This window comes from Bos grunniens, chromosome 8, assembly GCF_055505025.1.
Source record: "Bos grunniens cultivar Pamir isolate PY7600 chromosome 8, Bosgru_T2T1.0, whole genome shotgun sequence".
NCBI lineage: Eukaryota > Metazoa > Chordata > Mammalia > Artiodactyla > Bovidae > Bos > Bos grunniens.
This window is the reverse complement of record NC_141172.1, coordinates 47,792,348-47,864,436: the sequence shown is the minus strand read 5'-3', so window position 1 is coordinate 47,864,436 and position 72,089 is coordinate 47,792,348. Positions and strand designations below refer to the sequence as shown.

Sequence of the window (72,089 nt, the reverse complement as noted above, 5' to 3'; positions counted from 1 at the left end):
CAGTCGTGTCCGACTCTTTGTGACCCCATGGACTGCGGCATGCCAGGCTTCTCTGTCCTTCACCAATTCCCAGAGCTTGCTCAAACTCATGTCCATTGAGTCGGTGATGCCATCCACCCATCTCATCCTTTGTCGTCCCCTTCTCCTCCAACCTTCATTCCTTCCCAGCATCAAGGCCTTTTCCAATGAGTCAGTTCTTTGTATCAGGTGGCCAAAGTATTGGAGTTTCAGCTTCAGCATCAGTCCTTCCAATGAATATTCAAGACTCATTTTCATTAGGATGGACTGGTTGGATTTCCTTGCAGTCCAAGGGACTCTCAAGAGTCTTCTCCAACACTGTTGTTCAAAAGCATCAATTCTTCAGCACTCAGCTTTCTTTATGGTTCAACTCTCACATCCATATATGATTACTGGGAAAACCATAGCTTTCACTAGACAAACCTTTGTTGGCTAAGTAATGTCTCTGCTTTTTAATATGATATCTATACCTGTCTTATTTGATAGGAAAGAAAAATAAGACCCACTTAAACAGCTTTTGAACTGTGGTGTTGGAGAAGATTCTTGAGAGTCCCTTGGGCTGCAAAGAGATCCAACCAGTTCATCCTAAAGGAAATCAGTCCTGAATATTCATCAGAAGGACTTAGGCTGAAGCTGAAACTCCAATACTTTGGCCACCTGATACAAAGAACTGACTCATTGGAAATGGCCCTGATGCTGGGGAAGATTAAAGGCAGGAGGAGAAGGGGACGACAGAGGATGAGATGGTTGGAAGGCATCACCAACTCAATGGACATGAGTTTGAGTAAACTCTGGGAATTGGTGATGGACAGGGAGGCTTGGCGTGCTGCAGTCCATGGGGTTGCAAAGAGTAGGACATGACTGAGAGACTGAACTGAACTGACTGAAACTTGTTAAAATCAAATGGAAATGGGGGAAGATTATTGACTTGAGAAATTGAAAAGAGCAAGTGATAATGGTTTCGGATACGGTTTGTTCCATACATTCAAATAATAGCTTTAGAACCTACTATGTTTCCATCTCTAGACTCTATTTTCCTTACTATTGAGTTGATTCCCAAGTTCCTCATGACAAGATGTTTTTCATTTTGAGCATCTCCTCCCAGCAGCTCCTGAAAAAGTCCCAAAATTAATTCTGATTGGACACTTTATGAGACTCTACAACTTTTTCTCTGTCCTAACAATAATGTTTGACATTAAAGTAGAAAAAATATAGATTTATAATAGAGATAAAACAATAGAATTCTTAGACCTAAATCTAGCAAGAATGGTTTAAGACATAAAAATTAAAATTTGGAGTCCAAATGAAGGACATAAACTGGAATAATAACTAATATAGAAATGTTGGTGCTTCTAAAATTAACACATAAATGTTTATCCATTTCAAATTACCATCTCAATGAACTTTTCTATGGAACTATATAAAATAATTCTGAAATGTGTACTGCAAGAATAAATCTCTAAAAGAAGCCAAGAGATTTCTGAATACTGAATAAGAACAATTAATAAAAAGTGAGAGAATTTTAGATACTAAGATAATTATAAAGTCACTGTAATCAAAATATATAATATTTATATATAAATATATTAGTCAGATATGATGGAGCATCCACAGAAAGATAAGTTTATATGTGGTTTTTATCTAACTTAGTGAGAAAGAGTGTTTAATTTAACAAATGGTGCTGATACACTATATCAGAAGGAAAGATATATTATATTCAGAAGAAAACAGAACTGGACACTGATCTTTTTCTTTTTAAAAGAAAAATATTTGAAGGAACTGTAGGAGGCTATTGGTATAAATCTGAGATGGAAAAGACTTTCCTAAGTATGACAGACATCTCAAAAACCATAAAGAAAAAACTAGATATATGTGGCTATTTTAAAATCACTTATGTTTTCATGGCAAAAGTTACCATAAACAAAATGAAGAGGCAAATTTAAAGATAGGTTTGTAAATTAAGTATGGAAAAGTCTCTATTCTTCTTAGAGACTAGTTACTGAAAGATCATTGTGAGTAAAATTCATGTAGAATTCAAGGGATCACCTAACTCTATATACAACAAAAAGATATTTCAAACTTTCTCAGATTATTGACAGGATTTCACAGTTAAAATTTTTATTGCCCAGAAATACCTTTCTCATTAAGGGAGTCTTCTCAAAAAATATGAAAAACTATTCTAAGTCTTTATTTTAAAGTAAATAATAGGCAGGATAGTATTAATTGGATAATAGTATGAAACAGAGCAAAACAAACACAAAGGCAATGGAAAATAATTAATAAGATCTTAAAATGTTCTCTTCTAGATTTTCTTTTCTTGTCAGAAAGACAAAATTTGGAAAAGTCAGCAGATTTACACTGCTGACTAAAAAAGAATTCTAGAAATGTGAGTTGAGGGAGAGAGCATAATATTTTTTCCCAGCTGTTTCAGTGAAAAGTAGAATTCTGAAAAATAAAAAAAGCATATGCCACAACATAGGCATATAAAGAACCACTTCTAGACTACTCTGAAATTATAAATAAAACATAGATGTTATAACAACCGAGATACGTTTTAAAGGCAGAGATAGTTTTGATTAATGAGTGAAATCCTGTAGAATCTCTTCCTAAGAAAACTAGAAAAAGACAGTCTTGGCAAAAACTGCTTTCTCAAGAGCCCTGGTAACTGTGAGCTCAGATCATTTGTGTTTAGAGGAAGGTGGCAGAGGGTTGGGTGATCATTCACTTTTGAAGGACTTCAGAGGCTGAATGTGCTCAGTCTGTCCTAGATTCATTTCATTAAGAGAGAATAAACTAGTTAACATTGCCAAAATGAAGTTCATGTAAGGTAACAGGCCCAGGGATTTTTCTGACCAGCTGTCTCTTTAATAAGGATATGTTTTCCATCACTGTGGCTAAAACAAAAATACAGAAAATAAGACAGGAATTATCACCAGTTGAAAAGGATGTGAAACAACCAGAAAACTCTTTTACCTTGCTGGTGGGAGAATAAATTGGTACAATCATGGGGAAAAATTAAGTGGGAAGTTCTTAGTTAAACAAACAAATGTTTTGACTCAGCAATTCCGGTCCTACGTTTCAGTTCAGTTCAGTTCAGTTCAGTCACTCAGTCGTGTCCGACTCTTTGCGACCCCATGAATCGCAGCACGCCAGGCCTCCCTGTCCATCACCAACTCCCAGAGATCAACCAAACTCATGTGCATCAAGTCGGTGATGCCATCCAGCCATCTCATCCTCTGTCGTCCCCTTCTCCTCCTGCCCCCAATCCCTCCCAGCATCGGGGTCTTTTCCAATGAGTCAATTCTTCACATGAGGTGGCCAAAGTATTGGAATTTCAGCCTCAGCATCAGTCCTTCCAATACATGGGCCAAAAAAAAGTGAACATATATTTACCAAAAAATGTGCCCAATAATGTTCATAGCAGCACTTTCCAAAAAGACCCAAACTAGAAATTACCCAAGTAGCTTCTATCTACAGAATACATTCATAAATTGTGGTAGAGTCATCTAATGGGTGGAGAAGGCAATGGCACCCCACTCCAGTACTCACCGGGAAAATCCCATGGATGGAGGATCATGGTGGGCTGCAGTCCATGGGGTTGCTAAGAGTCAGACACGACTGAGCGACTTCACTTTCACTTTTCACTTTCATGCATTGGAGAAGGAAATGGCAACCCACTCCAGTACTCTTGCCTGGCAAACCCCATGGATGGAGGAGCCTGGAAGGCTGCAGTCCATGGGGTCGCTGAGGGTTGGACACGACTGAGCGACTTCACTTTCACTTTTCACTTTCATGCATTGGAGAAGGAAATGGCAACCCACTCCAATGTTCTTGCCTGGGGAATCCCTGGGAAGGGGGACCCTGGTGGGCTGCCGTCTATGGGGTCGCACAGAGTCGGACACAACTGAAGTGACTTAGAAGAAGCAGCAGCAGTATCTAATGGGACACTATAGCAATGAACAATGAGGATGAATGAAATACCACTACACACAACTTGATTATTCTTTCAAATAGAACATGGATAAGTCTTGAGAGTATGATATGCTACAAAAGTAGTCAAGCACAAAAGGGCACATGTTGTTTGATTCCCTTAATGTTCAAGCCCAAAACAGACAAAGCAAATGATGGCACCGGAAGTTAGGATAAACGTTGCTTTTGGGACATAGAGATTGGAGACTGTAAGGGGGCACGAAAGGCTGAGGGGCTCTGGAATGCTGACGGTGTTCAGTTTGGAAAAATTCACCGTGTTAAACTTATATTTTGTGCACTTTTCTGTATGGATGTTACATCTTAATAAAAATTCCTCATTAGATTTGCATTTGTTGTATAGAGCAAGAAGCTGTGGGGAAGAGAAGTGAGTAACTTAACTTTCTTTAAGTAGAGTAAATAGTTTATGCAAATCTTAACTAAAAAACAAGCAATGACTTTCTATACATAGACTAATTTGGGTTCATATCTATCTTGCCCATTAGTCTGGGGAAAACACCGCCTTTGATTCTTATTTCAAAACCCAAAGCAATTATTGCTTCTACTGCAAAGAACAGTTTTCATATCACTTGGCTTCATTTCCCAATTTTGAGAAATATGTAGAGTAAGAATGTTGCTAACCAAAGAGATATCATCTTGTAAATCACTTCACTGCCTGCAGCAATTTTAACTTTGGACACTCCTTTCACATGATGCTATTCCCTGGCCCATAGAGGCTCAATGAAGTGCCTTGCCAATAAATATTTGAATGGGAGTGACTCTTCTGAGTATGTGTTGAAGGCTTTTGAAAACATTCCAGACACTAAGCTAAGCAAGTACTGCTAAGATGACAGGTTAAGTTTTGCCCTCCAGCACTGTTAAACTCACTTCTCAAGGTGCTGAATTTTAAAACTTGGTGAACTTTTACAAACTGCACACCACCAGCATTCCAGAGCCCCTCAGCTTTTCATGCTCCCTTGCAGTCTTTACTTTGCTCCTATTTTTCTAGTTTTCTAAGGTAAATACCACTTCAGTATTCTTGCCTTGAGAATCCCATGAACAGTATGAAAAGGCAAAAAGATAGGACATTGAAAGATGAACTCCCCAGGTCATTAAGCACCCAATATGCTACTGGAGAACAGTGGAGTAATAACTCCAGAAAGAATGACAACATGGAGCCAAGGCAAAAACAACACCCAGTTGTGGATGTAACTGGTGATGGAAGTACAGTCTGATGAGGTAAAAACAATATTGCATAGGAACCTGGAATGCTAGGTCCATGAATCAAGGTAAATTGGAAGTGGTCAACAGTGATGGCAAGAGTGAACATAGATATTTTAGAAAACAGTGAACTAAAATGGACTGGAACGGGTGAATTTAAATCAGATGACCATTATATCTACTACTGTAGGCAAGAATCCCTTAGAAGAAATGGATTAGTCCTCATAGTTAATGAAAGAGTCTGAAATGTAGTACTTGGGTCCAGTCTCAAAAACGACACAATGATCTCTGTTCGTTTCCAAGGCAAATCATTCAATATCACGGTGATCCAAGCCTATGCCCCAACCTGTAATGCTGAAGAAGCTGAAGCTGAATGGTTCTATGAAGACCTGCAAGACCTTCTAGAACTAACACCCAAAAAAGATGTCCTTTCATTATAGGGGACTGGATTAAAAAATAGGAAGTCAAGAGCTACCTGGAGTAACAGGCAAATTTGGCCTTGGAGTACAAAATGAAGCAGGTCAAAGAGTAACAGAGTTTTGCCAAGAGAATGCACTGGTCATAGCAAACATCCTCTTCCAACAACACAAGAAAGACTCTACACATGGACATCACCAGATGGTCAACACTGATATCAGATTGATTATATTCTTTGCAGTCAAAGATGGAGAAGCTCTATACATCAGCATAAACAAGACTGGGAGCTGACTGTGGCTCAGATCATGAACTCCTTATTGCCAAATTCAGACTTAAATTGAAGAAAGTAGGGAAAACCACTAGACCATTCAGGTATGACCTAAATCAAATCCCTTACAATTATATAGTGGAAATGACAAAGAGATTCAAGGGATTAGATCTGATAACAGTGCCTGAAGAACCATGGATGGAGGTTCATGACACTGTACAGGAAGCAGTGATCAAGACCATCTCCAAGAAAAAGAAAGGCAAAAAGGAAAACTGGTTGTCTGAGAGGCCTTACAAATAGCTGAGAAAAGAAGAGAAGTGAAAGGCAAAGGAGAAAAGGAAAGATATACCCATTTGAAGGCAGAGTTCCAAAAAATAGCAAGGAGAGATAAGAAAGCCTTCCTCAGTGATTAATGCAAAGAAACAGAGAAAAACAATAGAATGGGAAAGACCAGAGATCTCTTCAAGAAAATTAGAGACACCAAGGGAACATTTCGTGCAATGATGGGGCACAATAAAGGACAGAAATGGTATGGACCTAACAGAAGCAGAAGATATTAAGAAGAGGTGGCAAGAATGCACAGAAGAACTATATCAAAAAAGATCTTCATGACCCAGATAACCACGATGGTCTGATCACTCACCTAGAGCCAGACATCCTGGAATGTGAAGTCAAGTGGGCCTTAGGAAGCATCACTATGAACAATTTAGTGGAGGTGATGGAATTTCAGTTGAGCTATTTCAAATCCTAAAAGATGATGCTGTGAAAGTGCTGCACTCAAATATCAGCAAATTTGGAAAATTCAGCAGAGGCCACAGGACTGGAAAAGGTCAGTTTTCATTCCAATCCCAAAGAAAGGTAATGCCAACGAATGCTCAAACTACTGCACAATTGCACTCATCTCACACATTGGCAAAATAATGCTCAAAACCCTCCAAGCCAGGCTTCAACAATACATGAACAATGAACTTCCAGATGTGCAAGCTGGTTTTAGAAAAGGCAGAGGAACCAGAGATCAAATTGCCAACATCCATTGGATGATCGAAAAGCATGAGAGTTCCAGAAAAACATCTACTTCTGCTTTATTGACTATACCAAAGCCTTTGACTGTGTGGATCACAACAAAGTATGGAAAATTCTTAAAGACATGGAAATACCAGACCACCTGACCTGCCTCCTTAGAAATCTGTATGCAGGTCAGGAAACAACAGTTAGAACCGGACATGGAACAATGGACTAGTTCCAAATAGGGAAAGGAGTATGTCAAGGCTGTATATTTTCACCCTGCTTGTTTAAGTTATATGCAGAGTATATCATGCAAAATGCCAGGGTGGATAAACCATGAGCTGGAATCAAGATTGCCAGGAGAAATATCAATAACCTCAGATATGCAGATGACACCACCCTTATGGCAGAAAACATCCTTATGGCAGAAAGCAAGGAACTAAAGAGACTCTTGATGAAAGTGAAAGAGGAGAGTTAAAAAGTTGGCTTAAACTCAACATTCAGAAAACTAAGATCATGACATCTGTTCACATCACTTCAGGGCAAATAGATGGGGAAACACTGGAAACAGTGCAAGACTTTATTTTTCTGGGCTCCAAAATCACTGCAGATGGTGACTGTAGCCATGAAATTAAAAGACACTTGCTCCTTGGAAGAAAAGCTATGACCAACCTAGACAGCATATTAAAAAGCAGAGACATTACTTTGCCAACAAAGTTCTATCTCGTCAAAGCTATGGTTTTTCCAGTAGTCATGTATGGATGTGAGAGTGGACTATAAAGACAGCTGAGCACCAAAGAACTGATGCTTTCTAACTGTGGTGTTGAGAAGATGCTTGAGAGTCTCTTAGACTGTAAGGAGATCAAACCAGTCAATCCTAAAAGAAATCAGTCCTGAATATTCATTGGAAGTGCTGAGGCAGAAGCTGAAGCTCCAATACTTTGGTCACCTGATGCAAAGAACTGACTCATTTGAAACGACCTTGATGCTGGGAAAGATTGAAGGCTGGAGAAGGGGATGACAGAAGATGAGACGGTTGTATGGCATCACCGACTTGATGGACATGAGTTTGAGTAAGCTTCGAGAGTTGACGATGGACAGGGAAGCCTGGTGTGCTGCAATCCTTGGGGTCGAAAAGAGTCAGACACAACTGAGTGAATGAACTGAACTGAAGGTAAATCCAAAGTAAGCAGAAGAAAAGAAATAAAAATTAGAGCAGAAACCAATGAAATCAAATAAAAGACTTTACTAGAGAGAAAATAAATGGCACCAAAATCATTTTTATTGAAAAGATCAATAAAAATGATAAATATCTAGCTGCTGCTGCTGCTGCTGCTGCTAAGTTGCTTCAGTCGTGTCCGACTCTGAGTGACCCCATGGACTGCAGCCTACCAGGCTCCTCCGTCCATGGGAGTTTCCAGGCAAGAGTACTGGAGTGGGGTGCCATTGCCGTCTCCAAATATCTAGCTAGGTTAACTTAAAAAAAAAAAAGAGAGAGAGAGAGAAAGCACAAGTTACAGATCCTATAGGAATTGTGGTTAGGGGTAGGAAGTAGATAGTCAGAAAATTGCTCTTGACCACAGGGAGAAAAGAGAGTAAGGAATTGGTTCAAGATGAGGTCCTAGGGACAATCTAGTTTTAGGTTGAAGCAGTAGAGGACAGGACATCATTTTTTAGTGTTCAAGGAGCAGGGTGTGAAAAGCTCACGGACAGTTCTTGGATTTGTTGGCACCAAGGTGAGGTTTCGAGCATCATCAACTTTCTGGCTTCAACCAGTCTAGGGTCTATATTCTCACGGTCAGCAGTTTTCATCTGGTGGAGGGGTCTGCTTCCTGTAAAAACAACGAAGGAATGTGTGTCAAGCCTTTATCTCTATCTTTCAGGGAACTAGGAGTTCAGCGATTCTGCTATGTGGCAGAATCATAGTCTAAGTTGTTACGAGTTCCCTAGCCCAACAGCTATTCTTTATTTCTACATCTTCATATTTCCCAATCATTAACTCTTGAATCAGCATTTTACTTTAAAAGACAAGGACACATGGCCTTGTACACAGTTTCATGGTGAAGTTAGTGACATGGTCAGCTGCCTATTTTTATTTATGCGTGTTGGCAAGATGAAGAGGTCAGAGTGGGAGAAATACTGACTTTTTGGAGCACATTTGAGATGTTACTTTTGAAAGTTTCTTAAGTGCTTGGATACACTTTGACAGTGGTCTTGCAGAGAGAAGGGCGGGGTGGCTAATAATATCCAGCTGGGGTCTGATGCTATAAAAATGTGAGTTTAAAAAAAAAAGAACTAAGGGTATATTTGATGAAATCTGGATATTATAGCTTAAAAAAGAGTAAGAGAACTGAACAGATTTTCAGACTGAGGAGATGTAGGCAACAAGACTGAAATCAAATCAGAAGCAGAAATGCAAGAAATATTATGCATACTAGAAAAGTTCAGATACTTCCTTTGCTAAAGCATTTCTGGCTCCTCTACTAGATTCATTATTTAATCATTAATTCAGTCCTATATTCACTGAACAACCATTTATCGATTGTCTGCTATGTGCCTCAAACAGTGCTAGACACTAGGGCTATGATGGAAGCCAAGCAGACTTTGGGTCCTGCATTTGTAGAGCTTGCACAGAGTTGGGAAGATCACTGATAAGACAATGAATAAAATTGGTATTGAGGCAGGGATGGAGGACTGATCAAGAGTGTATCAAATGAATATAGACCAGTGCAGGATCCTTAGAAGTGTCAGTATCAAGTCTGGAAAAGATAAAATTATATTTATTTATTTAAATGCATTTTAAAACATCAGAAAGACTTTAAGTAAAATGAGCATTTTAGAACTTGATTATCACACTTAGGTGGAAAATTCATTCATGCAACATGCTTTCACTCACAGGGGTAGAGATAAAGGCAACAGTATTGTGTGTATGTGTGCAGTTTATGGTTGATGGGGCTTGATATAATGTTTGGATTAAGGCAAACTATTCTCTGTAAATAACCTGAAGGATAGAAAAAGACCTATAAACTTCATGATTTTTGTTTTGACTTTCCCACTATTAAACATATGTATCATAAAGAATCAGTTGTCTATACCCTGCTTTTTATCCTTATCTGAAGTGGAAGTCAATGATGCCCTCACAGGGCTTTTATTTTTATAGCGTGTTAAGCTGTAAAGCAATACCCTTTAGCTATTTCTGATTTAAGGTGTACACTGTACCATGCATTTTTGCTTGTTTAGAGTATGAAGTTTGGAATTTATGGGGATGTCCTGTGTGAATCTGAAACATCAAATTGTGTATCCACATATATAGAGACCTGGAAGTATCTATAGATTTTAGAGTCTAATTAATAATTATTTAAATAGTAAATTCCTCAAAGACCCCTGCTGCCTCTCAAAATGGTTCTGATTTCTTACCCTGTCATGTAGGTTGATATCAAGGCAAATTGGAAGTGGTCAAACAGGAGCTGGCAAGAGTGAACATCAACATTCTAGGAATCAGTGAAATAAAATGGACTGGAACAGGTGAATTTAACTCAGATGACCATTATATCTACTACTGTGGGCAGGAATCCCTTAGAAGAAGGAGTAGCTATCATGGTCAACCAAAGAGTATGAAATGCAGTACTTGGATGCAATCTCAAAAACGGCAGAATGATTTATGTTTGTTTCCAAGGCAAACCATTCAATATCAAGGTGATCCAAGCCTATGCCCCAACCAGTAACGCTGAAGAAGCTGAAGTTGAACAGTTCTATGAAGACCTACAAGACCTTCTAGAACTAGCACCCAAAAAAGATGTCCTTTTCATTATAGGGGACTGGAATGCAAAAGTAGGAAGTCAAGACCTGGCTGCTGCTGCTGCTGCTGCTGCTGCTGCTGCTAAGTCACTTCAGTCATGTCCGGCTCTGTGCAACCCCATAGACGGCAACCCACCAGGCTCCCCCGTCCCTGGGATTCTCCAGGCAAGAACACTGGAGTGGGTTGCCATTGCCTTCTCCAAGACACCTGGAGTAACAGGCAAATTTGGCCTTGGAGTATGGAATGAAGCAGGGCAAAGGCTAATAGAGTTTTGCCAAGAGAATGCACTGGTCATAGCAAACACCCTCTTCCAACAACACAAGAGAAGACTCTACACATGGACATCACCAGATGGTCAACACTGAAATCAGACTGAATATATTCTTTGCAGCCAAATATGGAGAAGGTCTATTCAGTCAGCAAAAACAAGAGTGGGAGCTGACTGTGGCTCAGATCATGAACTCCTTATTGTCAAATTTAGACTTAAACTGAAGAAAGTAGGGAAAACCACTAGACCATTCAGGTATGACCTAAATCAAATCGCTTATGATTATACAGTGGGAGTGAGAAATAGATTTAAGGGACTAGATCTGATAGACAGAGTGCCTGATGATCTATGGACAGAGGTTCGTGACATTGTATAGGAGACAGGGATCAAGATCATCCCCATGGAAAAGAAATGCAAAAAAGCAAAATGGCTGCCTGAAGAGGCCTTACAAATAGCTGTGAAAGGAAGAGAAGTGAAAAGCAAACAAGAAAAGGACAGATATAAACATCTGAATGCAGAGTTCCAAAGAATAGCAAGGAGAGATAAGAAAGCCTTGGAAAACTCAGCAGTGGCCACAGGACTGGAAAAGGTCAGTTTTCATTCCAATCCTAAAGAAAGGCAATGCCAAAGAATGCTCAAACTACCACACAGTTGCACTCATCTCACACACTAGTAAAGTAATGCTCAAAATTCTCCAAGCCAGGCTTCAGCAATATGTGAACCGTGAACTTCCAGATGTGCAAGCTGGTTTTAGAAAAGGCAGAGGAACCAGAGATCAAATTGCCAACATCCATTGGATTATAGAAAAAGCAAGAGAGTTCCAGAAAAACATCTACTTCTGCTTTATTGACTATGCCAAAGCCTTTAACTGTGTGGATCACAATAAACTGTGGAAAATTCTGAAAGGAGATGGGCATACCAGACCACCTGACCTGCCTCTTGAGAAACCTATATGCAGGTCAGGAAGCAACAGTTAGAACTGGACATGGAACAGACTGATTCCAAATAGGAAAAGGAGTATGTCAAAGCTGTATATTGTCACCCTGCTTATTTAACTTATATGCAGAGTACATCATGAGAAATGCTGGGCTGGAAGAAGCACAAGCTGGAATCAAGATTCCCGGGAGAAATATCAATAACCTCAGATATGCAGATGACACCACACTTATGGAAGAAAGTGAAGAGAAACTAAAGAGCCTCTTGATCAAAGTGAAAGAGGAGAGTGAAAAAGTTGGCCTAAAGGTCCACATTCAGAAAACGAAGGTAAGGGCATCTGGTCCCATCACTTCATGGGAAATAGATGAGGAACCAGTGGAAACAGTGTCAGACTTTATTTTTCTGGGCTCCAAAATCACTGTAGATGGTGATTGTAGCCATGAAATTAAAAGACGCTTACTCCTTAGAAAGAAAGTTATGACCAACCTAGACAGCATATTCAAAAGCAGAGGCATTACTTTGTCAGCAAAGGTCCATCTAGTCAAGGCTATGATTTTTCCAGGGGTCATGTATGGATGTGAGAGTTGGCCTGTGAAGAAAGCTGAGCACCAAAGACTTGATGCTTTTGAACTGTGGTGTTGGAGAAGACTCTTGAGAGTCCCTTGGACTGCAAGGAGATCCAACCAGTCCATTCTAAAGGAGATCAGTCCTGGGTGTTCATTGGAAGGACTGATGCTAAAGCTGAAACTCCAGTACTTTGGCTACCTCATGCGAAGAGTTGGCTCATTGGAAAAGACTCTGATGCTGGGAGGGATTGGGGGCAGGAGGAGAAGGGGACGACAGAGGATGAGATGGCTGGATGGCATCACCGACTCGATGGACATGAGTTTGTGTAAACTTCGGGAGTTGGTGATGGACAGGGAGGCCTGGCATGCTGCGATTCATGGGGTCACAAAGAGTTGGACACAACTGAGCGACTGAACTGAACTGAACTGGGGAGAAATTAGAGAATTTAAATGTAGGAATATATAAATGTTTTTATAAATTTTGGTGCAAGTTTTCTTTCTTGAAAAACACTTGGGACCATACACATTCTCTTTCACTCACATCATGCAGTGGATGGTTTCTAGTCTGACCTGATCATATTCATGGTGTTACCAAAAGCCCCAAGGGGCTGTAGCTATTAATACAAGAAAGGCACAGAGTTATAAGTATCCATATGTACTTGCGTGCAGTGGCAAAAAATTTGCCTGCCAATACAGGAGACATAGGTTCAATCCCCAGGTTGGGAAGGTCCCCAGGAGAAGGAGATGGCAACCCTCTCTGGTATTCTTGCCTGGGAAAATTCCATGGCCAGAGGAGCTTGGCAGGCTACAGTCCATGGGGTTGCAAAGAGTTGTGCACAAGTGAGTAACTGAGCATGCACATGCATGTAGCAGGATATCTAATTTCTTTACTCTTTTTTACTTCATATATAATGACTTTAAAGATCTTACTCATCTTGGATTGCCACTGATATCCATGTGTTATCAATTGCTGGCTCTCATAATGAATTCTGCATGTAGGTTTCCAGATGATTAAAGAGGTTTATGTTAATTTTGTTGCTGTTCAGTCGCTATGTCATTTCCAATACTTTACAATCCCATGGACTGAAGCATTCCAGGCTCCTCTGTCCTTCACTATCTCCCAGAATTTGCTCAAATTCATGTCCATTGAGTCAGTGATGCTATCTAACCATCTCATCCTCTGCCACCCGCTTCTCCTTTTGCCTTCAGATTTCCCAGCATCAGGATCTTTTTCAATGAGTCTGTTCTTTGCATCAAGTAGCCAAAGTATTGGAGCTTCAGCTTCAGCTTCAGTGTCAGTCCTTCCAATGAATATCAGGGTTGATTTTCTTTAGGATTTCTGGTTTGATCTCCTTGAAATCCAAGAGACTCTCAAGAGTCTTCTCCAGCACCAAAATTTGAAAGCATAAATTTAAGTTATTCAATTAATTTATTTCAATATAAGATTGTGGTACAGTGTTGCTTCTAATTATATTTTTATAAAATAAATGACTTTTCCCAGATAAACATATATAGTTAAAAATAGCTCATTGTTACATATTAAATGACAAAGAAAAGCTATTTCCATTTTGCTTTTAAACTTTCTTTCCCCCATTTTAGTCCTATCCATGTGTCTAAAATTGCATAAAATGCAAACACAAATTTTCCAAAAGTGCAATAGTACACTAATTATGCCTTAGGAGCAGACTCAAAGTGGAAATTAGCATTTTACAATACAATGTGTTAAAATAAATGAATCATTTGCTAACTGTTGAAAAAAACAACAAAACAAGAGGCTCGATAAACACAATTCCTTAAAGAAAATACCAGATAAACAGATAGCAAGATTCCTATTGTGTTCCTGTCATCCCCACTATTATTGCATACACAGAAGATTTGATAGTTTCTTACAGAAAAAAATGTAAGAATAGTTTCAATTTGACACACTGTCACGTGGATAATACAAACAATTTAAAAAGCTTTTACAAACAAGGACAGGCCATCCAATTTGTTTATTCGAAGAATAATGCTGAATTTATGTGTACTTGGAAAAGAAAGATGAAGTCCTAATTTTAATCCTCCAGGTCTGTGAGTTGTTTACTTTCTCCATTTCCATTGCGACATCCTGGTCAAGATGGCCATTATCTAGATGGCCTTAGGTTGTTATCCCTAAGTGCTCTCTGCATTTCAAGTAGACCCCGGATAATGCTCTCATTTCCTGCTTGTATTTCAAGCCCTTTATAATGCAATTCCCCTTAAACCTTCAGTCTAAAGTAGCTTTTCACTGTCTATTTTATGTCCCTTATATGCCTTAGCTCATTAACAAATTCAATTAAAGAAGCACACAGTGCTGGGTACTATACTGAAAAAGTTTTAGTTGCTATCTTTTTTTCCTCCTAACATTTTATTAAGGTCTGAACTGTATCTCCTCCCTAAATTCTTATGTTGAAGTCTCAATCCCTAGTACCTCAGAATGTAACTGCATTTGGAGTTAAGATCTTTAAAGTTATAATTAAGCTAAAATGAGGCTATTAGGATGAGGCTTTAATCGAAGATAACTGTTGTCCTTAACAAGGAAAAGCAGAGACACAGGGATGTGTGGGCATAGACCGAAGCAACATGAGGACAGCCCATCTACAGACTCAAGAAACAGCCTTCAGGAGGAACCAATCCTGCCAGCGCCTTGTTCTTAGACCTCCAGCCTCCAGAACTGTGAGAAAACAAATGTCTGTTGTTAAAGCCATTCAGACTGTGGTATTAATATTTTATTTTGGCAGCAGCCCTTGCAAACTAATACACATGTATATTTAGTAGGTTATCAAAAGGAAGTGATAACATTGCAAAAATACCAATTTGCCCTGAAGTTAAATTCATAATCCAGAAAACATAGAGCCAATATAAAAATGGATTTTGAAGACATCCCCTCTTTACATGCTTTCCCCCGTCCCTCCAAATCTAGCACAGCTCATCTATTATCCCATGAAATGTTCTCCTCTGCTCTGGGCAACTTTAACTCCCTTCTCTGGACCTCTTGAGTACCTAGTTCCAAGTCCAATGGAAAGAAATATATTCAACATCAGAACTTTGTTCTTATTCTGACCCCGATGTTGAAAACTAATATCAGTATATTTGTCTATTGAAGCTGGCACAGAGGGAAGGAAGACAGAAGCCCCTTGCCTGCTTGCTCCATCTACCAGTGCTCATTCATTCCCTTCTCCATTGCTCACAGTGACACTTGGGACACCAGCTCATGAGACATGGGTTTAAAACCCTTGCATCGCATTACACTTCATTATCTTAAAATATCCTCATAAGATAAGAGCTCTCATACGAGGAGGCAGGCTACACCATACACTTAAAAAACCACAACACTAGGATGACATACAACAAACTGAACTGAGCTTAGAGGAATGAATTTTATTAATAAACTGCTTGCTAAGTGAATTTGAAGCCCCACATTTTTCTAAATTAAACAACAAAACTTCCATCTGGTCTGAGAATCTAAGAACAGGAACTACCCATGGAACGGGGCTCTGCTCGAAGTTGGTATGGTTTTGGCTTCATGACTAATCCATACGTGGGTGTCAGGTCAAGCTTGACCACGGGGCATTTCTTCAGTGTGAGCTGCTGCAGAACTGTGGTGATGAAAACGAATACTTCATTTCGTGCAACCTTTTATCTGAGACACTTCTGGATTCCCATTCCAAAAATGAAGATTTTCTCAATAAGATTTTTATTCAGTTCCCTGTTTTCATTCAGAAATCTCTCAGGTCTAAGTAAATTGGGATTATCCCAAATAGTTCTGTATAAAATAGACAAAAATAAAAATTTTTTAAGAATTTGTTTTATCACTTTTGCTTTTGTTGCCAACTTCTCCATAATAATTTTGCTTTGGATAAAGTCTTTCATACAAGTTCAGAACAACGTATATAAAGTTACGTATGCATATCTGTGTGTGTGTGTGTGCACACGTGGGTATGCTGCTTCCCAGCTGGTGCAGCAGTAAAGAATCTGCTGGCCAGTGCAGGAGATGTGGATTCAACCCTTGGGTCAGGAAGATCCCCCTGGAAAAGAAAATGGCAGCCCATTCCAATATTCTTACCTGGAAAATTCCATGGACAGAGAACCTGGCAGGCTACAGTCCAGGGGTTGAAAAGAGTTAGACATAACTGAGTATGCAACTGTATATGTATATAGTTATGGAGGTATGTAATTAGATAATTATTGTGGATATATATGTCATTATTCCCTTTAATATGTTGACAGATTTAGTTATAAAACTTAGTACAATTATACCTGTTTTTCACAAAAATGGTTTCTGGTTCATTAAATAGTGAATAAAATACATGAAACGTATTTTAATTTTTTATTATTTTAAATGAATAATTCCACAAAAGTCTCAATAGAATATTACAAAATTGTGGTTAAGTAAAAGGTAATAAATATTTTAATCTCCTTGGCTTTAAGCAAGAGGGACAGGAAGGATTAGACTATTGAGGCCACACCCCTCACCCTGGTGTTCTTTCACTGTGTTTAGGAAATAACCTTCACACATCATCACAGAGAGGAGCCAGGTCTCCTGAAAGCAACTCTGATTGAGGGGGTTGCCCACATTTGGTTCTCTCTCCTCCTTCCACCTTTTGTTACAAGCACTGCATCAGGCTCATCCACAACTGAGAGTGTGTTACCTCCATCCTTAGCCATACATCAGAGACTCACCTGACTTCATGAAGAACTGGGTCTCTTTGTCTATAGATGTCACCCTCTTCCTAGGAGAAAAATTTGTTTTCTCTGCACCGGAGGTCATAGACCTGGAGGATTACAAATGATATTCAGTCCTCCAACAAACTTCGTTTTGCTCTCATAATATTTTAAAAGTAATTCATTGCTGCTAACATTTAAAAATCAGAAGATTCCACAAGAAAATCTCCATTTCCAAGTTTTTGTTTATAACTAAAAGAGCTGATAACACTGCGACAGTGTCCTGCTCACCAATAGTTTACTGGGTTGGATAGATACAACAGATGACCTCTCCCCACTGCTTCAACATACAATCACTTTTCATATTTTCCATTGTTCAGTGCGTGCTTGAACTTGTGACCTTTTGAATAATTTCCCCATAATATCAAGTCTTGAATTACATACTCATTTAACTTAAACAAGTGCCTTCTTACAAAGAGTATTTCTTTATTAGCACCTGTGTTAACTGAGCTTGTTTGCTCATTACCCAATAGTCAATATAATCACAAGTTCTTAGGATACTAGAACACTTGAGATACTTAGGGTTGTACTAACAGAAAATAAATACCATTCAGTTTACACTGACTGTATTTCTTTTTACAGTAGGTTTAAAAATGTTTAGGTTTATCCAGCGTAATCACTAGGTGGAGAAGAGATGTATCAATCTCTCTGACAATAAGCTTTCCAGTGGGACAGACTATACAGTGTATCCCACCATTTTGCTGGTTACAGAGATCGTGAAGGTGCTGTTAGGAGCACAGGATAATAATTTCCCTCCCTAAAAGCCTAGCATCTAAGCCATCAGTCAGATGAGGTCTTGGATAAAGAGGGAGAAGCTATACAGAGTACTGCACATATGGCTAGCTGAGTGTATAAGAATCAGTCTTGGGAATTCCCTGTTGGTCCAATGGTTAGGACTAGGTGCTTTTGCTGCTGGGGCCCAGGTTGGACCCTCAGTAGGGGAACTAAGATCTGGCAAGCCATGTGGTATAGCCAAGGAAACCAAAAAAAGAGAAAAGAATGCAGTCTTTATCAGTTTGCTGGAAACATCAAGCCCTCGCTACATGGAGCATATAATTTCCATCAAACCAGATTTGCATATTAAATAGGATTAGCACTGGATGTGAATCCTGCTTCTGTTACCTGCTGAAAATGTGATCTTAAGTAATTTGCTCGATTGGGCTGAAAGTTTCTTCATCAGTAAAACTAGGATATGATAGCACCACTATGTAGGATTACTCTTGAGGTCAGAGTAGATATGTCTGAGCTTTTTGTACCCAGTACACAGTTGTTGTTTTAGCTGCTAAGTCATGTCTGATTCCCTGCAACCCCATGGACTGTAGCCTGTCAGGCTCCTCTGTCCATGAGGTTCTCAGGCAAGAATACTGGAGTGGAATGGCTGCCATTTCTTTCTCCAGGGGATCTTCCAGACCCAGGGATCAAACCCCTGTCTCCCAGGTTGGCAGGGGGATTCTTTACCACTGAGCCACTAGAGAAGCCCCCAGAACACAGCAGGGGTCTCTAAATATTAGTTGTACTCTTCCACCACGGCCATCACCACCCATCAGTCTCATTTTTCACTGCCTGAGGTACTTTCAGCTCAGCCTGCCCTTCTGTAATTGATACAGGCAAGCCTCTAGCTGCATTTTCTTCACAAATATTTAGAGTGCCTACTATGTGCCAGGCACTGACCTAGGTGCTTAGGTTGAGGAAAAAGCAAATAAACAAAGACAGAGACAGAGAGAGAGAAAAAACAAACCCCTGCTTAGTGGCTTATACTCCAATGGGGAATTTCAGGCTGCTTTTCAAATATGGGCTGTTCTTACCCATGTAGAGGGTGAGCCCATGAAGCCCTTGGCTCACATCTCTCCCTGTAAGCCCACTTTTGAAATTCAATTTACTCTGAATGAATTTGTATTAAGATTTCATCCTTCCCATTATCTGTGAGGAAAGAAAACTGAATTTCTTTTCAACTTCTTTCAAGGGAAACAGAGGGGATGAAGTTTGGTTAAGAAGAATGAAAACTTTTCCCAAATTAATAAAGAGCAAACAAAGAACTAAGCAAATTTTATCTCAAGAAATAAATGGTGACTTCAGTTCAATTCAGTTCAGTCGCTCAGTCATGTCCAACTCTTTGTGACGCCATGAACCACAGCACGCCAGGCATCCCTGTCCATCACCAACTCCCGGAGTCCACCCAAACCCATGTCCATTGAGTCAGTGATGCTATCCAACCATCTCATCCTCTGTCGTCCCCTTCTCCTCCTGTCCACAATCTTTCCCAGCATCAGGGTCTTTTCCAATGAGTCAGCTCTTCACATGAGATGGCCAAAGTAATGGAGTTTCAGCTTCAACATCAGTTCTTCCAATGAACAACCAGGACTGATCTCCTTTAGGATGGACTGGTTGGATCTCCTTTAGGATGGACTGGTTGTATCTCCTTGCAGTCCAAGGGACTCTCAAGAGTCTTCTCCAACACCACAGTTCAAAAGCAAATGGTGACTTACTCCTCATGATTTACTTGATACATATTAATAAAGGTGCATGTTTTCCTGGGAATGAAACAGCCATTCAGAGTAGTGTCTGCTGTAGTACTATAAGAAAGAGAAATACAGCATTATAACACATCCTGCAAACTCAAATAACCCATCACTAAGCTGCTTCCTGCACTGCATGGACTATTTTTATTAATGCTATTTTTTACTGTAATAATGATATGACATCTTTGTAAATCTCTATTCATTCATAAATTGATATATTTTTTCTGAGCTCCGTGCTTAGTCGCTCAATTGTGTCTGACTCTTTGTGACCCTTTGGACTGTAGCCCACCAGGCTCCTCTGTCCATGGTATTTCCCAGGCAGGATTACTGGAGTGGGTTGCCATTTCCTTCCCCAGGGGATCTTCCCAACCTAGGGACTGAACTTGTGTCTCCTGTGTCTCCAGCGTTGCAGGTGGATACTTTACCACTGAGCCATTATTTTTTACTGTAATAATGATATGACATCTCTATAAATCTCCATTCATTCCTTAATTGATGTATCTTCTACCTATTGTCAAATTACTAATTTATTCTTTATTTTGTATTTGTTAGACATATTGAGCATTTAATACACTGAGGGCATTGCTATGAGCTAAAATTTCCAGAAAATCATCACAGTATTTCTATGACAGAGTTGGTCATAAGTAGACATGCAATTACAACCAGAAACTTTTAAGGAAATTATAAAGAATTTTCTTTGTATACAGCATGTTTTTGTCTTTTACTAATAGATTAAAAAAAATACATCAGTTAGTACTTGATAGAAGTATCTAGGAACTGGAATGGAATTGGAACTAGGAATATCTGAATTCTAGATATTTTTCTAAGTGAGATGTTGGGCAAATCTCATATCTACTCTATGATTTCATTTCCTAGCTGTGAAATGATACTAGTTGTACCTGGAGGATCTAAGTTGCACCTGGAGGATCTAAGTTGCTTCTAGAACAAGTATTTTATTTTTCTAGTCCTATACTCAGACTTCTTTATGCATACTGTACACCTTTTCCCTTTATACTTCTGTGATTATGCATGGCTTAGATTGTCATGTTATGTTTCCATATGGTACTCCCTAACTTCCAAAATGGCCCTCACTCTCAGTGACATTTCAATGTGATAAGTTTGAGAACGGTCACTGGACACAATTGTCTTAGCCACATCTGGGTTCTCTCTTCTGATTACCCAACCTGTAGAGAAGGTATATCTCATCTATAGTTATTAATGGACTAAGCTGAGGAGCCAGTTTCATACTTCCCAGGAAGACTGCAGTCGTCCAACTTCACCAGAGTATGAGTGGAGAAGTATGTCTAATCCAGGTGAAAACTATGACTAAGCCTCCTTAGTTTAGATCTCAGCCAAACTGTGCAAACTAGTTCTGTTAATTTAGAAAGTTAATATTTGAAAGTCTCTTTGACCTTTCATCTTGTAGTTGGTATTGAACTTTGGCAAATAATATGGATATTACTCATTGGGTGTCCTCAAAACCCAACAAAGGATAAGACCAAAAAAAGGGATGGACCTATTTGTTGGAAGGATTACCTGTTCCTATGTAGCCACTTGCCTTTCTCAGTACATTCCTGTCACTCCCTCTGTGGATTCAGCTGCTCAAATTCTAATCCATATAAAAAAGCACATGTTCCTACTCTTTGGAAACCTAGCATGTAAAATTTGATTTCACTAACATGAAAATATGAATGATTATATATTCTAAAGGAGGACTTAATATATTAATGCATTCATTGTAGAGTTTCTCTTTCTGTATATATGTTTCCAAAATTTCCCATATAAAAGTGCCTTTCTATACAACTTTTAAAAGAGTGTATATCCAATAAATACTTATTAAGGTACTGTTTAACCTTCATGTGTGTGTACATATGGTACAAGTAATAGCAAAAATTTCATCCCCTTTACCTAAGATTGTTTTGCTTCAATCTATTTCATTTTAACTTATTTTCTGCTTTTTGATCTCTGGTCCTTTTAGTTGGAAAATTGTAAATATCCAAGTATAGAATGGATTAGTCCCAAATGATATATATAAAATGCCTTTTATTAATATGTTTGTGCTAAAATTCTTGGGTCATATCACACTACTCTCATTGGCCAATGCATCTGATCTTTTTGGTTTATATATTACTTCATTTTTTCACTTTTAATAATATAATGAATACCTATTTTCTAAAATATGTTTCTCCTTATTAGTGAGGTCCTCAGATGTGTTTTCAGAATCCCAAAGTATATGATCACTTTCATTTCACCCCAAATGCCTCCGGTAAATTTGTTGTCTGTTCCTTATTCCTTAGTAAAGCTTGTAGATTGTATTCTTTTATGTAGTACCCAAAGTCACCCTACAGAAGCCTTTGAGACAGAAGAGCTGCATCTTTAAATGTAGGACCTTTTTGAGGGGCTTCCCTGATGGCTCAGATGGTAAAGAATATGCCTGTAATGCAGGAGACTTGGATTTGATCCCTTAGTCAGGAAGATCTCCTGGAGAAGGAAATGGCAACCCACACCCGTATTCTTGCCTGAAGAATTCCATGAACAGAGGAGCCTGGTGGGCTATAGTCCATAGGGTCGCAAAGAGTCAGACATGGCTCAGTAGCTAACACTTCACTTTTTTATTAACTTAAGTTAAAGATGAAATCTGCTTCAACCAGAAAGGGGATCTGAAGGAAAGAGATCACTGTGAATAGGTAGCATCACGTGAAATATGGAGAGCAAACTGGAGAGGCAAAATTCAGGGGACTGAGCGGCTAACTGTCTGGGTTTGACTGCTCAGCTAGTGGTCTTCCCCTTTGAGGTCCCTGGGCTGAGGCCACTGCATTCTGCTGTGCCAATTACCACACGCGGTGAGAGACATTCCCATACTTTCACTATTTAAAGATGGGAAGAGAAAAAACACTGAGAGTTTAATTTTTTTTATCTTAACTATATGGAATGGAAACAGTTTGAACTACTAGAACTTGAGTTGTTTACATACATATTTAATAAAGCCTATCTACTTAGCCTATACTGGCATGCCTTTGGGAGCTGGAGAGTCTGGCATAAAGTTTAGTAAATTTTCAAATACCTATAAATGTATACTCTGTTCAGTCTATTTGTGGCAACACTAGATTCCTCCATCTATTGTCTAGCAAAATTCTTAGCTATTGAAAATGAAGCCATATCACATTAACAGGTGGCTAAGGCTGCTCATGGGGGTAAGTTAAGTGAGCCTGTATAATACTTAATAGCCAAATATAAATTATGGTTAGATTATCCATTGCTCCAAATTTCAATATTCTTCCCTCCCCTTAATTAGTAAATATATGATGAAAGTTAATGGCATCATAATTTAGTTATGGGAAACATTCACATAATTTCCCTTGCTCTAGTTTAAATTTCATTAAAGAGTTTCAAAATAAAATAAAATATTAAAATAATATTAACATAATATAGATTTTGAAGAACTTCCTTCATTCATTCTAATGCTTTAGATTCCACACTCCTCCCACACCGCTTTGGGACCAGTTGTTGTCCCAAAGGAGAAGCATATCCTTACCAATGAGGAATAGTAAAAGGGAGAAAGGAGGTATGCCTGAATATTTCATTTATAAAAGCTTCTGTGTAGGGTAAAATTTTCCTGTCTTCAAACCTCGGTGATTTCATCCCAGTGTTTCCATCTGAGGGGGAAAAAAAAGATTTTTAAAATTTTAATTTAAAATGAAAATATACTCATAAAAATTATATTTTTCATCTGAAAGCATGTTACTGCTCATTAACAATTATTAGTAGTTGCCAATTATTAATAATTGTTAATGAGCAGTCATATGTAGATTATTTTCCTTGGATTCTTAGTATTCAAATACAAAGTAAATTGAAGATCTGATTTTGCTATAATTATTATTTACAAATACAATTGTATTTGTAATTTGTATTTATAAATGTAATTATAAGTTGTATTTGCAAATACAATTATACATTAAGGTTTATTTCAAAATATAGGCTTAATATCTTGCCCATTAAAATAGCCACTATCAATAAAACAGAAAACAGCATATGTTGGTGAGAATATAGAAAAAATGGAACTCTAATGTATTGATGGTAGAAATGTAAAATGATGAAATCGCTATGGAAAACAATATGAAGAGCTCTCAAAATACTTAAAAAAGAATTACGATGTGACTGATCAACCTCACTTCTCAAAATACACTCAACACAGTTGAAAATATGGACTTAAAAAGATCTGTAAAACTATGTTCATGGTAGCATTATTCACAATAGTCAAGAGATGGAAACAATCCACACATCGATTGATAGACAAATGGATAAATAAAGTGTGGTATATACATGCAATAGAACATTTTGCAGCCTTAAAAAGAAGGAGATGGTGCCACTTGCTATGATACGGATGAACCTCAAGGACATTATGCTAAATGAAACAACTTAGTCACAAAAGGAAAATACTGTGTGATTCTTCATATGAGGTACTGTCATCAAAATCATAAAAACAGATTAGAAAAGTAGTTGCCTAGGGTTGGCAGGAGAGGGGAGGGTAAATTGGGGTTTAATGGGCATAGAATTTTAGTTTTAAAAGATGAAAAAGTTCTACAAATCTGTTGCACAACAATGTGAATGTACATGACGCTACTGAATTGTACACATAACAATATTTAGGATAGTAAATTTCATCTAAGGGGCTTGCAACCACAGTAAAAGATAAAATTAAAACTTTTAATGTACAGATATTACTATAAGGCCAATTAAAACATTGGAAATAGCTCACTACAAAATAAACCATTGTTATAATGGCTATGATCTAGATATACTAATAATGTCTTAAATCATAAATAGCTATTGAATGCTTATTCTGCTCTATGCTCATTTCACTGAGGACAGAACTGTGCCTCGAGGACCTTATGGACCTTGCTTAAGGTGACTCAGCTCAGAAGAGACAGGTGGGATGTAAACTAGGACTTACCTGGCTTCAAGGCCATAAGTTTGTATAAGTGCATAATGGAAGGTTGAGTACATTCAATTTTTTGAAATACTAACTTTTAGTGTAGTTATTTTATTTTAAAAATTCATTCTTTAAACACGGTGTCTTCACTTTTGATATCATCTATACATTGGTAAGATGCTTTTCATTTATTATGAAAATTAAAGCTAAAAGGTCTATATAAAACTTCATCTTTTCTCAAGGATGACTTCACATCAAAGAATGCGATCAGTTTTCTTGAAAACCTACAGTCAGAAATATCACATTAAACAGTTTTTCTAGACTGTTCTAATTGTAAATTCAATTCAGTGATGACCTAACGTTTCAGATTGCAAAGACTTAGCCTGCAGTGTACAAGACCAGGGTTCGATTCCTGGGTTGGGAAGATCCCCTGGAGAAAAGAAATGGCTATCTCCTCCAGTATTCTCGCCTGGAAAATTCCATGGACAGAGGGGCTTGGCAGGCTACAGTTCATGGGGTCGCAAAAAGTTGGACATGACTGAGTGACTAACACTATTGCCAACATTAAAAATGTTATTTGCATTTTCTACTAAATCTTACAAAATCTAGTAGCAAAAATGAATGGTTAAATTAATATAACATTTAAGGTTTTCATGATGATGATGACAACAATAACAGTGATAATTCCAAATAGTGATCACTTGATTGCCCTGTCATTGGAAATGGGGGCTGTAATTAGTCTCACTCTAGAGATGAGAAACATGCAGCACAGAGATGGTTAAATATTTTACCAGGACCACACAAGAGACAAAGTGAGTCTCTAATTCAAATTTGTGGTTTCACTGCACTGGGACTTCAGAATTTGTTTGTTCTCTAAACAACCTTGCATCACAACATGTGCAAGAAATATGCCCAAATTTAGCATCAGAGCAAAGAGAACTCCTTCCCAAACATCTTTTCTCAAGACCTGGTTTTATATCTTTTGAACAGGGCAATCTCTTGCAGTGAGCCAGTAGATTTCAACAGTTCTTATGCCATAAAATTTCTAACATGACTTCATAGTGCAAGGAATTATCCTGAAAATAAATTGCCCAAATGGATTTGCCAACAATGGTGTCTATAGTATCGTACAGCATGGTACGAGAACATGGAATTCTATTCAGAATATATTGTCTCTATTTGCTATTAAAAGAAAACAAAACAAGTCATGAATGCTGCATAAAAGACACTGATTTTGCACACTGTAGAGCCATGAACATTATATCCAAGACCTAGGACTATTTGGATAAATATCAGGATTCAGATTTTGATCATCATGAACTTTTTTTTTTTGTATCAAGGCTTAAGCAACCTATTATTTATTTTGGCATGAGGAAAAATAATAGAAACAAACAAATGCCTCTGTTTGCAAAGGAAATTCAGGAACACAAATATGTAGATCCTAGGAAAAAAGTGAATTAAATTGCCAATAACTACAGCATAAAGAAGAAAGGAGAATACAAATCTGAAGAATATTCCACCTAAAATGAAACTGTTAAAACATCTTTAGAATTTTGCTGTTGTTTCTGGTATACTAAGGGAATTTGCTTTCTACAGTCTAGTATCTTACAAGAACTATAAGAAATTTGATAGTGTCAGCACAAATAATAAACAATCTATAATAGGGATAGAAGAGAGCTTTTTTAAAAAAAGATTTTTTGATGTGGACCATATTAAAGCCTTTACTGAATCTGTTACAATATTATATCACAAGGCATGTGGGATCTTAGTTCTTCAACCAGACAACCGGACTACCAGGGAAGTCCCTAGAACAGAGTTTCATTTGAGCTAAACTGAGGACTGTAGCCCAGGAGACAGATTCAAGAAGCACTTGAATTGTGTTTCCCCAGAATTAAAATGGGGAAAGTTTGTATAGGAAAAAACTGCAAAGTTACATAAGGTGTCTGTCAAGAATTATGGCTGGAGTTGGCAAGAAGTAAGTGTGGTTGTTAAGCAAGGATTGCCTAAGGTCCGAAATAGTTGCTTAGTTACAAGGAGAAACCTTCAAACCATAAGTTTGTAGCTGGCAGCTACTAGCAGATATTGTTTTGAAAATGGCTGGTGTTGTCCTTGAGTTTGATATATCACAGAAAATTCAAGTTCTCAGTGATGCAGAAAGGTGTCTGAAACTATGTCCACAATGACCGTCCAGCTCCATTACAGATTCCTGAACCACAGTTTTATATTTTGTCAGAACAAAGAACAAGCATCAAACATGAGAGGGGTACATCCTTCAAGGTTTCAGTGAGTCAGCATGACATGGTGTCTGAGAAGGAAATTTCATCTTCGAAGGAGTGCTAGAATTGGTATCATAGGAAGAGGATGATATATTATCCCTATCTTCAAAGTGAATAAGTCTTTTCAGTCATGTTTAAATCTTTGCAACTCTATGGACTGTATGTAGCCCACCAGGCTCCTTTGTCATGGGATTCCCCAGGCAAAAATACTTGAATGGGTCGCTATGCCTCCTCCCAAGGGATCTTCCCAACCCAGGGATGGAACCTGCGTCTCTTAGGTCTCCTGCATTCAAAGGTGGATTGTTTACTGTTGAGTCACCTGGGAAGCCCTGTCCAAATTTGAGCACAAAGCTGAAGCCAAATCATGTGCCCACCATGATAACTTCCCCAGACCTCAATACCTGAAAATTGCTTTCATCAATAGATAAAAATGGTTTAAGAAGAAGAAGAAAAAAAAAAACTGAAGTGTTAAGAATGATAGTGGTGTGATAGTGATATAAATTATCTTCCTGAAAAGGATATTGACAATCTGTATGAAAAACTCAAGAATCCTTTTATTATGTGACCCAGAAATTCTGTTCATAACATAAGAGTACTATGAAAAAGGAGACAAAATTGATACACAAAGATGGTCATCTTAGCATTGGCAAGATATTCAATATCTGCATTACTGAGACACTGACTTGTAAAATGTGGGGAGGGTACAGACCATGGCATACTATGCAGTTGTTAGAAGCAGCGAATTAGAAATACACCTAACAACCATGATTGGATCTTAAAAATATAGGGTTTCATGAAAAAGGTTAGAAAGGAGATGCAAATAACAATGTAATTTACATATATTAAAGTTCATGATAAATATAAGAAGATACACTAGTACATGAAAATATCAAGCCCATTTTATAAGAATACATAAGACAAAAAAACAGTACTTAAACAGATTAAGAATAAATGTCAATGGGTTGGGAAAGGGACTGGGAGTGGGATGTAGTTAATGTAAGAGTAGTAAATGGCCAATATCAAAAGAGGGAAATACTTTATAGCAGAAAACAGAAAATTGTGATTAACTGTCATTCACCTTAAATACTGATAAATAGTCATACATACCAGCTCCAATGAGGTCACTCACAGTGCTTATAATTTCATCATCATTTAAGATGGTTATTTTGGCGACAGCATATTTGTTGTGGCATGCACTAATCAGAGCATCAGTGATATCTTGGATATGGTCCTGAGGACACAAACCTTAACATGATTATTCATCGCTTCTTACATTTTACAGCACATACGACTCTCATGCAGGAAGAGCCATATTACCATGTAACTTGAAATGAACCCAATTAACTTAGGAATGTAAAGAATATAAGTAGATCATTTTAAATCTTGCAACTAATTTTGCTTGTCAGTGGTAATGATCAATCATAAAAGAGTGTAGTGAAGAAAACCAAGTTACCAAACTCAATTTTCTTCTTAAAAGTTTTTTTTTTCAATCAATAAAGAGTATGCCTATGTCTAGAAGCACACTTAGAAAAATTAGAGGTTAACTTATAGAGAAAATGCTAAGCAATAAATATAAAGGTTTTCAAACCTATTGTAAGAATTTTACTATAATCACCAGGCAGAAGGAGGTGGTATTGGGATAGGTTAGGGAGTAGGAAAAAAATTTTATGAATTTCACAAACTGTTTTATTTACAGTATCTGATCTAGAATTCCAGGCTGGTACCTTGATACAGATTGTTTTCTGCCCATTCCTTTTAATCAGATGGGACTTAAGTCCACACTCTCTTCATTTGTTCAATTATCTACTTTTTCATGTTTCCCCCCAATGCTTTACTCTCAGGAAATAGTTCCCTAACAACTAGGATTTTTTCTAGTGTTTACATAATTCGAGAGAGAAATTTTCTTTTTTGTGGACCATCAAATTGGGCCAAAACATTTCAATGGCCTCACAAAAAGGTTTGCTTCTGTCATCTGGAAAACATTTCTACATGTGTTATGATCTCAAAGTTCATTTCTCCATCGGAAAGAAACTCAAGAAGAATATGAGACTAAACTGGAAGCTTCCTATAGGACATTCCTTATAATTATTCAAAGAACTTTCTGAAAAAGCTATGCTGATTCTTTTAAGACCTCATAGTTTCAGAGATAAAATTAGAGAAACAAAATTATTGGGTCATTTCTTCAGGAAACCCATTTACATGTTGATCATCATTCATCAGCCAAGGACAGATTCATATTTCAAGTATGAGCCTTATCTCCACAGTAAGGAAATTCTGAGATTTCAAAAAGTTCCAAGTTCTTTTTTGGGTCCCCACATGAGAACTAAGTAATACTGCCCTATAATCTCTCTGACTGGACTTCACATATATTAATGGTTTGGGTGAGGTTCATTATGGAAAAACTACATCACATCGAAAAAGCAAGAGAGTTTCAGAAAAACATCGATTTCTGCTTTATTGACTATGTCAAAACCTTTGACTGTGTGGATCACAATAAACTGTGGAAAATTCTGAAAGAGATGGGAATACCAAACCACCTGACCTGCCTCTTGAGAAACCTCTATGCAGGTCAGGAAGCAACAGTTAGAACTGGACATGGAACAACAGACTGGTTCCAAATAAGAAAAGGAGTACGTCAAGGCTGTATATTGTCACCCTGCTTATTTAACTTCTATGCAGAGTACATCATAAGAAACGCTGGGCTGGAAGAAGCACAAACTGGAATCAAGATTGCCGGGAGAAATATCAATAACCTCAGATATGCAGATGACACCACCCTTATGGCAGAAAGTGAAGACCTAAAAAGCCTCTTGATGAAAGTGAAAGTGAAGAGTGAAAAAGTTGGCTTAAAGCTCAACATTCAGAAAACGAAGATCATGGCATCCAGTCCCACCACTTCATGGGAATTAGATGGGGAAACAGTGGAAACAGTGTCAGACTTTTTTTGGGGGGCTCCAAAATCACTGCAGATGGTGACTGCAGTCATGAAATTAAAAGATGCTTACTCCTTGGAAGAAAAGTTATGACCAACCTAGATAGCATATTGAAGAGCAGAGACATTACTTTGCCAACAAAGGTCCGTCTAGTCAAGGCTATGGTTTTTCCAGTGGTCATGTATGGATGTGAGAGTTGGACTGTGAAGAAAGCTGAGCACCGAGGAATTGATGCTTTTAAACTGTGGTGTTGGAGAAGACTCTTGAGAGTCCCTTGGACTGCAAGGACATCCAACCAGTCCATTCTAAAGGAGATCAGTCCTGGGTGTTCCTTGGAAGGAATGATGCTAAAGCTGAAACTCCAGTATTTTGGCCACCTCATGCGAAGAGTTGGCTCATTGGAAAAGACTCTGATGCTGGGAGGGATTGGGGGTAGGAGGAGAAGGGGATGACAGAGGATGAGATGGCTGGATGGCATCACTGACTCGATAGACGAGAGTCTGAGTGAACTCCGGGAGTTGGTGATGGACAGGGAGGCCTGGCGTGCTGCGATTCACGGGGTCACAAAGGGTTGGACACGACTGAGTGACTGACCTGAACTGAACTGAACAGTAAAAGAACCAGGGTAGTACATACAACTGTCTGAGTTCTCAATGCATTCACCACTTATTTTTCTCCTCACCAAATCCCTTGTCCCGTCATGCATTTAAACCCTTACCTTATCATGTTGTAAGATGATCTCGTATATGTAGAGCAATAAACATGCCTGATAGAGAATAAATAGAGAGAATAGTAATAAATAGTAGAGAATAAATGCCTGATTCCGGGCATGATAAAACTCCTGGGGAGCATTTATAATTCGCAAAGGAAGGTATCGGAAATATGGTATGAAATCAGCAGGATTTGCAGCACTGGAGGCTTTGAGTAAGTCATGATCTGTTTTAACAATTCTAAGAAACTCCTCATCACTGTGGTCATACATCTTGCCAAAGCAAAGGGTATAGACAACATTGGCCATAGCACAGGTAATAGCACCTCTAGGTTCAAAGCTGCCACTCCTGGAAGTCAATTCTGTAAAACTTTTACCAGCTCAGAGACTTCCTCGATGACATGTTTCTCAAGTAAGCAAGACCAGGTGGAGGATTTTGTTTCTGCTTTAGGAAATGTTCGTAAAGCATTGGAAGCAATTTTCTTATGAAGTGTCCAATTCTCCCCATAATTGAAAACGTAAGACTCTTTCATTGTGCCAGGAAAGAAAATGTTAAACGTTAGGTCAGGCTGCAAAATGCTCTCCATTTCTGAGTAGCACTTCTTTCACCATTTCCATCCCATTCACCACGAGGACAGGCACCATGCCAAGTTTGATGAGAAAGACATCTCCATATTTCTTCCTCATTTCCATGAATGTAAGGTAAAGATGGTCTCCAAGCTGAAGAAGATTTTCCACGATGGGGAGGGACCATGGGCCAGGAGGAAACACCTCCTTCCTTCCTTTGTTTCCTAGTTCTCTTACAAAAACAAAAACCATCACCAAAATTATGCGAGAAGTGGTCACCTCTCCAGAAGTGACTGCCATGCCGAATATCATTTTCAGGTATAAAACACCTAAAATAGAAAAATTTAACCATCATTTTTGCTATTCTAAGCACAGACTAAGTAGTCTTTCTCCATGTAAACATTTAGGAGAAAAGTACAGACTCTTTATATTTAGATGAAAACTATTATTAAACAATGCACCAACAGGGTAAAATTAAATTCTTGTAAAATTCACTGTATGTCTATCTCAATTCTATTATTTGCGTGATCTAACCATCAGACTAAATCCTTTCATGTCAGTTGTTGACATCATAGACAGAAGAGGATAACTCACTGTAGGAAGCAGCCTGGTGGGTGGCAAATGGATTGAGGCTACAGAACCTGATTTCATACTCATTAGCTGGGGGAATCTTCATCCTGTCACTTAATCTAAGTGCATCCCAGTTGTCTCACCTGTGTTCTACTTAACAAAAATTAGTCATACATTTTCTCAACAAATATTTATTAAACACCCCAATGTCAGGCACTGAAAAATACAAAACAAAATTTCACAGATTAATGAGGAAACTAGAAGAACAAAAATGAGATTACAAAGTAATAAGTGCTATTAAAAAACTGTGTATAGTGTCATCTGTCATTGTGTGAGGATGAAATGCAATCATCATTAAAAAGTACTTGGTTAGGGCTTCCCAACTGGCTCAGGAGTAAGAGTCTATTGGCCAATGCAGGAGACATGGGTTTGATCTCTGATCTGGGAAGATCCCACGTGCAGCAAAGCAACTAAACACGAATGCTACAACTATTGAGCCTGGGCTCTAGAGGCTGGGAGCCACGCTCAGCCTACATGCCAAAACTCCTGAAGCCTGGGTGCCTAGAGTCCATGCTCCGCAACAAAAGAAGCTACCACAGTGAGCAGCCAGAGCACTGCAAGGAAGGGTAGCCCTCACTCCCTGCAGCTAGAGAAAAGCCCATGCAGCAACAAAGACCCAGCATGGCCAAAAATAAATAAACAAATAAAATTATTATTATTTTTAAAAGTACTTGGTGAATTACAAGCCATTTAGTAGAAATCTAATTGGCTGTCTGCCTAGTCTATTCTTAAACTTCTCAGCCTGCTTGTAAAAGTGACTTTCTGAAGCAATTCTGCTGGTTTGAAACCTGTCCGTACAGTCACAGATGGTTGATCCAAGGATAAGCCTTCAGTCCAAGATGAACCTTAGGAATATGGAACTGGGACTATGAAGGTTCATCTTCTCATTGGGCAGCTAGGTCTATAAGACATAAATCTGAAAGTAAAACCTGGGGACATTTTACCTGCCAGGAGGACCTAAGAAACCGTGAGAAAAATAAATGAAGTAAAAAGGAAAAGAAATAAAAGATAGAGAGTGGTCTCATGACTTTGTATTCACTGTTTTAGCATCTTCATGAGATTTTGTCCTCAGACTGAATTCTTTTCCGTTTAAACTAGCTAAAACTGGTTTCTGTTACCAAGAGGGTCATACCTCTCTCCCCTGCAAAATAAAGTTTAATAGACATGAAGAATATTTTTGTTAGTTATTGCATTTTTAAGATTGTATCTATTTATCTGCCTGCACTGGGCCCTCACTGCAGGACCCAGCTTTCTCTAGCTGCTGCGAATGGGGGCTACTCTTCCTTGCAGTGCTCAGGCTTCTCACTGTGGAGGCTTCTCTTGTTGCAGAGCACCGACTCCAGACACCTGGGCTTTGGTAGCTGCAGCACGCAGGCTCGCTGGTTGCAGTGGGTGGCTCTAGGCTGTGAGTGCTTCAGGACTTGTGGTCATGGGCTTTGTTCCTTCACGGCATACGCAATCTTCCCAGACAAGGGTTCAAATTGAACCCATGTCCTCTGCATTGGCAGGCAGAGTTCTATCCACTCTGCCACAAGGGAAGTCCAGCTATTGTGTTTTATAGTAACTACAGAGAGAATACAAAACTTTCTCTCCCTTGAAAGAATATAACTGAATTTCACACTTGGCAAATTAGTTCTTGAGACAAATAACATTGGTGGGCAGTATACTCATTGGCCAGTGTAAATATTCAGTTCTTTTTGGGTTTTTGAGTACACCAGCACTCGATTTCATGTATATATATATGTAATACATAGATACATATACACACTGAGAGGCATCCTTGCTAGCAGCAATGAATTTGTTTTCCAGTTCAGAAGAAAATGATAGCGTGGTAAAAAGCACTACACTTACATTCCACTTAAAAAAAAGGCACCAAGGACCAAAGAAATGTGTATCTTAACTCTCCCACGCTGAATATGCAAGAAAAACCTTGTTACCTATCTTATTTGATTGTTTCACCTTCCCAAGTTCACAGATAAAATGTGGCTGATTACACTCACTTGGTTGGCATTGTTTCCTAAGGAATAAACTTTGGGGTTGAAAGTTAAAGATCAACTTCTTTTCATGGGGAAAAAAAAATGTGCAGTTAAACTAACAAGAAAAACTTGAGTCCCTAATCAACGCAACAGCTGCAATTTGCAAACCTTTCTTTTTCTCTCAGTTCAGGAAGAAAACAGTGAGAATGTCACCATGCTGCGGCTTTGCAGCGTGCTGATTTTGTGAAAATTCTCCTGCTTCTGTGACCATTTATCCCCTTACTAGGTGCCAGATCCAGAACTAAGCACTAATCCACACTGTCTTTCAAAACTCATACCTCTGTGAGGTAATGTATCATCCTGTTACAGAAAGGCTTCACAAGATAAAAAAAATCATTTTCTTCATTTATTTCCCATTAAAAAATACATTTACTTATTTATTTGGCTGTGCCAGGTCTTAATTGTGATGGGAAACCTTTAACTGTGGCCTGGTGATCTTTTTTTCTATTATTGTTTTCAGTTGAAGAGTCCAAACTCTTAGCTGCGGCATATGGGATCTAGTTCCCCAACTGAGGACCTTGTAGAGTCTTAGCCACTGGACGACCAGCGAAGTCCCTATTTCCCATGTTTTTTAAGCTTAATATCAAATCACCAATTACTTGGAGCACTTGCTTTTTCACAAAAGTCAAAAAAGTCCATTTCTCTTTGTATATTGACAACAGTCCTTTTATCGGTGTTTTCAAAGCAGACTAAGTAGATGAGAATGGGTGTGGTTAGAATTAAGTGTGATTTGACTCCCACAGAGATGACTGGGTTGCCCTGCCTCCCTCGCTCGCTATTTAGCTGTGGGAACTCCGTTAAATTATAGTCTATTTTGGTCTCAGTTTTCTCATCTGTAAAATGGTCCCTTCAGACTAGAGGACCTTGAAGGCCAGCTGCAGCCTTCAGTAATCAAAGTTAGAAGGAAACGCTGGACAGAAGCCTGAGTGTGATGTCCAGGGTTAATTGCCAGAGTTCCCAGAGCAGTCAACGGTTCATCAACAAATGTCAGTAACTGTGTGACTGTCTTGGATTCTTTTTCAACTTGGGCCCTTCTAGTCTTTAAGAAATTCTCCTTGGCAGTTTACCAGACCCAGACACATTGCCAACTTTCCCAGCAACTTTCTTGGAAAGCTCTGAAGGCACATTCTGTTCCTGTTGTTTTGGGGTGAAGTGGGGCTGAGAACAGAGGGTGTTCATCTCACTAAGGGTGGGCTGCTGCATCGTCAAAAATTCAAGGTGAACTCTAACCCTTTTGCTTCCCATTTGCATGGAATTAAGGTGAACTCTAACCCTTTAAGAGAACTAGGTGAAAAGAGCACGAGGAAGTTGAAGGCTTTTGCACTGATTCTCAAAACTAAACACACACACACACATCAGGCCTCCTCCAGAAGCTGTGAAACCATTACAGGGTGTGATCCCAAACGGATTAATTAAATCCAAATCTCTAGGGGCGGAGGCATGTTAAAAAGTTCCTCAATATGACTAAGCGGCATTCCAAGTTGCTGTCCTTTCTGGGGAGAAAACAACTGGCTGTGAGATCAACAAATCCATTCAGTTAAGTTACAATGAAGCTTGGAAGGCCCACCTGTGTCCAGAAATCTTGCAGTCAAACATGAGGAATCTGGCGGAAGGATCGAACGACAGACAAGGTTTTGAAGAAAGCTGAGGTTATCCTAGGAAACAGGAACAGTGTGGTTACAGAAGCAGAAGGCCTGAGGAACGGCTGGGAGAGAACATTCTGGTTCTAGAAAGTGAGGGGTGGACCCTGGACCCGTGTAGGGAGGAGTCTGGAGCTGGATTAGGGCGTTTCAGAGTCAGACAGAAGACTGGAGAGGTCTCTGCAGCCAGAATTAGATCCTGGAAATTGGGAAATTCCAGCAGAGTGGAGGGAGAGGGACAACCTGGAGCAAGGCGTCTCAAAAAGGGTGTCGGATGGAAACTTATTTTGGAAAGGAGGATGGAAAAACTTAACTGTTTTTCAATTGCCACTGATAAGCAGAATTGCGGTGGAAAGGTATGTAGCAAGGAAGCAAAGAGCAGGAAGAAAAAAGACAATGGTGCAGAGGTACTGCTTTACCGTGAATTTCAGGAAACCTGGGGCATGCTCTCAGCGCTCTGCGCACCAAGCGCAGGAGCAAGAAGGTGGACAAGACGAAAAAGCTAGGAAACTCAGGTTCCCTTTTGCGGGCATGTTGGTAGCATCCCCGGAGTCTTCATCAAGTGGACAGATTCATTTTTCCACAACTAGAACAGTTAACTTCTGAGTATGACATTCATAGCTTTGATTTAAGAAAAAATTACCCTCATCAAGTTTTTGTTTGACCAGGATAAACATTAATTTTTCTACCTCTCAAGCATGTACAGTCTAGTTTTTCTATGTGTTATTAGGGAAATGGTGTGTGGCTCGTTGACATTTTCCTGCCAAGATGTCTATAAGTTATTACATAATAGACTTTTCTTTAAAGCTTTGGCATTTTTGGTCCCATAATTATTTACGATTTCAAGTCAGCTTTTAATGAGAGTGTCCAAGAAGGATTATTGATAGCAAGTACTTTCTCACATGATGAAGAAAGCAAGCCCACAGAGAGAGGGATAAACCTCAAAGAGTAACCTTCAGGCCCTGAGCTATGGTATCCTATTCACAAAACATCATGTATCTCTAAATATTGAAATTCTCAAAATAATACGATCAAAAAAAAAAAAAAAATCTGACAAGGACTTACAAACCATAGGGACTTTCTGACACAGGGGCAGAACTTTTCCTAACCAGCATTTAGTCATGTCATACTTAGTTACCAAAAAAACCCACTTTTTTTTAGTACTAAAGTTTTTCTTTAAGTATTACCTTCTTAGTACAATTAACCCCACATTGGATTAATGTATAGACATTACATAGTTATATAAAATTCCTCCTTCCAGTACTCACGTTACAGACAATTGGTAATAATTGCTTGGCAATGTGTCATTTGAAAGCTTTGTTAGCGGACGATAGTGAGAATTGCCCTGCATTCCCATTGATTAAGAGGAAAATCCTTTCTGTAATAATAATTGTGGCAGCTAATGTTTATTGTGCGCTTACAAGGAATAAGCATTGAAAGTACTTTACATATTATATCAATTATTTCTTATACCCAACTTCTAAAAGAACTGCTATTTTTTTCTCTGTTTGGCAGATAAGTTTTGAGCCAAAGAGAAATTAGAAAATAGGCTAACAATGGACATGGATTTGAGCAAACTCCAGGAGATAGTGAAGGACAGGGAAGCCTGGTGTGCTGCTGTTCATGGGGTCACATTCAGACATGACTGAGTGACTAAACAACAACAGCTGTGCTCTTAGCCTCTGATGATACTGCCTTCTACTGGAGAATTCATGGGTTTAAACTTTGAAACTTCTGCTGCTTACAAGAGCAATCCTTACTGATGTGACTTCATAATACAGGAGGTGTATTAGGTTGTCAGGTGTGGCTTCTACCCATGGTCGGGGATGGAATACTAATTTCCAAGGAATGTTGTAACAAATCATCACAAACTTGGTGGCTTACAACAACAGAAGTATATTAACTTACAATCTGGAGGTCAGAAGTCTGAAATCAAGGTGTTATTAGGACCCTTCTCTTTCTTAAGGGCTATAGGGGTAATTTTGCTTTGTCTCTTTCAGGTTCTGGTGGCTTCAGGTGTTCCTGGGTTGTAGATGTGTCACTCCAATCTCTGTCTCAGTCTTCTCCCAGTCTCTCCTCTGTGTGACATTTATTAAGGCACTTGTTATTAAATTTAGGGCTCAATCAAGAACCCTCTTAGAAGGATGTGATTGGATATTAGTCATGCAGATGTCCTCTGTCTAAGTCTGGAATCAGGAACTCAGGAGTGAATGATTTCATTGGCCTGCTATCCTGTTGGTGAAATAGACCACACTTGGTCTATGGCATATTCTGCATTGTGCTAAAGCCTTATACAGTCTCAATTTTTATAAATCACAAGTATTTTCTTTCAAATACCATTTAATGTTTTTCATTCTGATAAGTTTCACACATGGAATCTCAACAGACTCTAAACACCAAAAACAATATTGAAAAATAAGAGCAAAGTTGAAGGTCTCATATTTTCTGATTTCAAAACTTACTATAAAGCAATAATAATCAAAAGAGTTTGGTACTGCCATAAACACAGACACATTGATAAATGGAATTGAGTAAAGAACCCAGAAATAAATCCTTACATATATGAAAATGAAATCTGTTAGTTGCTCAGTCGTGTCCGACTCATTGTGACCCCATGGACTGTAGCCCACCAGGCTCCTCTGTCCACAGAATTTTCTAGGCAAGAATACTGGAATGGGTTGCCATTCTCTTCTCCAGGGGATCTTCCCCACTCAGGAATTGAACCTGGGGCTCCTGCATTGCAGGCAGATTCTTTACCATCTGAGCCACTGGGGAAGCCCAGAAAAATATTTACATATATGGTCAAATATTTTTCTATGAGTCCCAAGATCATTAATGATGAAAGGACAGTCTTTTCAGCAAATGGTGTGAAAACTGGATTTCCAGATCCAAAAGAATGGAGTTGGACCCTTTCATTATGCCATATACAAAATTAACTCAAAATGATAAATATATCAGAGTAAAAATTAGTTTTATAATAAAACTATGAACGTATCAGAAGAAAACTTGAGGAAAACGTCCATGACATTGGATTTTGCAATAATTTTTTGGACACGATACTAAAACATTGTGGGGAAAACAACAACAAAATAGATCATTTGTACTCAATCAAAATTAAAACTTTTGTGCATTAAAGGGCACCATTAACATAGTGAAAAGGCAATATATAAAATGAGAGAAAATATTTGCAAATCATATATCTGAAAAAGGATTAACATCTAGACAATATAAAGAACTCTTAGAATTCAACAATGACAATCGAAGAGAAAAACATGGACAAAGGACTTGAATAGACATTTCTTAAAAAACGACCCAATCAAAAAATGGGCCAAAGAACTAAATAGACATTTCTCCAAAAACATACAGATGGCTAACAAACACATGAAAAGATGCTCAACATCACTCATTATCAGAGAAATGCAAATCAAAACCACAATGAGGTACCATTTCACACCAGTCAGAATGGCTGTGATCCAAAAGTCTACAAGCAATAAATGCTGGAGAGGGTGTGGAGAAAAGGGAATCTTCTTACACTGTTGGTGGGAATGCAAACTAGTACAGTCACTATGGAGAACAGTGTGGAGATTCCTTAAAAAAACTGGAAATAGAACTGCCTTATGATCCAGCAATCCCACTGCTGGGCATACACACTGAGGAAACCAGAATTGAAAGAGACATGTGTACCCCAATGTTCATCGCAGCACTGTTTATAATAGTTAGGACATGGAAGCAACCTAGATGTCCATCAGCAGACGAATGGATAAAAAAGCTGTGGTACATATACACAATGGAGTACTACTCAGCCATTAAAAAGAATACATTTGAATCAGTTCTAATGAGGTGGATGAAACTGGAGCCTATTATACAGAGTGAAGTAAGCCAGAAAGAAAAACACCAATACAGTATACTAACGCATATATATGGAATTTAGAAAGATGGTAACAATAACCCTGTATGAGAGACAGCAAAAGAGACACAGATGTATAGAACAGTCTTTTGGACTCTGTGGGAAAGGGAGAGGGTGGGATGATTTGGGAGAAAGGCATTGAAACATGTATAATATCATATAAGAAACTAATTGCCAGTCCAGGTTCGATGCAGGATACAGGATGCTCAGGGCTGGTGCACTGGGATGACCCAGAGGGATGGTACGGGGAGGGAGGAGAGAGGGGGGTTCAGGATGGGGAACACGTGTACACCTGTGGCGGACTTATATTGACGTACAGCAAAACCAATACAATATTGTAAAGTAAAAAAAAAAAAAAAAAAGATATGCAATGGTCAAAAAAAAAAAAAACAAAACACACATGAAAATGCTCAACAACACTAATAATCAGGGAATTGAAAGTCAGATCACAATGAGATACTGCTTCCTACCCATTAGCATGGCTATTATAGAAACAAAATGAAGTGAAACAAAAAGCCTCAAGAAATAACAAGTGTGATCAAGGTTGTGGAAAACTGGAACCTTTATGCATTTCTGATGGGAACAAAATAGTGCTAGTGGAAAACAGTATGGTGCCCCTCTTCTAAAATTAACATTTAATTATCACATTATTGGAAAAGATTCTATCTTTGAACAAATTTAACTAGGCTTCTCTGAGTCCTCTTTTTGACTAGGCATTATCCTGGGGTCTGCAGTCCAATTGTAGCAAGAATCCTGCTAAGTCACTTTAGAGGAAATCTCTCACCCTTGTTCAAATTCCTCTTCTGCATCCACAATAGCTGATTCTTTGGTCAGCCAGCCTTAGCAAGAATACTATTAGGTCAGTTTAGCATGAATGCCCTGACTTGTGATGTTCTCTCATATTTATTTTCCAGCCACTGATCCCCTCAATCTGCTCATTGGTTACAAATCCCTAGCTTTCCTCACTGTATTCAGAGTTGAGCCCAATCTCTCTCCCTTGTGGTGATGGTCTTGACAACTATCACCATAGTTCTGAATAAAGTCTCCCTCACTGGCTTAATATGTATCAGAATAATTTTTCCTTTATCATGATCCAGAAATTCACATCTGGGTATATACTAAAAATAACCAAAACTGGGAATTCAAATAGATATCTGTACACTCATGTTTAATGCAGCATTATTCACTATTACTAAAATTTGGAAGTACTCAGTTGTCCACTGATGGAAAAATGAACAAACAAAGTATGGTATGTACATGCAATGAAACATTATTCAGCCTTAAACAGAAAAAAATTCTAACACATGTTACAATATGGATAAACCTTGAAGATATTATGCAAAGTGGGAAAAAAAAAAACAGCCACAAGAGGATAAGTATTGTGTGATTCCATTCATATGAGGCACTTAGAATAGTCAAATTCACAGAGTCTAAAAGTATGATTGGTGTTTGACAGGGGCTGGGGTAAGGAAGGAATGGAGGAGGCATTGCTTAGTGGGTACAGAGTTCCGGCTGCAGAAAATGAAAGAGTTCTGGACAAGACTGTGGTAACAATTGGATAACCATGTAAATGTACTTAATACCACTGAACTGTATGCTTATAAATGGATAAAGTTTTATTACATGTACATGGAAGAACTATACAAAGAAGATCTCATGAGCCAGATAACCACAATGGTTATAACCACTCACCTAGAGCCAGACATCCAGGAATGTGAAGTCAAGTGAGCCTTAGGAAGCATCACTGTGAACAAGGCTAGTGGAGATGATGGAATCCCAGTTGAACTATTTCAAATGCTAAAAGATGATGCTGAGAAAGTGCTGCACTCAATATGCCAGCAAATTTGGAAAACTCAGCAGTGGCCACAGGACTGGAAAAGGTCAGTTTTCATTCCAATCCCAAACAAAGGCAATGCCAAAGAATGTTCAAACTACTGCACAATTGCACTCATCTCACACGCTAGTAAAGTAATGCTCAAAATCCTCCAAGCCAGACTTCAACGGTATGTGAACCAGGAACTTCCAGATGTTCAAGCTGGATTTAGAAAAGACAGAGGAACCAGAGATCAAATTGCCTACATCATTGGATCATCAAAAAAAGCACAAGAGTTCCAGAAAAACATCTACTTCTGCTTTATTGACTACGCCAAAGCCTTTGACTGTGTGGATCACAATAAACTGTGGAAAATTCTTAAGAGATGGGAATACCAAACCACCTTACCTGCCTCCTCAGAAATCTGTATGCAGGTAAAGAAGGAACAGTTAGAACTGGACATGGAACAACAGACTGGTTCCAAATAGGAAAAGGAGTACATCAAGGCTGTATATTTTCACCCTGCTTATTTAACTTATATGCGGAGTACATCATGAGAAACGCTAGGCTGTATAAAGCACAAGCTGGAATCAAGATTGCTGGCAGAAATATCGATAACCTCAGATATGCAGATGACACCACCCTTATGGCAGAAAGTGAAGAAGAACTAAAGAGCCTCTTGATGAAAGTAAAAGAGGAGAGTGAAAAAGCTGGCTTAAAGCTCAACATTCAGAAAACTAAGATCATGGCATCTGGTCCCATCACTTCATGGGGAATAGATGGGGAAATACTGGAAACAGTGAGAGACTTTATTTTGAGGGGGCTCCAAAATCACTGCAGACGGTGTCTGCAGCCATGAATTTAAAAGACACTTGCTCCTTGGAAGAAAAGCTATGACCAACGTAGACAGCATATTAAAAAGCAGAGACATTACTTTGCCAGCAAAGGTCCATCTAGTCAAAGCTATGGTTTTTCTAGTAGTCATTTATGGATGTGAGAGTTGGACTATAAAGAAAGCTGAGTGCTGAAGAATTGATGCTTTTGAACTGTGGTGATGGAAAAGGCTCTTGAGAGTCCCTTGGACTGCAAGGAGATCCAACCAGTCAATCCTAAAGGAAATCAGTCCTGAATATTCATTGGAAGGACTGATGTTGAAGCTGAAACTCCAATACTTGGCCACCTGATGCAAAGAACTGACTCTTTTGAAAAGACCCTGATACTGGGAAAGATTGAAGGTGGGAGGAGAAGGGGACAATAGATGTTGAGATGGTTGGATGGCATCACTGACTCGATAGACATGAATTTGAGCAAGCTCCTGGTGTTGGTGATTGACAGGGAAGCCTGGCATGCTGCAGTCCATGGGGTTGCAAAGAGTCGGACATGACTGAGCAACTGAACTGAACTGAACTGAACTGATAAATATATATATTTATATATATATATATATATATTGAGCTTCGCTGGTGGCTCAGTGGTAAAGAACCCGCCTGTCAATGCAGGAGATCTAAGAGATGTCAGTTCAATCACTAGGTGGATAAGATCCCCTGGAGGAGGGCATGGCAACCCACTCCAGTATTCTTGCCTGGAGATTTCCATAGACAGAGGAGACTAGTGGGCTACAGTCCATAGGGTCGCAAAGAGACAGACATGACTGAAGTGACTTAGCATTATATAATATATTGTATTGTATAATACATTATATAATATATTATATTGTAAATATATATATATATGTATATATATTTACCAGGGGCTTTCCAGGTGGTACAGTGGTAAAGAATCCACCTACCAATAAAGGAGACTCAAGAGGCACAGTTTCTGTCTCTGGCTTGTGAAGACCTTCTGGAGAATGAAATAGCAACTGGCTCCAGTATTCTTGCCTGGAAAATTCCATAACAGTGGAACCTGGTGGCCACAGTCCATGGGGTCACAAAGAGTTGGACATGACTGAGTGACTGAGCACACATACACACACACATATATACCATAATTCAAAAAAAAATGAGAAATTCTCAAGTGAACAAACTACAATTCTCAACATAGTATTATAATACTGTTCCAACTTATTATGTGTTCCTCATTCAGCTAATGTCATGGTATAACTTAAAAAAAAAAAGAACATGTGATCAAACTTTTTTCCCAAGCATTTCCTCCAAGCATTTTAAATTTTTAAAAAACTTTAATTAATTTTAATTAATCAATGTGATTAATGTTTAATCCTTTATTCATATATCACTACTAAAAATTTTTGAGCTGAATAAGCTGGGAGTTTTTTTTAGTTTTATTTTAAAATTGTACTGTTTGAATATTTGACATTTTCTTAAATGTAAAAGCCACTCCTTCTTGAAAAAAAATAATTCTAAAGACAGCTTGACCTCCAGGAATAATTATTATGATTGTATTAATAGGTTTGGATTTGGCTGGAAGTACATGCAAGAAGATAACCAGTTCATCAATTCTAAGGACTCAGCCACTCCAGGAAAATGGCCCTTTATTATTTTATTCACTTTTCTATAACTGTTATTAGAAAGAATCTGTTTCTTGGGGCTTCCCAGGTGGCTCAGTGGTAAAGAATCCACCTGTCAATGCAGGAGCTGCAAGAGACCCTGATTCAATCCCTGGGTCAAGAAGATATCGAGAAGGAAATGGCAAACTACTCCAATATTCTTGCCTAGAGAATCCCGTGGACAGAGAAGCCTGGAGGGCTACAGTCTATGGGGTTGCAAATGAGCTGGGCAAAACTTAGGGACTCAGCAACACATTCAATTTTTGAATAATACTATTTCTGAATCAAATAATACTTATGCTTTTTATAAAATTCATTCCCTCTTATTCTTTCTATTTAGGAAATAATAAGTCTATTCTTATAATGCAAGTTTCTAGTAAAGAAATGTGCTCATATCTGTTAGGAAAATAGTGTTATTTTAAAGAAGAATAAAAAGTGAAAGTGTTAGTCGTTCAGTTGTACCTGACGCTATGCAACGCTATGCAATCTGTCCATGGGATTCTCCAGGCAAGTATACTAAAGTGGGTAGTCATTTCCCTCTCCAGGGGATCTTCCTGACGCAAGGATTGAATCCAGGTCTCCCACATTGCTGGCAAATTCTTTACTGTCAGAGCCACCAGGGACTCAAAAAGGAAGTCTGGTTATTTAATTTGTGATTTCTCCCAGCATATTAATGTTTAAGCAGCAGCGAACTATCTCTCAGTTAAAGAGAATCATTATAAATATTTGAAGACTTAAGCAGAACTGGGGGACCTTAAATCCTGAAAGAGTCTTCTCAGTGGCTGGTTTTGTGGCTATGATTCCTACATATTTAGCTATTTGGTAAAACTAAGAGTGCAGATAAAGAATCTCCAAAAATATTTTCTTTGTGGTTTAAAAACCAAAAAGTGATTAAGAAATCTATATCTTAGACCATTAAAAAAAATTCTGATGAAACTGATTTCTTTAAAAAATCAAGACTCTCTTCAATCCACTTGCCTGGGGAGAAGTCCTCACCTGAGACTAAAGGTTGCAAAGGGTAGAACTGTCAATGGATATTCAACTGTTGAAATTTTATTAGGATTTTAATTATTTATGTTTGTGCTCTGGTTACAAATAGGAATAATTTTTGAGTTATCCACTCTAAACCCTGTTTTTCCAATAAGTCCTTTCGGGGTACGTTTTTGCAGAAATCAAGGTATTTCTGGAACAGATACATGGTGTTGTAGCAAAAACATCTAACTCCTATCATTTTTTGAGGATTATTTGGAGTTTTATACAAATTGTCTTATTTAATCCTTCAGATCAGATCAGATCAGTCACTCAGTCGTGTCCGACTCTTTGCGACCCCATAAATTGCAGCACGCCAGGCCTCCCTGTCCATCACCAACTCCTGGAGTTTACTCAAACTCATGTCCATCAAGTTGGTGATGCCATCCAGCCATCTCATCCTCTGTTGTCCCCTTCTCCTCCTGCCCCCAATCCCTCCCAACATCAGAGTCTTTTCCAATGAGTCAACTCTTCGCATGAGGTGGCCAAAATACTGGAGTTTCAGCTTTAGCATCATTCCTTCCAAAGAAATCCCAGGGCTGATCTCCTTCAGAATGGATTGGTTGGATCTCCTCGCAGTCCAAGGGACTCTCAAGAGTCTTCTCCAACACCACAGTTCAAAAGCATCAATTCTTCGGCGCTCAGCCTTCTTCACAGTCCAACACTCACATCCACACATGACCACAGGAAAAACCATAGCCTTGACTAGACAAATCTTTGTTGGCAAAGTAATGTCTCTGCTTTTGAATATGCTATCTAGGTTGGTCATAACTTTCCTTCCGAGGAGTAAGCGTCTTTTAATTTCATGGCTGCAGTCACCATCTGCAGTGATTTTGGAGCCCAGAAAAATAAAGTCTGACACTGTTTCCACTGTTTCCCCATCTATTTCCCATGAAGTGATGGGACTGGATGCCATGATCTTTGTTTTCTGAATGTTGAGCTTTAAGCCAACTTTTTCACTCTCCACTTTCACTTTCATCAAGAGGCTTTTGAGTTCCTCTTCACTTTCTGCCATAAGGGTGGTGTCATCAGTATATCTGAGGTTATTGATATTTCTGCCAGCAATCTTGATTCCAGCTTGTGTTTCTTCCAGTCCAGCATTTCTCATGATGTACTCTGCATAGAAGTTAAATAAGCAGGGTGACAATATACAGCCTTGATGTACTCCTTTTCCTATTTGGAACCAGTCTGTTGTTCCATGTCCAGTTCTAACTGTTGCTTCCTGACCTGCATACAAATTTCTCAAGAGGCAGATCAGGTGGTCTGGTATTCCCATCTCTTTCAGAATTTTCCACAGTTGATTGTGATCCACACAGTCAAAGGCTTTGGCATAGTCAATAAAGCAGAAATAGATGTTTTTCTGCAACTCTCTTAATTTTTCGATGATCGCGCGGGTGTTGGCAATTTGATCTCTGGTTCCTCTGCCTTTTCTAAAACCAGCTTGAACATCAGGAAGTTCACGGTTCACATATTGCTGAAGCCTGGCTTGGAGAATTTTGAGCATTACTTTACTAGCGTGTGAGATGAGTGCAATTGTGCAGTAGTTTGAGCATTCTTTGGCATTGCCTTTCTTAATAAGAGCTTTTTGAGTTTGATGTAATTGTGCGCATTTAACTGTGGTTCAATGGTATTTTTTTCAAGAATAGTTTAAAAAATTCCCATATCCTCTTCAAACAATCTCCCGAAACGATAACGTTTATCACATTACCTTTATCATTCTCTTTGTCTCTGCTTATAATAACTACAGTATGACTCAAACCAGGAAATTAGCATTGGTACACTAATAGTATAAAATTCAAATTGCCTGATAATGTTCTTTATAGCAGAAGAAAACATATTGCCTGTAGTTGCCATGTTGTTACAGGCTCCTTCAGTATAGAATCACTCCACAGTTTTCCTTTGTCTTTCATGACTTTAACACTTTAAAAGAGTACAGCATAGGTCTTTGCTAGAATATTGTTAAATGTAAGTTTGTCTCATGTTTCTTTATGATTATGTTCAAATTATGCATTTTTGCCTGAAGGGTCCAATGGTCGTTGTAGCACAATTATAGTTACACAGCTAATTAAGTTTGAGGCCAGGATTTGAATCTGATTGAGAATCCAAAAACTACATTATCAACCTCCATTCATTACATCATGAATAATTACAGGATTTCTCATATAATCTCTCAAAAAAGGATAATGACTTCTGTGAATATCACAAAGATTTCCTTTTGCATCTGCCACATTATAAAATGTGAAGGCAGGAAAATCAAATGGTATCATGGAATTGATCTGATACAATTCCTGTATTAATACATGTTTATTATGTATTACTTGGGAAATGTAGTCCAAAAATTTGGATTAATGTAAAACTTTATTGTATTGGTGTGTCTTGGTTTATCACTTCTCTGTTTCCTTACTTTATTTACTTAGGGCTTCCCCAGTGACTCAGTGGTTAAGAATCTGCCTGCAATGCCGGAGTCTTAGAAGACTAGGGTTTGATCCTTGGATTGATAAGATCCCCTGGAAGAGGAAATGGCAGCACACTCCAGTATTCTTGCCCGGAAAAGCCCATGGACAGGGGAGCGTGGCGGGCTACAGTCCATATGGTTTCAAAGAGTTGGATACAATTGAAGCAACTTAGCACACACATGCATGTACTTTTCTTTCTTATTTGGCATCTGTCTTCTTTTCTTGCCCTAAAATGTGTTACCTGATAGAAAAGTTTCAGTGTAATTCTATAGCACTTCATTTTATACTAGTCATTTTCTGAAGAACATAATATAAGCATTATAATTAAACTACACCCCATCCAGAATTTCAACTTCTAGAAACTTTATACACATATAGTGATTTCTGTGTAATATTCTGCTCTTTTAATTTCAATATCCATCAAATTAGCAAAGTCAATGGACAAAATAGTAGCATGAGTCAATATTAATAAATAAACTTCCATATTTCTGAAACTTCAACATCTTGGGGTATTTTTTCTAATGTCATTACTATGTTGTACTTTTAAGCAATACTCAATTAATTCTCAATTATCACTAATGTTTTAATCATGAATATCTTTAAGAGCAAACTTAAGTTCTACAAATAAAAATTTCCTGGATAGCCTTTATTTTAAAATTTCAGTTTGTAGACTTTCAAAATCATGATTAACCAGATTTCCAGTTAAACTGAAAAGTCTCTTTAAATAAACATGGTGTATTTGGTTCTGGAAATAACAATAGAAAACATCTCAAGGTGTCATATAGTAAATATAAATATTAATATGTTAAACTTTTGTTTTAGTATGCATGCATGTGTGTGTCTTTTGTATAATGTGTGGAAAGGAGAAATAGTTTATTTACTGTGACACAATCAAAGAAGGCTTGAAAGTCACTGCTTTAATCAAATTCAAATCAAACTCATTCTTTTCCATTTTTGCCTATGGGTAACAAATGGGACATTTGTTTATTAATTTTCTTTTCTCCTGCCTACACTAGACATTTCTAGGGACCTTTCACAGCCACTCCTCACCCTCCCTCAAAAATTCACAGAGATAAACTTGTCATCTAGAAATAATTCCTTCTCTTCTACTCTAGCTTTCTTGTAAAATTAAAGCAGTTTCAGCCAGCACATCAGATAGATATTTATTGTAGCTATAAGAGTTCTCGTCTTCCTGTTGGTAATAATCTTTAGTCTCTTCTTACCTGATGAAATTTACCTAAACAAAATGTCAGTTTGTCTAATTTGCTTACCCTTGTATTTTGAGTTCCTACCCCATTGTATGGACATGTTTATTAAATAAATAATTGAATGAGTACAAAGTTCAGTCGCTCAGTTGTGTCCGACTCCTTGCGACCCCATGAATCACAGCACACCAGGCCTCCCTGTCCATCACCAACTCCCGGAATTTACATGTCCATCGAGTTGGTGATGCCATCCAGCCATCTCATCCTCTGTTGTCCCCTCTCCTCCTGCCCCCAATCCCTCCCAGCATCAGAGTCTTTTCCAATGAGTCAACTCTTCGCATGAGGTGGCCAAAGTACTGGAGTTTCAGCTTTAGCATCAGTCCTTCCAATGAACACCCAGGACTGATCTCCTTTAGAATGGACTGGTTGGATCTCCTTGCAGTCCAAGGGACTCTCAAGAGTCTTCTCCAACACCACAGTTCAAAAGCATCAATTCTTCAGCGCTCAGCTTTCTTCACAGTCCAACACTCACATCCATACATGACCACAGGAAAAACCATAGCCTTGACTAGATAGACCTTTGCTGGCAAAGTAATGTCTCTGCTTTTGAATATGCTGTCTAGGTTGGTCATAACTTTCCTTCCAAGGAATAAGCGTCTTTTAATTTCATGGCTGCAGTCACCATCTGCAGTGATTTTGGAGCCCCCCAAAATAGTCTGACACTGCTTCCACTGTTTCCCCATCTACTTCCCATGAAGTGATGGGACTAGATGCCATGATCTTCATTTTCTGAATGTTGAGCTTTAAGCCAAGCTTTTCACTCTCCTCTTTCACTTTCATCAAGGGGCTCTTTAATTCTTCACTTTCTGCCATAAGGGTGGTGTCATCTGCATATCTGAGGTTATTGATATTTCTCCCGGCAATCTTGATTCCAGCTTGTGCTTCTTCCAGCCCAGCGTTTCTCATGATGTACAACCTATGTACAAAGGAGATCCTGTCTACCAGTACACAATGACCTTTCTAAAACACTCCTCCATACCAAACTGTTTAATTTGATTCTTATGGGACTAAAGCATTTTTCCCTGAGATTGCACAATTTAAGGGGTAAGGGGGAAAGAGGACACTTCTTTATTGAGATTACAATAGGACTGGCTGCAAATTAAATCCAACCAGTTTGGGATTTTGGAATTAGCAGATGTAAATGCATATAGAATGGATAAACAACAAGGGAACTCTGCTTAATGTTATGTGACAACCTGGATGGGAGGGGAGTTTGGGGGAGAATGGATACATGTATACGTATGGCTGAGTTCCTTTGCTATCCACCTGAAACTATCACAGCATTGCTAATCCACTATACTTCCATACAGGGGCTTGCCTGGTGGTTCAGTGGTAAAGAATCTGCCTGTCAAAGCAGGAGACGTGGGTGCCGGGAGCAGGAGCTCCGCCGTGGCAAAGGTCATGAGGAAGGAGGCTCGGCATACGCAAAGGCGGGATCGAGCCTCAGGAGTCCCCCTGGAAATTCTCGAGCATCTACCCCAAAACCAGAGTCTGCCTACTCTCTGCTTTGTGCTCTCACCTACACCTCTGACTTTACAGGGGCTGTCCCCCACTACCTCTCTCTGAAAGAAGAGTTAACTTACAGCTCCAGTTAATAATTCCTGGGTGTGACAGTGTTTCAACCTACAAACTCCTTTGGAAGTCCTCTAGCCTGCCTGAATAGGTTTTTTCGGCCACATGTGATTGCTCAGAGCCTCCCAACTGTGAGAGGCATGAGATGTTCTAAACTGTCTAAATACAGATTCCTTTGAGCAGTTAAAAGATTGATTAGAAATTGTATTGGTGAAGGGTTTTTCACTTGTTGGGCCAATGTTTGCTGCTAAGTCTCCATATCCCTTACCTACTGTGTCCCTGGCAGTGTATTGATTGATATAATTGGTGTATAGAAATGTAAGTAGTAGCTTTAATGTTTGTAACCTTGGACCCTTGAGTTAATTCTTTTTCTTGTTATAGCCCACCACACCTTTGCCCTGTAGGAATGCACCTTTATCTAATGCTTTTGGAGGGTGGCGCCTGACTAATCACCTTTAGAGAAAAATAAATTTTCTGAAGAAAGGGTCTTAAAATGTTAACAGGCCTCCGGGCCAGAAGATGATGCAAATCACCTAAACTTTTGCATATGATAAGTTTGCAGAAAGAAAGCCTGGCTTACTGCATGACTCTACCCCTTCCCCCATTATCCTCTATGCATAACTTAAGGTATAAAAACTACTTTGGAAAATAAAGTTGGGGCCTTGTTCACCGAAGCTTGGTCTCCCCATGTCGTTCTTTCTTTCACCTTCTGGCTGAATTATTCAGCCTCTTTTCTCCACTAAATTTTCTCACTGAGCTATCCTTATTTAACCACTCTTTAAATCTTTAATTAACATTTAAATAAGCTGTTGTTTCCTGATCTCCGATGCCGTCTCCCCTTCGAATTCCCTGGATCCACCAGGGCTGGACCCCGGCCCATGGGTTTGGTCCCTGGGTTGGGAAGATCCCCTGGAGAAGGAAATGGCAACCTGCTCTAATATTCTTAACCTCGGAAGTCCCACAGACAGAGGAGCCTGGCAAGCTATAGTTCCTGGGGGTAGCAAGAGTCAGACACAACTCAGTGACCAACCACTAACAACAAATACTCCAATATGAAATTAAAAGTTTTGTTTTTTCTTTTAAAATTAAAAGTATATATATAGTATAGATTAACAAGCTCTTACTGTATAGCCCAGGGAACTAAATTCAGTTTGCTGTGATAAACTATAATGGAAAAGAATAATATATATATGTATAACTGAATCACTTTGTTCTACAGCAGAAATTAACACAACATTGTAAATCAAGTATACTTCAATAAAGTAATTTTTTTTAAATACAGCCAGCAAAAATGTTTTGTTTGGCCCACACATTTTAATTAATGTCCTATATTTAGGTATTAGAAATTCTCACATAAAAACTCATCTTGTCTTGAAAGATGGTAAGACTTGGCAACACCAGGTCTATGTTTGGCTGGACCTGGGGTAGCTAATTCATTTCAATGAGTCTTGAGTATAAATCTTTTCTTCTGGTTTGTCTCCCTTACTAGACTGTGAGTTCCCCCAGAATCCTCCTATCATGAGTTTTTTAGTTAAGCTCAACAGACATAGGGCTTCCCTGGTGTTTCAGTGGTAAAGAATCTGCCTGCAATGCAGGAGACATGGGTTCAGCGTTTAGGTCGGGAAGATCCCCTAGAGAAGGAAATGGTAACTGACTCTAGTATTCTTGCCTGGGAAATCCCATGGACAGAGGCGTCCATGGTGTCACAAAAGTCAGACACGACTTACCAACCAAACCATCACCACGACTACCAGACATATGTAGGGTGAAGGCACAAATTATGAATGGGTCACAGTGCTGAAGGTCAACTCTGAAGACAACTTATATAACTTTGAGTTCAGTTCTCTCTTCTCTTCCTCACTATCTCTAGTGTTCATCCCACAGAAATTTTATCTAAGCTCATGTTTCAGCTATCCTCTCTACCATAAGGCAAAATCTGTAAGCCTGCTTCCTGAGTTCTAATCAGAAATCACTAACTGCCCCTCAACAGTTTGGACTATGTCACGAGCTTATTCTGTTATCTAGCCAACACATACTTTCTAACCGATGACCCTAATTTTCTTTTACAGTTACCATTATCTTCCCATGCACATAACCTGGAAACCTCAGCAATTGTAGATTCCTCTTCTGCCCTCCCCAGCCTCATTCAGTGAGTTATCAAGTCTAGTTTATTCGTTCTTTACAATAGTGAATGTCTCTTTTCCTCTCTTTTCCTTCCTCTATTCAAGGTTGAGTTTTACTTTTTGATAAACACTTAATTGCTCTCCTTGTCTCAAACCTTTTGCCTTTCAATATAAATGTATCTATTTTGTTGTTGTTCAGTCACTCAGCCATGTCTGACTCTTTGCAACCCCATGGATTGCAGCACTCCAGGCTTCCCTGCCCATCACCATCTCCTGGAGCTTGGTTGGTGATGCCATCCAACCATCTTATCCTCTGTTGTCCCCTTCTCCCCCTGCCTTCAACCTTTCCCAGCATCAGGGTCTTTCCTAATGAGTCAGCTCTTTGCATCAGGGGCCAAAGTATTGGAGCTTCAGCCTCAGTCCTTCCAATAAATATTCAGGACTGATTTCCTTTAGGATTGACTGGTTTGAGATCCCTTGCAGTCCAAGGGACTTGCAAGAGTCTTCTCCAACACCACAGTGTTCAGCCTTCTTTATGGTCCAACTCTCACATCCATACATGACTACTGGAAAAACCATAGCTGTTACTATACAGATCTTTGTTGGCAAAGTAATTTCTCTACTTTTTAATATGCTGTCTAGGTTTGTTTATCTCTAATGCCAACAAATATTTAGCCAGTGTCCACTGCTGTTTTAGAAATTAGGGATACAGCAGTGAACAAAAGTGACACAGAGTCCTTGCTTTCATGGATTTGTAACCAGTGAGGGATACAGCAAACAAACACATGTATAATCATATAATGTCACATAGTAATAAATTATATGAAAAAATAAATTATATGGGGATAGGCAATAATGGATTGGGCTTCCCTGTTGGCCTAGTGGTAAAGAATCCACCTGTCAGTGCAAGAATTTCAAATTCGATCTCTGAGTTAGGAAAATTCCCTGGAGAAGGAAGTGGCAGCCCACTCCAGTATTCTTGCCTCAGAAATCCCATGGACAGAGGAGACTGGCGGGCTATAGTCTATGGGGTTGCGAAGAGTCAGACACGACTTAGCTACTAAACAACAACAACAATAATGGATTAGAGAGGTATGACTTTTGAAAAAATAATAGTAAGTCTTTCAACATTTAAATTCATATGCAATTCAAGGACACATTACATAGAGTTTCCCAGATTAACTTTCCTGAAACATGTCACATAATGTCTCTTCTCTATTGAAACACATTTAACAGATATTCATCCATAAAACAAGTGGAATAGAGTCCAAGTCTGGGCCCAGGTATTCTTTTTTGCCTTTAGTGTATAAACACAAAACTTGGTTAATTTCCTGGCCTTATAATTTGCTATTTAATTGGCGTATTACTATCTTAAGCCTTTCTGAAGCGCCCTTACTCTCTCCTTCCTTCTTCCTGCTCTAGGTCACCCAGTGTGACATAGAATCCACCACCTCGTAATCCACCACCTGTCTCTTTGTGGTTATTTTTTATATTCCCAGGTGGATGGCATATTTTTGAAAGATAATTGTCTCTATTACTTTATATTCTTCTTAGTACTTTATAAAGTGGTTGGCATACAAATCCATGTTTGTTAAGTGTTGACCAACCAGCTACATGAATTGACTACAGGCAGTCTCTTGGCTCCAAGTGGCACACTCTTGCATCATCTGCTCTTTTCTCTTGGTGACACTAAGCCTATATCTGAGACAGAATCATCACTTGAATTTTCCATTTGAATATGCCTTTTATTTTCCCCTTAAAAGCAGTATGTCACTGTAATCCATATAGAGCTTACATCATTTTGTTCTAGGGTGAAATGCTTTGCTTCATCAGGGTGTTAGCGTTCTACACTTGCCACAAGGGGGAGCAGCAGTTCTTTTTCAGGAACCAGAATGACTCCACACTTTTCATTCTTCTACAGTTTCCACCCCAACATTCTGCTCTTCCCCACACGTGGTCCCATAAATTTTTCTGTTTTTGCTTTTTCTCCTGCATGCATTTTCCACAGGTGAAAGGAAACTTCTTCACCTTAAAAAATTTAATTAAGATTCCATTTCTCTAGGCATTAATAGTTTAATTTCCATTCAGATTCTTAATTCCTTATTGTTATTGAACTCTTCAACACTTCTGGAAAATAATTATTGTTGGGAACAATTCAAGGGCAAATGAGAAATTATCTTTCAATTGCTATCCAATGTGGACAACAAGTAGCATATATTTTTGTCCCTCAGTTTACCTAAAGTAGGGAGTGTAAATAGGTACTTAGTACTTGCCAAATAGGAAAAGCTCTTAAAACATCTTAAAACTGGATATTTCAGCACTCTACATATATGCAGTTCTAGAGTTAGCAGGAATATTAGAAATAATCTGGACCCAAATCCCATTATAAATAAGGACTTTGAATCACAGGAAAATCAGATAATGAGCTGAACTAGTTCAAGGGCTCATTCAGGTCCAAGACTTTTCCCATGAAGCTCTATTGTCTCTCTTTTGTACCGGCTTGAGGCTCAGATTGACTGAAAGAAATATGATAAATAATAACAAAGAAATTATATCTATGATAATATTATATAGTATGATTTTACATTAAATCTGACCTATAGTTTAAACAGAGAAAAGAAATAGTTCTTTTACAAATCCAACAATATTATGCTAAGGATCATTATAAAAATGTTGCTTCTGGTTCTGAATACTACAAAATACCTTACATACATGCATAGTCCAAATGTTACCTTGCAGTTGTTAAAATTATTCAAGTAGATCTATTTGTACTGGCTTGAGGCTCTGATTGAGTGAAAGAAGCATGATAAATAATAACAACAGTAGAAATTATAGCAAAATAATATTATATAGTATGATTTCTATTTATATAGATAAAACTATGTATGTATCAGTATATGCATCAGTAAAGTTCTGTAAGTGTATACAGTCAAAATTGTTAACCTTGACACTTACTCTAGGGAGAAAGAGAGAAGAGAGCAGGTAAATGCCTTTCCGGGAGGCTTTCATTTTGCACTGCATTTATTTCCATAAAATTAGAGATTCTGCAACAAACATGCATAACTTCTGAGTTTATGAGCACTTAAAAGGCAAAAATTAAAAGTATAAAAAGAAACACCACATTATTATAAGAAGAAAATGTCACTTTTATGAAAGGCCATTGAATTTGATTTAAAAAAAAAACCAAAAAACAAAGACTTCCTTTATTTTCTCACTGGAAACATAGTCAGTGATTAGCCAGCGTAATAATAAGAGCTCAAAATTCAGTCTTAATGGCGACTCCATACTGAGTTACAACTAACAAAGAATGGACTTGTTTTGCAGGAGTGATTAAAAAATTCTTACGGGTTACTTCCTAGAACATCAGCTACATTAAGTCTACTATGCACCACAGTGAATATCTTGAAGCAGTGAAGACATCTAGGCTTTATTATTGCTCAAAGTTCAGAGTCAGATGTTTTTCACCCTCCGCTAATGCTTGGCCTTTGAGAATGGCCAAGCCCTGGAAAGTTACTTCCAGGTAGCCCTCCATAGACTTCTGGCTAGTGTCTCCTGAGGTTCACTAATCCTCTATCAGCTTTGCTTATTATGTTCATGAGTTTCTTTTATTTAAATTTAGCTCCATGGTTTCTCCTTCCCTAAAATTAGAACATAACATAAATTTTGAGTCTTTTATGTGTTTCTTGCCTTTATATGATTTTGGAATCTTTTACTAAAAGGAAACATGTAGCCATAGCCCTCCCCCCTCTTCAACATTGCATAAAGGAAATGGTACTCAGTCTCAACTCTCTGACTTAGAACTGCATGTTAGAACAAACACTCCTAGTTCTTCTCTCTACGTGGCCATTTCTCTTTTGGATGAAGTAGCAGCTTATTAGAGTGATGAGTTCACTGAGACTCTGAATTTTATCTGTGCCACATTTCCCTATTGGCTGCGGTAGTTGATATTTTGAGGCCTTGTCCATGAATGGCCCCATCTCTTCTCTATTGTTGTTTTCCTCTTGGAATGTTCTGTTCTCAAGTAACACAAACTTTCCTCCTCCACTTCTTTTGTATCCATTTAGTACCTTTCTATAGGGCAAGTCTGAACTCTCTAGATTTAGGAAATAGAATCCCAGGCAAAGGAAGTCCTACAATATATTCAATTCCACTATTTTCAGAATCTGCTCTGGACTTTGACCCCCACTTATCACCTTGGGTTAGTTCCAAATTGTTTATAAACCTTGAGGCAGATTTGTAGGCAATCTGTATTCTCTGAGCTCCAGAACTGTATATCCAAATGTATCTTCTCTTGGGCATCTCAAACTGACCTCAAAATTGACACAGCTAAACTGAGCTCATAATCTTCTTCTTTATGTAAAAATAAATTAACAAAATGCTGGTCTTTTTTTAAGCATCCTATAGCTCAGCAAATGCCATCTTCTCTCTAGTTGTACAAGCCAGAAGTCTTCCCTGGTTTCTCTTCTCCATTTCATATGTTTCACATATCCAATTCATCACATTTCTCTCCATCTCTACTTGGAGAAGGACATGGCAACCCACTCCAGTATTCTTGCCTGGAAAATTCCATGGACAGAGGAGCCTCGCAGGCTATGGTCCATGGGGTCTCAAAGAGTCAGACACGACTGAGCGCATACACACACTACCTCTTCTTCCTTGTTCTTAAACAACTTCGTCTCTAACTGAACACCTGAACTACTGCCATTGCCTTGTAACTGGTCTACCCACTTATCCCCTGGACTCTGTTCATGAGCTTACCAAGTTAGAGCCTGAGGCATTGTTTTCCATGCCGTTGATGGCATTCTATTTTGCTTTCAGTAAAGACAAAAGAACTCTCAGCATAACCTATAATGTGAAAGTTGCTCAGTCGTGTTCAACTCTTTGCAACCCCATGGACTATACAGTCCATGGAATTCTCCAGTCCAGAATACTGGAGTGGGTAGGCTTTCCCTTCTGCAGGGATAACCTATAATAGGGGTTAACAAATTTATTCCTCTAAGGGACTAGATAATAAATATTTTAGGTTTTCCAAGCCACACAGTCTCTGTTGCAACTTTCCAACACTGTTATTAAAATAAAAAAGCAGCCACAAACAATATGCAAAGAAACAGAACTCTGTGTTCCAGTAAGACTTCACATTATAAACAAACAACAGGGTTTGACTGACATGCTCTGCTTTGCAAATCCCTGTCCTAAAATATTCTGCGTATGGCACCCCTATTCATCTCTCTACTCTCTTGCAGAATATCCTCCTGCCATTGCTATTCCAGTACTTGCTTCATGCTTTTACACTTAGTCCACCACATGGCCCTCACAAATGTCCTTCTCTCTGCCTGGTTTGTTCTTCCATCTCTTCGCCTGGTTAGCTCTTACTTTTCTTCAGATTTTGACCCAAAGCCGTTTATGGCCTCCCCATCTTTTTACAGTCTCTCAGAGCCACCTAGATCCTTCCTCCAGAGACTTGTTATGGGCAATTCTTATCTCTGCAATTATCCAAGTAATGTCTGCTATCTAAACCTCAGATAACCTCTACTCTCTACCATCCAAGTGTGAGATCCAGAAAGATAAGGATAGTATCTTTCTCTCATTGCATCTCCTGGCCCTGGGGCTAAGCACATAGTTGGCACTCAGGAAATTCTTGTTGGCTGACCAAGTAAATGAAGACATGGATGAATTATTCCTACTCTCATCTTCATCCCACAGTGGGTCTCCTACATCCCACAGTGACCCATGTCTATTTTCTCAAGTTCTTTCTTCATAAATTGTGTCTAGCAATGTTCTTCTCTCTCTCTTTCCATATCAATTTCCCATTTTTCTTCGTGCTTAGAAGAATTTTTATTGCTGTTGTTTTCACCTTTCTGTCCTTTGCATAGATCTGTCTTCTTTGGTAAGTGTTCTTCTAGCTTTTCTTTGGCCCCCAAATGCTCATGCCACAGATTTGTCAAATCTCTGCAGCCAAAACTCTCCCTGAGCACATTTGTAGTATGACAAAGTTGCTTTTATTCACTTGCTATAATGAGAGAGAACATGCACGATGAGAATCCTTAGGGGCATCTCAGTGAAAGGGTGTGAGAAGGAACTTAGAAGATTTGGACACTATATTTGGTGATTTTAGGGAGAGTTCAAGGAAGCAGAGTTTTGCTCTGAAATAATTGCTGCTATCAGAAATTGAGGATAATTCCTTAAATTCTTTGGGCAACTTAATAATTATTTTCTAGGAGGTAAAGAGGAATGCATACAGCTAAGCCTGTAACTGATCAAAAGGCAGTAGTTACTCACATTAGCTAGATTAGGGTAACATCTGGTCTTTTCTACCATTTGGGTAATGTCCTTGTTTTTGTCTGACAACATATGACTACAGGAAGTTCTTATCTCTGTCTTGATCCAACAAAGTCAGTGTGGCCTTGCCTGGTTTGGGCATTCTCTGAAATTATTTCTGTTTAGTAGGAGAATGACATAGCCTAGCTATGAGTGTGGCAGGCCAGCTCCTAGCAGCACAAGGACTTTTAGAGTGCCAGGGAGCTCCCAGCTTTTGGAAACTGCTAATCTTTCTCTCAGAGTGAGTCCTCTGAGAGAGGAGTGAATATACACAAAGGGTGTCCACACACAGCAAGGATCTCTGTGCCCTGTTCTGTGCCTGGTAATCTGCCCAGAAGGCTGACCTTGGCTAGCATGGAGTAGAAGTTCAAGAGTAAATACTTTTGTTTATCACTTTTCACTGTGTTCTAGTTGAAGAGTCACATTAAGTTATGAAGTTAGATAAATAAAATTCCTCACTTAATGAAAAATGTGTGGAATCCTTTGGCCTGTGTTCACTATTATAATCACAGATAAGAATTTGAAAGCACAACAGTCCTCAGTAATCTCCCCCAATACATCATTTTTTAAAAATCTCTTGTGTAATTTTGCAAAGACTCTCCATATGATGTCAACTAAGAAGACAACTGAATTTTAGAAAACAACCAATTCACTAGCACTGATTATTGGCTGTAGCCACTGAATCTTGGTATGACATGTAAAAAGGATTTATGAAAAGAAGCCAAGTGTAAGGTGCAGCCAGGGGAATGTGATAAGGAACAGTCTGCATCTAGAATGTAGAGTTTGAGGTTTCATATTAAAATTAGTTTGTTCAGTGAAATAAGAGTTGCATAAGCTTGCATTGGCTGATCAGAGTAGAAAACACCTGATACACCCAAATCCTTTTGAGATCAGTGAGATACAAATTATGAAAGTTTCTGGAAGTCTCTGTTCAGTACTTATTTCTGGGAGAAGAGCTTTGATGATATCTGAGGCTATGTGAAAGCAGTTATCAAGGCTGAACAGAAGCAAAACACTAAGTCATTGGTTGGACATATAACTTCTTGGCTGGGGGAGGTGGTGTTGAATTTGAAATAAGTTTGAAAATTTTATGAACCACACATATATCATAAATTCATATTATCACATTATTTATCATTCAATAATCTACAGATGTATCACATTATTTATCATTCAATAATCTACAGATATATCACACTATTTATCATTTAATAATCTACAGATGTAGATATTGGCATATGTGTGATTACCTTGGAAATGTGGGTCCTGAGGGAAAACTAATCCATAAAGTCTGGAAAACTCAAAGGCTGGGGACTGGAATCATCTGAGATCTTGTTCATGCAGAGGTCAATGATGGCTGCAAACTGAGACTTAAGCCAAGGTTCTGGACTGGAGCACTTATGTATGGCCTCTCCATGTGGTCTGGGCTTCTTCACAATAGGGCTTCTGGGCTCTGAAGGCAAGCATCCTGAGAGAGAGCCAAGTGGAAACCTTTTGTGATCTAGCCTTAAATGTCACATAGCATCACTTCTGTTATATTCCATTGATTGGACAGTCACAGGTTCCCTCTTAGACTGACTTACATCAGCCTGCTTTTTGTCACAAAGAAAACTGGTGAGTCAAACTTTTGGGAAACCCAGTGTATTTTTTTCACTGAAGTATTGACAGAATCCTCTGAAAAAGTTAGAATTGAAACCTAACTTGATGTTATAAGGTGTCATGGGTACCATGAGAGGGAAATGCCATAAAAGCAGTCAGAGCAGGAGAAGGAGAACCCTGAATTCTATATATAAACGTTGCCCAAGTCTCTGGGTGATCCCTGGACTGTGCATGTATGCAGTGGACTGACAGGAGAAGTGAGACCTGAGCTGCTGCCCAGCACAAGTAGAGTTCTCAGTGTGAGTCTAATCAAGTTAATATCCTGATAGCCCATGAGACGCCTTGTTCCTCAGGGGGGTTAGGATAGAATAGAACAGAGTAAAATAGAATAGAATAAGACAGTATAACATAATACAATATAACACAGTATAATACAATACAAATCTGCAATGTTCTCTTTTTTTTCCTTTAAACTATTGAGCTCAAGATCTTCGTTTTTCAAGTCATATATATTTTCAAAATGGAAATCCAGTTTTAGGGTATCAGATTAATGTACAATTTACTATCCAAATTGCTTTGTTAAGAGATGTCTGAAGTTTAAGGAAATCTTTTTTCTAAGATTAAGCTTTTGTCAACACTCTTATCTTTGAGGTAGAAAGTTGTATTTTGCCAAGAAAAACCAGAACTCCAATGTTGGCTTTATTTACATGATCTATAAAGCTGCCATGCTGTGTTCTGCCTTTCGAGTTACACTTCTTTAAAGAAAATCTAAGTTAACAATTGTGTTGTGACATCCTTTACTGTCTAGTAAAATCTTAGTTAGCAAAGCAATTCTCTATAATTAAACAGTACAGTATATTTTATTCTCAAAGAACTGATAAACCTAAAAAACATGCTCTAATATTTTTTAACCACTTTTAATTTCAAGTAAGGTATTTCATTGGTTTGATAGATTCAAGTCATAATTTATCTTTAGTCCAAAACACGTATGTTTTGGTTTGTGTTTTTACTTTGGAAACCTTTACGCCGTTTAAGAAAACAAAGCATTATTGAGTTTAAAAATGTAATGACATTTACACTGAATATTTTGTGGCAGGCATGGCTGATAAACTAGGATTTCTGATTTCCAGCCATGGGCTAGTTCTATGCTTTTCTGGCATCTCCTCTCACTCACTGGCAACCCTGGTTGCTCTGGTTTCCCTACCCTTGTTAAAGGGAATTGGATAACATGACATACCAATTGTGAATTAAGAAGCATTAATATTTTTTAAAGCATGGTTGCGAAAATAAACTTCCCAAACCAGGAAGGACTACTTATCAAAAATTATGATGATTCCTCCTCAGACATGTTATTTTTTAAACCATATACTTTTGTTTTATTTTCTGGGCTTTCCTCATGGCTCAGCTGGTAAAGAATTCATAGGTTTTATTTCCTACAGGGTATTAATTTGATATTTCAGAAGAAAAGAAGGGATGATTAACTGCAAATTTCAAATGCAAAACTTGAAACTTTGCCTATATTCTTAACTACAACTGTATCATGAAACAAAAATAATATTTTCCAAAGAAAATTAAATGAGAGTTTAAAAGTAATAACTACAATGGCAACCTTTCATTGCATCACATAAGTACATGCCTCACTAAGAGCTATTTTAGATCCTTTTTTTCCATCCACGAGACAAAAATATTTAATAACTATGAGAATACGTACTTCATTGTTTAAGACTTACTGAATCATCACAAGCAGATGTATTAATAAGGCACTGGAATCACACAAGGACCTGAATCACTTTGTCTTTAAATTTAAGAAAAGATTAGTTTCTTATCCAAAGAAATAAATATTTATAGTTTTTATATACAAGACATATTGTGTATATATATATATATATTTGAATTTCTGTATAGCATAGAAATATGCTATATATATATATATATATATATATATCCTGCATGGAAACATATAGTAATCATAGAGTATAAAATAGAATATAAAAACTGTTACCAGAAACAAAGAACATTTTATCATGGCAGAAAGAGCTAAAAACTGGAAGGAAATAAACTATTTACATTTTTGAATGCTAAAAATGCAGAAAGAATTTTTCCTCTTCTTAAGTGTTTCCCATGTTTCCATATTTTCTAGACTCAGCTGGGTATTACTTTTAAATCTTAAAAAATTCTGCCACAAAAAAAGGCAAGTAATTATTTGACAGGATTCACAGGTAAAAATAGGAAATGTAACTCCTGTATGATCTAAAAATCGTAACCTTTGTAATTTCAAGTTTAGTAATTAGTTTAGCATTAAAATGACTTTAGTCATTTTAGCATCTTAGTATCATAAATAATAAAGTTGCAGAGCCTTTAGTGAAATATTTCTATCAAATTCAAAAATGTATCAAATGATGTCTCAAATGACACACTAATGAATCACTGACGTATTGCACCATTTATATATTTGATGTAACAATAACAAGTAATAACATGTTAATAAAATTTACCTAATCTATGTAAACAATGCACAGACTTGTAATAACATTTAGACCAAATAACTTAACTTATTGACATAAACAATTACAGATATCTTTAGAAAAAAATTGCAGATATTTTAACAAGAATAATTAAAATTAGAGAAGCTAACTTCTGCAAGACTAAAACCCCAAAGTATTTTCCACTTTCACTAAAAATTTTGCTAGGTAACAGAACTTCACTTCTGGGTCAAAATCATATTGCAAATTTTCAGGCCAACAGATTCTGTCACCTTCACTCAAAAACAGCTAGAAAAGGTACGTGCATTCTGGAATAAAAAAGATTATAACTTGATATGTAGATGTGAATATCATTATATCATTACCCATGCATGCTAAGCTTCTCATTCTTGCCTGAGTCTTATGTCAGAGAAGAAAACTTTCTTCTGGGTCACTTACTTCCACCAATCTTCCTTCTTTACCCCATAGGAAATCAAGGCTTAAATTTCTTCAACTTTTAAGAAAATGTAGATCTTCAGAGATGGGGAAGACATCTAACAATTTTAAATCATTTTCTTAGAATTCCCAGAAGTTCCATGTGGCCAGACACATTAAAAAAAAAAAAAGTGACAAATACTCGTCTTCAACAAATTCCATTTCAAAAAAGGATTTTGGGAGAAACCAACAAACAAAAAACCACAGGTAGAATCAATGAGTGGGTTAAAAAAAAAAGAGCTATCTGAATTTACATGGAACATTTCCAGGAATAATAACACAGGCATGCATTCTCATCCTCTTCTTGATCTTCATTCTGATGTGGAGATCTAGATGGAACTTCGACTTTCCAGTTCATCGACTCTAGCCATGGGCTTCTGCCCTCTGAGTAAGGGTATAGGCTCCTAGTGTCTGCATATTGAGGTGATCCTCTCACTTCACTGAGAGCAACTTCATGGGATGGAACAGGATACATTTGATCTCCTTGCCTGTATCTGATTTGGGAAACAGTGAGTTGAGGTACAAGGATTTGCATTGCAAAAGAAAGGCAAAATGGCTTGAAGACGATTTTACCCTCATTGGGGTCTTTTTCTGGGCTCCCTGCAAACTCCTCCTGAAATAGCTCATGCTGACTCACTGGCTTTGGGGACACACTTACTGTAGTCAACATTTTTTATGGCACTTGATTGTGAGATCTTAGATTTAGCCATGTTGCTTGGCAACACATGAACATTTTCACTTTGACTTACCTAAATTCAAATTTTAAACTTTCAGAAAGAGCGCAGATGGTTTTAAGATTTAGCATTTTATATTTATAAGGAAAAAATATACTCTCTTCTAATGTATTCGCCTACCAGAAGAAATTCTAAGTTTTGTGCTAAACAACTCCATTTATATCTATTTAAATGTCCCTGCCATTTCCTTCAATTTCCATCCCAGCTGTTCCCATCACTATCCACAGTCCCCAAAAAAGAAATCTATCCTTATACATTTTTAGTCATACTGTCTGCTCTAGAAAGGAATGTGCAGTAATTCAAATAATGCCTCAGTCTATCATCAAACATAATTGGCAAAAGAGAGCATGAAGAAGGTGAGGAAGAAACAAAGAGGGAGAAAGAAGTGGGAGGAGGACGAGCCAGGGATGGAGAGGAGAAGAAAAAAGAAAAAGAAAGAAAGAGGGATGGAGGGAGGAGGAAGGAAGGAAAAAGAAGGAATTTACATATGAACTGCCATTCAAGAAATTACCTTTCTGTATGTGACAAACTATTTTCAAAGGGACTTATATACACAGTAATTATCATTAAGATTCAAACAATGTAATAAGAACAGAATGGACATTTCTTCAAAATTTAGCATATCAACAAATGTTTGTAATGACTCTGAAACACAGATACTCATCACAGCATAATTTAATACAAATTATTTAACACATCCAAAAATGAGGGAATGATGATTTATGATATATTAGCATATCTATGCACTATGGACTTCCCTGGTGGCTCAGATGGTAAACGCCTCTGCCTACAATGTGGGAGACCGGATTCGATCCCTGGGTCGGGAAGATCCCCTGGAAAAGAGAATGGCAGCCCACTCCAGTACTCTTGCCTGGAAAATCCCATCGACGGAGGAGCCTGGTAGGCTATAGTCCATGGGCTCGCAAAGAGTCAGACACGACTGAACGACCTCACTTTCTGTCTATGGAGATATGCTAATACCCTATGTGGACAACAACATTGTGATTATGGGTTATTTAACAATAAGTAAAGATGCTAACAGTATATTAGATTATTAAGCATAAGAGTAGGTTTCAAAACTTTCATGCAGAATATGATTCTAGTTTCTGCAAAAATAAAATGTGTATGTGGACATAGAAAACAAACTTATGGTTACCAAAGGGGAAGGTGTGAGGGAGAGATAAATTATGAGTATGGAATCAACGGATATGTAAAATAGATTAACGACAAGGACTTATATATAATACAGGTAACTATGTTTAATATCTTGAGAAGAATCGAAAAAAATAATATATATGTATAAGCAAATAACTTTGCTGTACTCCCAATAACACAATATTGTAGATCAACTATACTTCATTAAAAATTGTGTGTGTTTGCTGCTGCTAAGTTGCTTCCATCGTGTCTGACTCTGTGCGACCCCATAGACGGCAGTCCACCAGGCTCCCCCGTCCCTGGGATTCTCCAGGTGAGAACACTGGAGTGGGTTGCGATTTCCCTCTCCAATGCATGAAAGTGAAAAGTGAAAGGGAAGTCGCTCAGTCGTGTCCGACTCTAGCGACCCCATGGACTGCAGCCTACCAGGCTCCTCCGTCCATGGGATTTTCCAGGCAAGAGTACTGGAGTGGGGTGCCATTGCCTTCTCTGTGTGTGTGTTTATGTGTGTGTAATAAGGGCAAAAGATATACCAATTTTTTAAATTGTAGGATTATAAGAGACATATTATTTTACCAAGTTTTACTCAATGAGTATGTACTGCTTTTATAATATGGAAAGTAAGCCAATTTAAGTTGCTTTTATACATGTTGTGCAGTAGACAAAATTAACGATCAGTTCTGTGCTGAGCTGAATATTAACATAATGTATATCATCTCCAAACCCATCCTTCTATGCTCCACTCTGTGATACCTAGGTTTCAACTTTGCAAATAATCTGCCTCCTTTCCAGCAAGTTTCCTGTTAGATTCTACCAATGGGGGCACTACAGAGACTATTTGCTCATTTATGTGGGTGTCATCCCAGCAGTGGCCTGTCACATCATGATTTGTTTCACTCGGAAGCTTATGTCAGCACTCCCAGAACAAGGCTCACTGCACCCCCTTGATTCAGTTCAGTTCAGTTCAGTTCAGACGCTCAGTCATGTCTGACTCTCTGCGACCCCATGAATCACAGCACACCAGGCCTCCCTGTCCATCACCAACTCCTGGAGTTCACTCAGACTCACATCCATCGAGTCAGTGATGCCATCCAGCCATCTCATCCTCTGTCTTCCCCTTTTCCTCCTGCCCCCAATCCCTCCCAGCATCAGGGGCTTTTCCAATGAGTCAACTCTTCGCATGAGGTGGCCAAAGTACTGGAGTTTCAGCTTTAACATCATTCCTTCCAAAGAAATCCCAGGGCTGATCTCCTTCAGAATGGACTGGTTGGATGTCCTTGGTAGTACTAGCATAAACCGGGCAGTGTCCTCTCCCAATTACTAACCCCCCTAACTCAGTCACCCCTAAAACTAATCATGTGTGAGGGGAAGCAAAGCAAGAGAAGGCTCCCCTTCCACATATCAATGCTGAGCTCACACACTCGGCTGCATCCTGAGTGGGCAGTGTGTACCCCAATGGTGGGGCAGGTGGCAGAGGTACAGGGTGGCTGGCAGGCCGATCAGATTGGCAGGCAGTAAATCATCTTATTCAGCAATTCTCTTTAAAAACTGTTATGATACAGCAGACTTCAAGTCCAGGAGTAGAAATGTATAGTAACTGAGGACAAAGGTTGGGACCTCACCCATGGCCTGTTGGAACAGACCCTGTTTGAGCTCTGACTTGATTCTGTCACCTGAATCTAGGAGATTCACTTGATTTTGTCACCTGAATCTGCCAGCTGGGGAGTCACAGGCCAGGGCCAGGAGTTTCATAACTGAGTACACTGGCCTTTTGTGTTGGCCAGGCAAGATAAAAGATCATGATGTCCCAGAGGGAATCACTACTATCCCATGCAACAGAACTGAAATCAGGGAGCAATAAGAACATTCACATTCCTCTGGCTACAGTGACCCTGGACCATTCTGTTTGTTTTCATGAAGACCATACACAGTCTTGGAAGTTGCACAAGACCTGGCAGCCACTTTTAGACTTCTTAGGGCTCCTGGGACACTTACAGTGGTAATTAAAATGCTGTACAATTAGCGAAATCTTTATGCGTTGATTCTCAAATAAAAAAAGTATGCATGGGAATATGAACCAGCTAAAATAAGTGAATGCTATAGACTTATTATAAATTTGCTAGACTAATGTTTTTTATTCCTCTTACATTTTTATATGAGTGATTACAGATGATGAAAAGAATGCTGTGGACTAAGTAAAATTTCAGATCTTGTAAAGTAGTTGTTGTTTAGTAGCTCAGTCAGTCAGTTCAGGTCAGTCGCTCAGTCGTGTCCAACTCTTTGAGACTCCATGAATCGCAGCATGCCAGGCCTCCTTGTCCATCACCATCTCCTGGAGTTCACTCAAACTCACGTCCATTGAGTCGGTGATGCCATCCAGCCATCTCATCCTCTGTCGTCCCTTTTCCCTCCTGCCCCCAATCCCTTCCAGCATCAGAGTCTTTTCCAGTGAGTCAACTCTTCGCATGAGGTGGCCAAAGTACTGGAGTTTCAGCTTTAGCATCAGTCCTTCCAAAGAAATCCCAGGGCTGATCTCCTTCAGAATTGACTGGTTGGATCTCCTTGCAGTCCAAGGGACTCTCAACAGTCTTCCCCAACACCACAGTTCAAAAGCATCAATTCTTCAGCTTTCTTCACAGTTCAACTCTCGCATCCATACACGACCACAGGAAAAACCATAGCCTTGACTATACGGACTTTTGTTGGCAAAGTAATGTCTCTGCTTTTCAATATACTATCTAGGTTGGTCATAACTTTTCTTCCAAGGAGTAAGCATCTTTTAATTTCATGGCTTCAGTCACCATCTGCAGTGATTTTGGAGCCCCCAAAAATAAAGTCTGACACTGTTTCCACTGTTTCCCCATCTATTTCCCATGAAGTAGTTCAGTCATGTCCAATTCTGTGACCCCATGGGTTGCAGCACACCAGGCTTCCCTGTCCTTTACTATCTCCTGGAATTTGCTCAAACTCATGTCCATTGAATCTATGATACTATCCAACCATTTCATATACTGTCACCCCCTTCTCTTCCTGCCTTCAATCTTTCCCAGCATTAGGGTCTTTTCCAATGGATCAGCTCTTCGCATCTGGTGGCCAAAGTACTGGAGCTTCCACTTCAGCACCAAGTCCTTCCAATGAATAGTCAGGGTTGATTTCCTTTAGGATTGACTGATTTGTTCTTTAGGATTGACTGTAAAGGAGGGGGAAGGGAAAACAAAGGAGAAATAAAATTTTGCACTGATGAACTATGAAATTTACCTGCGTAATGTGGGAAGGTTTTTAAGAGTTTAGAAATAAATTAAGAATGAGCTATGACCAAGAAAAAAGATATAGAGAGAAAAAAGAAGAGTAATAGAAATGATTAATTTTAAAAAAAGCAAAAGAAGTTTCTGCAGCAAGTCCAGTGGTCCTGCCTGGCCACTTGCAGCCTCACAGTGGCATATTCTAAGATCCTAAGCATTGCGGTAAACAAGGCTGCTGCAGGGAGCCTCTGGAAAACCCCAAGAGGAGGACCACAGTGCAGACCTGTAGGATATGGGAGCAAATGGATGCTCTCTTCGATACATTTTTTTCTTCTTTTGAGAAACAGTTCCTGGAGTGCTTTTGATCCTTAAGAGACTGAACTCCTGACCATGGGACTGTTGACTGAGGAAAAAAAAAAACAAAAAGCACAACCTTAAAACTGAGAGTTAAGCTTTATTTGGCAGACAAACTCAGGACTTCATCCCAGGATGCAGCCTCTCAGATTGCTCTGAAGAGATAGAGGGAGAGCCAGGATATACAGGAGTTTTTGCAACAAAGACCAGGTAGTCAGAACTTCCAAAGACTACCTGTAATTAATCAGAAAAGTAGACATAGCAAGTTAATGAATTTGGTGCTTTTCTATGTATGGGAAGGTGCAAAAGTCTGGGTTCATTGAAATCATTCCCTTGATGTGAACTTCAGCTATCTGAGGGCAGCATCCTGTGCTTTTCAGTCCTGAGAGTCCTTAAAGTGGCGTCCTTAGGGTGCACCATTGAGGTTGGCTGTAGCAGCTGATGGCTTGATGGCTGCAATGATCTTTGTTCACTGATATGGCAGGCAACATTTTTTCACTCACAAGACATGAAAATGACCATCCAACCTGTAGTACCCATCATGAATGGGGTATTACATGGTCCACCAAACCAAGAGTTTGGGCAAGTAATTAATCATCAAGTGGATATGTTTTTAGGAGCTCAGGGTAGCTGCAGCCTTCCCTTGTATTTCAGTGTCCCTCTTTGAAACCCATCCTACTTTGGTGTCTATTCTTCTCTGATCCAAGGAATTTTCTTATGACAGAGGAAAACAGCTTGAGCTGTTTACACATGGATAGATCCTAAGGCAGGTGGCTCTCACACAATTTAGACTTCAATGCACACCAAAAGTTTCAATAAACTGGAAATTAAAACTATTTTCCTGGTCACTTCAGGCTCCTAATGGGATTGAACTAACACTCAAAAAAAGGAGGTGGCTGCACAGGCTGGGGAAGTTAGTGTCGGTTCTCAAAGAAGACTTGAGTTGCTTCTAAACAGGCATGAGGATGGAGAGCACACTGACTGGATCCTCTGAGCACCTATTAATACTTTCACATCCAATAATAAAAGTTAATAGAAAACTATGGAAACCATAAAAAGGCAGGTTATTGAGGATTCAGATCCTTCAGAAACAGAAATTGAGATGAGTCCCCTAGCAAAGAAACATAGTTAGCTGAGTTTTAATGGAACACACAAAAAAGAAAGCTACAAATATTGACCATCTAATGATTAGTTTTATAAATAAGGACTATAGAAAGTAGACATGCTTTCTTCCTTGCTTATTATATGTATTTAATTTGTATTATTGTGTATTCATTCATTTTTATCTTTTCACCTTTTCTTATTATTTTACTTAAAATTTATTGGGTGGTAGATCTATTGCAATTTAGAGTACAAATGAGTCTCCAGGTGAGACTGTAACAGAATTTTAGAAGGTAGTAACATCACCCAGCAATGGATACCGACTCCAGAAATGATTACTGCTGTTAGGACTTTGTGTCTCCCTTTTCTCAGAAAGAGAGGAGAGCAAAGGATGGTCTTTCTAGGCAAAAGAACAGTGTTTGATTTTTGGCAGTTGAAAAATGAATAGACATATGGGTATAATGCAGAGTAGTCCAGGAGTAAATTATGCCAGTCCATTAAGCTATTTCCTTTCACCTCCAGACTTCACTCTGTACTCAGAGCTGAAACTGCAATCAGCATTTCCCCTTGACTTCATTGTGTCTTTCTAGATGAGCAGTAGGAAGCACTAGAGGGAGAAGGGCAGGCATAATGGAGGAAAGACAAGCTCATGCTATGTCTTACTCTTCCTTCATCATTTCCCTACCAATAGTCTTTTTCCCAGGGTAGTAGCAGGAACAGCCCCTTAAGAGCACACGACAAGCTGAATTCTTCCCCCAGCAGGCTGGGTCTCAGCTCTGCAGATCCTGCTCCCAGTGTTTGGATAACTTACGCTAACACCTTCCCGTTTTCTCCCGCCCTATGGTTATCTGAGGAGACTTTACAAATAGCAGAAGAATGAAGAGAAATGAAAAGCAAGGGAGAGAGGGAAAAGTACATCCAATTAAACACAGAGTTCCAAAAAATAGCTAGAAGAGACAAGAAGGACTTCATCAATGAACAGTGCTTAATAATATAAGAAAACAGCAAAGGGGGAAAGACTAAAGATCTCTTCAGGAAAATTGGAAACATCAAGGGAGCATTCCACCCAAAGATGGGCACAATAAAGGATAAAAATGTTAGAGACCTAGCAGATGCTGAAGAGATCAAGAAGAGATGGAAAGAATGCATGAAAGAATTGTATAAAAAAGATCTTAATGAACCAGACTACTATGATGGTGTGATTAGTCACCCAGAACTAGACATTCTAGAGTGCAAAGTCAAGTGGGCCTTAAGAAGCACTGCTGTTAATAAAGCTAGTGAATGCAATGAAATTCCCGAAGAATTATTCAAATCCCTAAAGGATAATGCAATCAATGTTTTGCACTCATTATGTCAGCAAATCTAGAAGACACAGCAGTGGCCCCAGGACTGGAAAAGGTCAATTCTCATCCCAATCCCCAAGAAGAGTAGTACCAAAGAATGTGCTAATCATCGGACAATTGCATTCATCTCCCATGCTAGTAAGGTCATGCTTAAAATCTTGCATGCTAGGCTTCAGCATTATGGGAACCAAGAAATTTCAGATGTTCAAGCTGGGTTTAGAAAAGGAAGAGGAACTAGAGATCAAATTGCCAACATTCACTGGATTATAGAGAAAGCAAGGGAATTTCAGAAAAACATCTGTCTCTATTGCATCAACTATGGTAAAGCCTTTGACGATGTGGATCATGACAAACTGTGGAAAGCTCTTAGAGAGACGAGAATACCAGACCATTGTACCCGTCTCCTGAGAAACCTGTATGTGGATCAAGAAGTAACAGTTAGAACCCTGTATGGAACAACTGATTGGTTCAAGGGTGAGAAAGGAGTATGACATGGCTGTCTGCTGTCACCCTGTTTGTTTAACCTGTATACCGAGCACATCATGAGAAATGCCGGCTGGATGAGTTACAAGCTGGAATCAAGATAGATGTGAGAAACATCAACAATCTCAGATACGCTAATGCAGGTAGTCACCACGTATTGTACAGGGAAACCTGAAGTGCTACAGTCCATGGGGTAACAAAGAGTTGGACACAACTTAGCTACTGAACAACAATGAACAACTGTCCAGAATATACTAGAATTCAGTGTACTGGGGCTAAGGAAAACTAAAAGCTTAATTTAAGCTTTGTTTCTCTTTCCATAGTCCCAAAGGAAATGACTGTCAAAACTTGGATATGAACCCAGATGAGACTAACCCAAATATAGGCCAACTGTTGAACAAATAAAATTTGACCATACAATGGAATATTACTTAGCAATAAAAAAGAATGAAGTATTTATACACAGTACCAACATGAATGAACATTCAAATCATTATGTGAAAAAAGTCAAGCAAAAAGGACAACATATTTTATGAATCTATTTATACAAAATGTCCCCAATAGACAAATCTGTAGAGACAGAAAATGGACTAGTGCTTGCCAGGGGCTGTGGAGAGATGGAATTAGAAATGGCTGCTAATGAGTATGGGATTTCTTTTTGGAATGATGAAAATTCTCCAATATT

The 72,089-nt window shown here is 38.6% G+C and overlaps 1 protein-coding gene across 7 annotated transcripts; it reads right to left on the bottom strand.

The window, feature by feature from the left end:
- Positions 1-19,233: 19,233 nt before the first annotated feature.
- On the bottom strand, positions 19,234-63,296 carry LOC147367033 (cytochrome P450 1A4-like). Of its 7 annotated transcripts, none has more exons than XM_086415532.1 (8): positions 62,957-63,292; positions 59,687-59,904; positions 35,375-35,462; positions 30,952-31,470; positions 30,584-30,631; positions 28,040-28,163; positions 23,259-23,379; positions 19,234-19,777 (listed from the first exon to the last, which is right to left on the bottom strand). In XM_086415532.1, exons 4-8 carry the CDS (start codon positions 31,159-31,161, stop codon positions 19,687-19,689), a joined length of 594 nt encoding a protein of 197 aa, XP_086271658.1. In that variant the 5' UTR covers positions 31,162-31,470; positions 35,375-35,462; positions 59,687-59,904; positions 62,957-63,292; the 3' UTR covers positions 19,234-19,686. The 7 variants fall into 7 exon arrangements, 4 of the variants coding, with proteins under 4 accessions (XP_086271658.1, XP_086271659.1, XP_086271657.1 ...); XM_086415533.1 differs by having other exon boundaries at positions 31,421-31,470; positions 62,957-63,286; XR_015169733.1 differs by lacking the exon at positions 30,952-31,470 and having other exon boundaries at positions 62,957-63,296.
- Between the last annotated feature and the right edge of the window lie 8,793 nt (positions 63,297-72,089).

Excerpts from the sequence above, each read along its gene's own strand:
- LOC147367033 (XM_086415531.1), bottom strand. The coding sequence starts at position 30,883 with ATGGCCAATGTTGTCTATACCCTTTGCTTTGGCAAGATGTATGACCAC. Across the intron at positions 28,164-30,583 it reads TCATCTTACAACATGATAAG|GACCATATCCAAGATATCAC; the intron begins GTAAGGGTTTAA and ends TTGTGTCCTCAG. Across the intron at positions 19,778-23,258 it reads CCTTTTACTATTCCTCATTG|TACTACAGCAGACACTACTC; the intron begins GTAAGGATATGC and ends TCTTTCTTATAG.